The sequence below is a fragment of the Vigna unguiculata genome, chromosome 8, assembly GCF_004118075.2.
Source record: "Vigna unguiculata cultivar IT97K-499-35 chromosome 8, ASM411807v1, whole genome shotgun sequence".
Lineage (NCBI taxonomy): Eukaryota > Viridiplantae > Streptophyta > Magnoliopsida > Fabales > Fabaceae > Vigna > Vigna unguiculata.
In genome coordinates, this window is record NC_040286.1 from 10,265,832 (window position 1) to 10,337,920 (window position 72,089).

General features: G+C 33.8%; 2 protein-coding genes across 3 annotated transcripts; one reads left to right on the plus strand and one right to left on the minus strand.

Moving 5' to 3' along the window:
- Window positions 1-14,790: 14,790 nt before the first annotated feature.
- On the plus strand, window positions 14,791-19,634 carry LOC114193438 (protein BOBBER 1-like). Its single transcript, XM_028083241.1, has 6 exons — window positions 14,791-15,250; window positions 18,078-18,250; window positions 18,393-18,441; window positions 18,848-19,014; window positions 19,104-19,187; window positions 19,276-19,634. Exons 1-6 carry the CDS (start codon window positions 14,863-14,865, stop codon window positions 19,312-19,314), a joined length of 900 nt encoding a protein of 299 aa, XP_027939042.1. The 5' UTR covers window positions 14,791-14,862; the 3' UTR covers window positions 19,315-19,634.
- A 21,331-nt stretch (window positions 19,635-40,965) lies between these two features.
- Window positions 40,966-45,131, minus strand: LOC114194464 (GTPase-activating protein gyp7-like). Of its 2 annotated transcripts, none has more exons than XM_028084702.1 (5): window positions 44,767-45,131; window positions 43,387-43,522; window positions 43,250-43,299; window positions 42,944-42,997; window positions 40,966-42,777 (listed from the first exon to the last, which is right to left on the minus strand). In XM_028084702.1, exons 1-5 carry the CDS (start codon window positions 44,958-44,960, stop codon window positions 41,532-41,534), a joined length of 1,680 nt encoding a protein of 559 aa, XP_027940503.1. In that variant the 5' UTR covers window positions 44,961-45,131; the 3' UTR covers window positions 40,966-41,531. The 2 variants fall into 2 exon arrangements, with proteins under 2 accessions (XP_027940503.1, XP_027940505.1); XM_028084704.1 differs by lacking the exon at window positions 44,767-45,131 and adding an exon at window positions 44,405-44,731.
- Between the last annotated feature and the right edge of the window lie 26,958 nt (window positions 45,132-72,089).

Genomic DNA, 72,089 nt, shown 5'->3' on the forward strand with positions numbered 1-72,089 from the left:
AACATTCACACCCTCAACTTGTTTAAATATGTCTGACCTTGACAAAGAACTTGGTGCATCCCTTAATTCAGTACTTCCATTGAAAAGAGTTTGACTCAACCTAAATCTATGGTCTTTTGGTAAAAATCGACGGTGTCCCATAAAACTAAATTTGCCTCTGTACAACCAACATGAGTTTGTATCAAAGTTACAAGTAGGGCAAGCAAGACCAGTATGTGTTCCATCCAGATAAATTTCCTAGTCCAGGGAAGTCACTAATTGTCCACATCAAAGTCGTTCGTAGTGTAAACATTTCTTTTTTCGAATAGTCAAATGTTTGCACTCCATCATACCATAATTCCTTCAATTCTTTGATTAGTGGTTCTAAGTAGACATCAATGTCATTCCCTGCCATTTGTTTACTAGGAATTATTATAGAGAGGATAAAGGAGGTTTGCTTCATACACTCCCAAGGAGGGCGATTGTATGGTATGAGGACCACTGGCCATATACTATGACTTGTACTCATGTTCCCAAAAGGATTGAAACCATCAGTAGCTAATCCTAATCGTACATTCCGAGGATCATTTACAAATTCTGGATGCAATAGATCAAATGTTTTCCAAGCCTCAGAATCTCTAGGATGCCTCATTAATCCGTCTTGGTTATTTTTGGATGCATGCCATGTCATTGAATCAGTTGTCTTAGAACACATAAACAATCTTTGCAATCTCGACTTTAATGGAAAGTAACGCAAGATCTTTGCATATTGCTTCTTATTTTTATCTTTCCATTTAGATGTCTTGCACCTTTTACATTCTTCTAAGCCTTCATTCTCTTCACCCCAATATAGCATGCAATCTTTTGGGCAAGCTGGTATTTTAACATAATTAAGACCAAGTTTGGTAATAACATTCTTAGCCTCATACAAGGAGTTAGGAAACTTAGCATGTTCAAATGCATCCTTTAGCAAGTCTAGAATCATTGTCATTGCCTTGTCACTCATTTTACACATGCACTTAATATGATACAACTTTAGCATGAATGATAGTTTCGAATACTTTGTACAACTTTCATATAATGGTTGGTTATTGTCCTTCAAAAGAGCATCAAAGTTTGTATTTCCTTCATCACACACCATATTATTTTGCACATCATCATCTTCAATAGCCTCGTCAAAATCATTAACATCATGCCCCCACAAACCTAAAGGCATCATTCAACATATCTTCCATTGGATTTCGAGATTCTAAAATATCTTCAATCACATTTGCACTTGTAGCAGCCAAAGGTTCGCTTACACTTGATCCTTCACCATGAAAATACCATTTTTTGTAGTTTTCAGGAAAAGCTCTACATGTTAAGCGTTCTTGAACAACATCCCTAGTTCGCCATTTTTTAAAACCACACTTTGAACATGGACACTTGATGACAAGACCATTACCATGTTCAAAAGCAAAATCCAAAAAGACGTTCAATCCTTTTACATATTCAATGGTGTTTCGTGGTTTAGAAATCCACGATTTATCTATTGGCATGACTACACAAAAAAATACAAAAACAAAATTTAATTATATAACAAATATTGGTTGAAGGCCAATAATAGAGAGAGAGAGAGAGAGAAATTTTGAGTGTGCTGACTATCTAATTATATTACCAATTATTTTGAAAAAAATATTTTAATCCAAAACACGAAGAACATAAGAATATTTAACTAATAGAGTAAGATAGAGAGTGATAAATTACCTCGATAACTATCTTTGATCCAATAAATGGTTTAATGTTATGAGATTAAGCCTATAAAAGAGAAGTAAATTATACATATTAATAATAACTAAAAAATTATTGCAATAATAAAAAACAAAAGTTAAATGAAAAAATAAGGATGCATTAAGTTTTTTGGCAGTTAGATAAAATTATTAGATGAAATTAATTTGTAGTTAGCTTTAGGAAGAATTTGTGAAATAATCTTGTGCCTGTGTCAATTAGTATTAATCACTTTCGAAAGCAAAAAATAATGAGTCCCCTCCCCTTTGTCATTCCATGTCAAACAATTCATAAGAATTTAATCCAAACCATCTTTATCATATTGATGTAAACTACACACGTTATAAATTCACATTATAATAAAGAAATAGGCCCACTATTGAAAAATTTAATTCTACCCGGTTGTAAATGTTCCCAAGGTAATAAAAAAGAAAAACTAATTTATTTTCTTTACACCATTTTCTAACAGTAAAGAAAAACTAATTTATTTTCTTTACACCATTTTCTTTTTTTAGTCAATTATAACATTTGATTCTTAATTATTTAAGGTAAAAGAACTTATAATATTTAATGAGACTCCTCAACTTGCAATGAAATACTTTCTAGGTAATAAATGAAAAAAGTTATTATAAATATAACTAGCTGTTAAAAGTGAAGACAAACCTCTCCCTGACAGCAATTCCAGCAAAAACTCCTCCATATGCACGATTTATACTCCTACGGTTTCTAGGTAGCCTTGACCTCTTGTATTCCGCAAGCCTCAAATGTGGAATCTGCAATTATCAGGCAAAATTTAGAATTCAAAGCTAAAAGGTTAAATTTAATCAAAAACACAAGAAACATAACATTCTTCTATAATACAAAAAACACCTAATAATGCAATGCTTATAGATATACTTAAATATAATAATCATGATATTGTTTGTTTCAACTTTTTTTTTCATCGAAATCGTGATATTGTGTATGTGGTATCTGAGCCAATTATTTAGTATCTACTGGTCCCAAATCTGTGAGAGAAATAGATGCTATATACTATATACTAATATAACATATTTCTTTGCCATTTTCACTTTCGTAGAGTTCAAGTAACGGTTCCCTGAGGATTCAATAGCCACTATAAATACCATTTCACACTGGATCTCTCTCATGTTTTTGCTTTCCATGTTCTCTGATTCTTCCTAGTAATTAAATAGATTAATTCTATCAATTTCACGTAAACTACACTTTAATTTTAATTTGTAACTTGTCTTTGATTTTAATCCAAGGCCTAAATGATAGGCAGTCATGGACACACAAAGGGAGTTAATTAACATGGCCCTACCTCTCTCAAGATTTTTTTTTTCTTCTAAAAGTCATGTACATAATATTATTGTTATTATTAATATTAATTTTTATTATTTTAACTTGACTTTGAGCTCTTAGATCTATTATTTTGACCTCTATATGCACGTACTTACATTTTAATATATATGATATGTTTTTGTTTGTTTATTCTTGACTTTTCTTATTTATGGTACCGTCCTTGTAGATAAGGTATCTACTTTCATGTCATTGATCATACATTTCAAGTAAAATTTAAATGTTCAAATTATTTACACAATATTCTACTACCTTTGTCCCTTTACAAATGGTCCACCCATTATTGGTAAAATACCAAAACTTGTAAACTGCAAAAAATTTCTTAACATGTGATGTCATCAATTTAGTTAGTTTTACACTACATATAGCTACACCTGATACACTAAAAAATTTTACTTGTTTTCATGCTCTGACAGGAGGCTATTTAGTGAAGAGGCACCCAACTACTTCCACAGGAAACCCTTTCCAGTGGTAGGCCCTCATGTCAATTATACAATAAACACTAAAACAACAAACATTTTCCACCAAAAACATACAAATCAAAGGCAAAGATGAGGGAGAAAGACAAAGAAAAAGAACCCACACTTAACCATATCATATATAGACAAGGGAAAGCAAAGAAACATGCAATGTTGAGTACATCATATTTATGGATTAATTAATTAACAGAATTAAGCAATATTAGCTAGTTGAGTAATAGATTCATCATATAGTTAACTGCTTTTGCGTGGCTTGCTATGGAATTCCATATTACGTATTATGGTTTACATAAACATATATAGACTTGGATTTTGTTTAACTTATGCAGACTGATAAAGCTTCAATGTTGGATGAGGTGATAGAATATTTGAAGCAGTTGCAAGCACAGGTGCAGATGATGAACAAAATAAGCCAATAACAAAACACTGAAACTACACACCACAATGAAAAAGAAGGAATTGAAAAGGTAACAAAAAGCACACCCCCTGAATCCTCTTGCCAGTAACGGGGCACTTGAGTCTGCTAGCCCTCTTCTTGGTGCTCTGATAAACGAGCTTCCCACCTGCATTACATCAACAACACCAAACACAGATCCCCTTCGAATTGGATTGAAATTGGAAACAAAAAGGTTTGGATCAGAAGAGGTCTCTCTCGCACAAAAATACGCTTAAGAAATAAAACAATGGTTCTAATCCAGAACAATAATGAGATCAAAACTAACATCTAACCTGAAATCTCAATGAGCAAATTAACCCAACACTAGAACAATGAGAAATTGGTAAAGTGAACAACGAGAAATTCAAAACTCAGAACCTTAAATCACCATTTATTTTGCTAAACTTACCAAAACCTAAGACCAACAACTTCCCGCATAGAACAGTGTTAACGACGAGCTTCACAAACGAGCCGAACGAACGAACATCAGAAATTGAAGAATGAAAAAGGTTATGGCGTCGCGACCACGAACGAAAATGTGAGCTCCAAAAACGAACAATATTCTGCAAAATGAACCGAACAGTGAGCTCCAGAAATTGAAGAGCGAAAGGCGACGACAACCTTTCAGATCTGCGAGGGAAATGGTTTCGAAGGCTTCAAATCTATGTGCAGTGTGCTCGAAGGCTTCAATACAGTCAATGTGCAAACTGATTTGCTCGAAGGCTTCAATATAGTCAATATTCACTAATCTAATTAATTCGAACAGGAAAATGTTTATGATGGGATTTATTAAAATATGGCAGTTAAAATTGACATATTTTACATATAAAATATGACAGTTTTCCACTATTAATAAATGACAGATAAAACCGTCGTATATCATAGGTAAAATATGGTAGTTCGAAAAATGTCATATTATGTTGTAAAAAGTGGCTGTTTTAAATAACCGCCATATTTAAAATGCCATAATTTTCAAGATTTTTTGTAGTGCTAGTTTGGACAAGATGTCTACTCGTACATTCTCTCCTCTTAGGATGTGTTGGATGTGTACCCTATCAAAACCAGATTGCATGATGTTGTGGACTAGGTGATAGTATTGGAGGAGAGTTGCATCTTTAATTTGAAACTCATAATTAAGGTAGCCAACAGTGAGCTTGGAATCTGTTTTGCATATTGGCGAGCATACTCCAACTTCGTGCGCTAGTGATAGGCCAGCGAGGATGGCTTCGTACTCGGCCTGGTTGTTGAAGGTTTTGAAGGCGAAGTGTAGGGATTTTCGATGAGGATGTGATTGGGGCCTTCAAGGACGATGTTGGTATCGCGCAGCGAAATGTTTGAGTGTGCGGACAAAACCAAGAGGGGGTGAATTGGTTTTTAAGAAATAAAATTAATATTTTAAATTTTTCCAAAATTTATCAATTGGATCAATAAGTAATTTCTTTAAACACAATAATAGATGAAATAAAGAGATAGAGAAGAAGATTGAACACAAATATTTATACTGGTTCGGATCAAAAGACCTTACGTCTAGTTGTTAATCTCTCAAAAACGAGATTAACTAAATCACTAATAAGTAACAGATTTACAATCAGATATTAAGAGTGTAAGGAAAGAAAACACTTCTCTTAAATCACACTAGAGATGAACACCTTTCTCTGAATCACACAGAGAACCTTGACCTTAGCTTTCCTAGCAACAGCAGCAGCACTCAATCTCCTAGAACACCTCTCAGGAAAAGTTATCGCTCTACCCACACTAGGTTTTTCAAAGCTTTTATTGAGAACACTCAGAGAACTCTCTTGCAATCACAACACTAGCACTCTAGCTTCTCAAAAAGGTAAGTGAGAAGTAACTCTGAGGTTCCTTAAATAGAGGTTCCAGAAATTAGGTCAAAAAGCTGAACAGTCGCGCCCAACTGACCAGGATAATCGATTATCACTAGTGATAATCGATTATTCCAGTGTGGTTTATGAAAAACAAATTTTTGAGCAGATAATCGATTATTAGAGGTGATAATCGATTATTCCAGTGCTTTCTTGAAAAAATTGGTTCAGCTCAGGATAATCGATTATTCTAAGTGATAATCGATTATCACTTTGATTTTTCGAGAAATACCAGAATTTTCTTGTACAATACTGATTCTAACTAATCTAATTACATTTTACAAGATAGCTTTAAACATAACAACACATGGTCTTCATATTGACTTCCAGATGGCTTTCAGGCTTCTTTTATCATCATCAAAATCTTGCTTCAGCATTTAGACTTGTATTACTTGTATTGCTTTTGCCAACAGACTATACCAGCACATGCGCCTCTTGGATTGGAGGAACCATAAACGTATAGTGTCCATTGGTCCTCTTTGGGGATGTGTTGGAGGTCGTTAGCAAAGTCAAGCAAGGACTGGACTTTGATGGGACCGTGTGGTTCGTAAAGGATGTTGAATTCGGAAAATTCCACAACCCAAGATGACATTCGTCCAACAAGGTTGGGTTTTTGAAGGATTTTCTTAATGGGGTAGTCGGTTTTGACAATAATATGGTGGTTTTGGAAGTATGGGCATAGCCGTATTGCCGCATTTACCAAGGAAAGTGCTAGTTTTTCTACCATTTGATATTTGGTTTCAGGGTCTTGCAAGATTCGACTGACGAAGTACACTGGATGTTGTATTCCAGCAGATTCTTGGACTAGGGCAGCGTTGACCTTATAGTCTGTTGCAGTGATATATACCAGTAGTGGGAGGTGTACATCTGGTTTGCAGAGGATTGGAAGGGATGTAAGGGTAGTTTTGAGGTTTTTGAAAAAAATTTCACAATCGTCATTCCAAGAGAACTTCGCTGATTTTTTGAGAAGTTGGATAATGGGTCGGGTTTGTTCGACAAGTTTAGGAAGAAATCTGGATATGGCGGTGAGGCGGCCTATTAGGTGCTACACCTCTTTGACGTTGGTTGGGTTGCGCATCTCTATTATCGCTTTGCATTTTTCAGGGTTGGCCTCGATTACGCGTGGTGTTAGCATGAAGCCTAGGAATTTCCCGTTGTCGACACCGAAGACATACTTTTTGGGGTTGAGTCGGAGGTTATATTGTTGTAGAGCGAAAAATACTTCGGACAAGTCTTGTGCGTGTTGCAAGTGGCTAGGTGATTTGACAACCATGTCATCAACATAGACTTCGACACACTTGCCCATCAAGTGGTTGAACACTTTGTCCATTAACCTCTTATAGGTAGCGCCTGCGTTTTTGAGTCTGAAGGGCAAAGCCTTATAGAATTAGTTTGTGTCATTAGTAATGAATGCAATTTTGTTCATGTAGGTTGTGGCCATTGGTATCTGATTTACAAGAACGTAAATTGCAATAAAACTAAATTACCAAAGATAAAAGAGAAACTAATATAAGAAATCTATGAAAGCGGTGATCCAAATGGGTACATTTATCATTGGATTTGTCATTTCTCTTGTTCACGATGTTCATAAAACTTTCTAAATTGTAACAACAATTTATCACCTTTATTTTGCATTTGAATGACCTATTTATTTTTTCACCCTTTTTCCCGATAATTAAACAAATAAAATAAAATAAAAAATACATTAATTGTGATATTTGTCTTAAAATTGCTCACATTGCTTCACTTATACCTATTCTTCCCATGTTACTTTAGTCCAAGTTTAATCCCTTTCTTGATCACGCACTTCTCTTGATACTATTGTATCTTCCATGATGCAGTGATGAACAAGCTCTCTATAACTCTTCATTCGATCCTCTTCTCAATCTCTTTTGTCCCAATACATCCCTTTAATCTCCTTATCTAGATCCTCTCCTTCGATCTATTAACTCTCGATGTTCTAAACACAAATATATGATTATTTTGAAAATAAATACAAATTAAATTTAAAAAACAAAAATAAAACATAAAAGATATAAATTTTTTAAAATAATAATATTAATTCTTTTCAATAAATACATTAGAAAAAAAATAACATGCATTTATTTATTTTAACAATTAATTCAAAGCTAAAATTAATAAAATTAAATTTTTTATGTTAAAATTACATTTTTATGATACTAATATTAATATTTCGACTATTTATTTTTTCACCAAACCACGTTCCAAAATTTTTTTCCTTTCTTTTTCTCTTTCTTTATCTCTTTCTTCTTCTTTCATTGACTCCTTACCACTATATTTTTCTCATTTGTTATCAATCATCAATTTTTAAGGTGATTTTAATATTCGAAAATGATATTCTAACACCAAATTTTGACTCACTTTTGACACCAATAACAAGTCAATGGAGGTGGATTTATGAAAAGCAATATTCCATTTTCTTTTAATTACTGACGGGTGGCAGTTTTGTGCACGATGGAATTCGAAATTGGGAGGGTACATGATTGCATTTAGAGGAGGCGTAAGGGTTTCATCTACCATTGCTCTTGCTCTCTTTCTCTTATTCCTCACGACCTTCCTTTAGGTTTTCTTTCACCGTTATTGTGCTCTCGGCCATTCCAAATCATTTTTTTAACTGCTACCTGGTCCGTTTTTATCCACTATGGCACAACGAAAAATTGAAATGCTTGAATCTAGGGTATCTCTTCGTTAAAGTTTTTGAAGTGTTTATTTGCGTGGGTTTTAAATCGAAGGAGGAAAAACCTAGGTCATGATACTTCTCTTCCATCGTGAACCTCTACCAGTGAAGATACTTTGTCGATCACGATAACAGCGTGTTCGTTCGAATTGAAGGAAACAAAGGAAAAACCAAGGTGAGGGTCCACCATTTTAAGTTATCCTTATTTTGTGAATGAATCAAACCTTAGATTTGGCCTTTGGGGTATAAGAGTGATAAGTAAAGGTGGTGAAATTGGTGAATGTAGTCAAGAGAAGAAGTTACGTGTGTGAGTGTTCTCAAAATAAAAGGTCATAACGTATTTGCTACATAATTGGTGAAGATGTGTAAATAAGTGGGGAACATGGAATGTGTTTTTGTACAACTTTATGAAACCCTGTAACATGGAGCTTTTCTATATAAGTCCAATTACATGTACTTGTTATGGATCACCTGGGTCATTATAAATGGTTATGAACCTAAACAATTGAGTAGCGTGTGTCCTTGAACTAAAATGCCAGAACATATCTACTACATAAATGGTGAACATGTGTAAATAAATGGGGAGCAATAAATGAGTTTTTGTACAATTTAATCCAATAACATGGACTTTTTTGTATAGACCCAATTACATGTACTTATAGTAAGGAATGGGAGAAAGAGAATTAGAGCGAATAATAGAGGAAACCATAGTGCCTCCCTAAATGTAATCATACGCCTTTCCAATTCCGCATTCCATGTTCCACAAAACTATCACTGTCAGCAATTAAAAGAAAATTGAAAATTGATTTTCATAAATCCACCTCCGTTGACATGTTACTGATGTCAAAAGTGAGTCAAACGTTGGTGTTAAATATCACTTCCGTTTTATATTACCTTCTCTTTTACTCATTTTTTCAAAATTATATTTTTACATGATTTCTTGACTTAGTTTTGACACCACTTATATGTCATTTAAAAATTAATTTTTTCATTTATTTTTTACACTGTTGACTGGTTAATGTTTTTTCCACTATGGTAGAAAGAGATATTTGAGCTTTATGTTTATTTTCGTTTTAGAGGCATTGACTCCTTTGGTGAGTGTTGTATCTCATTCGTTCAGAAATTGGAAGGATCGCCAACTTGTTTGAGTGTGCATCATTTGCCTTTGATCAGGTTTTCCAAGTATGTATTTGGGTGGGTTTGAAAGTGAAGGGAAAAAAATCTAGGTCAAGATAGTGTTGTGCAACCATAATGCTCTACTGGTAATCATAGTCCATGGATAACGAGTTGTCGTTGATGATATGTTCGTATTGTCTGACGAAGCAAATTCTTTGACATTCCTTTTTTATCCGCTTATGGTGTTCGTAGATTGGAGTAAAAGAATGGTGAGTAAAGGTGATCAAATTTGTGAATGTAGTAGGGAGAAGAAAGTATGTGCATCTATACGTTTTCATTTTTGGTGATTATTTTAGGACCTAACTTTATATTTGTATTTACAGATTTGTTTTTTCCATTCGTGTAGAGCGAAGTATGTTGGTGTTGTCACACATATGTGGTAACCATGTGCAAAATAAGTAGGGCACTACAAATGACTTTTTGTAAAAGTCTTTGAAAACTTGAAAAATTATAATATTGTGTCCAAACCATCTTAAATGAACCTTTTATGGACCATAATAATTAGATTAAACTACTTATGAACCTAAAATAATGAAGTTGGTTGACTAGTCTCCAAAAAAAAATGCCACAACACATGTCACACATATGTGGTACTGTGTGCAAATAAGTGGGGCATTGCGAAAGACTTTTTGTATAAGTCTGCGAAAACTTGGAAAATTACAATATTGTGTCCACACCCATTTAAAAAGAACTTGTTATGGACCATAGTAATTAGATTAAACTACTTGTGAACCCTAAGGAATGAAATGCCTTAACTGGCCTAAAAAAATGTCATAACACCTGTCACACACGTATGTGATAACCATGTGCAAATAAGTGGAGTGTTGAGGATGACTTTTTGTACAAGTCTGCAAAAACTTGAAAAATTACATTTTTCTATCAACACCATCTTAAATGAACAAGTTATGAACCATATTAATTAGATTAAACTGGTTATGAAGCTAAAGTAATGAAGTGCCTTGACTAGTATAAAAAAATGACGTAACACCTATCAAACATATGTGGTAACTACGTGCAAATAAGTGGGGCATTAAGAAAGACTTTTTGTACAAGTATGTGAAAACTTGTAAAATTACACTTTTCTATGAACATCCTCTTAAATAAACTTGTTATTAGATTAAATTGCTTATCAACTCAAAGTAATGAAGTGCATTGACTGGCCTCTAAAAAAATGCCACAACATTTGTCGTACATATGTGGTAATTAATGGCGGATCTTTAGGGAATATTTTGGGAATACCAAAATTTTGATTGAATTACTTTTTTTGTCCATTTATTCGTACAAAAATATCATATTTGTCCTCTGTTTTTTAGTCTTAAATTGGTTCCGATTTTTTAAAAATTGATACAATTTGATCCTTCTCGTTAAATTTCTTGAAGCGAAGCAAGAATTTTTCATCAAAATTGACATTAGAATTATGTCAATTACATCAAGAAAGAAAACCATCATTATTCACAATTTCAATTTTTATGAAAAAACCTTGATCCAATTAAAGAAATTTAATAAAAAAAAAAGACCAAATTACATCATTTTTTTAAAAATCGAAATTAAATTGAAACTAAAAAAAATTAGAGGACCAACATGATATTTTTAAACTAAAATAAAAACCAAAAAAGTAATCTCAAATCTTTTATATAAACTAGTAAAAACATTGTATTTACTTTTATAATAATAAAAAATAATAAAATTATAATTATTGTTATTATTATTGTTATAATTATAAAATTAAATATAAATAATTTTTTTATAATTTTGCTATAATTAATTTTTATTTATAATAATCAAGTTTAAAAAAATAATTAAATAAAAAGATGGTTAAATTAAACAAATAATCATTTAAAAAATAATATTAAGAAAACAATTATTCTTATTTAAAAAATATTGAAAAGGACAAATTGAAAAATAAATATAGACAATACAAAGTTTTGTTTTATGTATTGATATTGATATATAATTTTTTTTAGAATATCAAATATATCAAATATATAAAATATATTAAAAATATTAAATTTTTAAATGTATATTTAAAATTATATAATTATAAAAAAATTTGGGGGGGCGTAGCCCTTCTCTATCATAACGTAAGTCCATCAATGGTGATAACTATGTGCAAATAAGTGGGGAGCTAAAAAAGACTACTTGTACAAGTTTGCAAAAACTTGAAAAGTTACACTTTTGTACAAATTTTTGGTTATTTCTTTCATTTAACTTTGTGTTTAAGGACATAGTTTCTATTAGTTGTTATCTACCTACTAAATCATTACAATTCCCTCGCCATGAACCGTAACTACTTCACAAACGTATTTCTGCCTAATATTTCGAAGGTGTTATTGCACAACGAAATTTTGTTCAGTCACAGCAGAACACAGTGGTGGTCACAATACAAAACCACAAAATAAAAAAAAAAATTGACAAAACATCAAAATATGTCACATTGTCTTATTTACATTGTGGCATTCAAGCATGTTATTCTTATCAAATGCACTTCATTACTTTTGATTTATAAGCATTTTAATCTAATTACTATGGTCCATTACAAGTTCATTTAAATTGGTGTGGACACAATATTATAATTTTCTAAGTTTTCGCAGACTTGTACAAAAGGTCTTTCGCAACATCTCATTTATTCGCACATGATTACCACATATGTGTGATAGGTGTTGTAACATGTTTTTAGACTAATCAATGCATTTCATTACTTTGGTTCATAAATAGTTTAATCTAATTACTATGGTCCTGGACAAGTTCATTTAAGATGGTGTGGACACAATATTGTAATTTTTCAAATTTTCGCAGACTTATACAAAAAGTCCTTCACAACTTCTCACTTATTTGCATATGCTTACCACATGTGTTACAACACCAACGTAATTAACTTTGCACGAATGATGAACACAAATATAGAATTAAATCCTAAAATAATCACAGAAAATGCAATATAGAATTAGGTCCTAAAACAATCACAGAAAATGCAGACATATACAAATGCACATGCCTTCTTTTTCTCACTACATTCACCAATTTGACCATCTATACTCACCATCCTTCTACTCTAATCTAGCAACAGAACAAACAGAAAAAACAAAAAACAAAAAAAAGGAAATATAGAAAAATGGAAGATTTGCTTCGTTTAAACAATTCGAATTATAAAAAAAGAGAAAAGAAAATATCTCCTTGATAAGAATTGTAATTAACCGAGACAAGCAAAGTAATAATGAAAAAAAAACTGAAACTCCACTTTCTTCAAGTTCCTTCTTTGTTATTGTCATGATAAGAGGGACAAACTCACCAAGCGACAATGGTGAGGTGCAAGAGCGACAGACGAACGTTTTTGGTTGAAAGATTTAGTAAATTTTCAAAAATGTTCTCAAATACCACGTTGGAACATTTTAAATTTTGTGTCTAAAACAACATATTTTAAATTGTTTCAGAAACATCCATTCAATATCACCACTTTTATACAGGGGTGGCAAAATGGGTTGGGCCCAACGAGCCAGCCCTTCAGCCCGTGTTAAAAGGGACGGGTTGGGTTGAAGATTTCAACTCGTCAGCCCCTTTTGGCCCGTTCCGTCTAGCCCGTCTTGGCCCGTTCTGTCCAGTTCGTCAACTTGACAGGCCAAAGTACGAACTAGCCCGTCCAAGCAATTGGCTCGTTTTAAAAAAATTAAATAAAATAAAAGTAATTAAAAGATTATTTTTTTTATATTATATTTTTTAAATGTGTAAATATATAATAGTATTGTAATTTATATCATTAACACCTACAAATTAAGTTTCAATTATTAGTTATAATTGAATAATTTAATATGTAATTTTAATAATTATTTTAATTTATCTAATTAAAAACATTAACTAATCAATTAAAAGTCTAAAACATATTTTATTTGATTAAATATGTCTTTAATAATAATTTATATGTATGTATAAACAAATTTTAAAAATAAAAAATTTGAAATATTTGAAAACTAATTAAAAAAGTTTTAAAAAAAAGAAAAAAAAAGTGGATGGACCAGCTTGACCTAGCTCGTTCAGCCATTCAATACGAGACGGTTTGTGATTATTAGCTTGTTTCTTTTTGACGGGCCAGCCCGGTCCTGCCCATTTCTAACGGGCCACAGATGGGTCGGGCCAAAATGAGTCAGGCTGGCACGTTTTGTCACCCCTATTTTGTAATGGTGAGTTTCGCTGTAAAAATAGCTAAATAATTAAATGTTAGTTATAAATTTATAATATATTTAATTATTCTAATTACAAAAAAAATATATTTATTAGGAGAATAATAATGCCTCTTTCATTTAACTACAATTTTATAATCTATTATTTTATTATAACATCATATTTATATTTATTATTATTATTTTAATATGGGTATTTATTATTAGTAGGTTTTAATACTAGAACTTACACACAATCCATGGACTTCACATTGATAAAAACACAAGTAAAGCACTTTAAACTAAATTGAAAAAGAAAAAAAAATTAAACACACTTAGGTGAATTAATTTTCACCAAAACTTTGTGAGACTTCACAACAAAACTATAAATCTAATAACAAAGGGAATTTATTTTGATTTGATTTACCTAAGCGAGACTTAAAATGAGATGTCGGTATCAACTAGTATTAAAACACTGGCGCGAAATTGTGTGTATATATTTTTTAAATATACGTGATATTATATTAGTAGATGATAATATTGTAATATTATTAAGTTGTTATATAAACTAAAATTATATTTATTAAAAATAAAGTAGAACAGATGAAAGAATAATCATTGATAAATAAATAAAAAGAGAAAAAACAGAAATGACCGAATTTATAAAAAATTATAAAAATAACGATTAATTTTTAAAATTTTAATAAATTATTATATTTAAAAAATAAAATTGATATCATATGAACGTAAAAAGAAAATCACTTTATATATCGTGTTATCAAGTAAGTGAGCGTAAAAATATTAATTTTCTATTTTAGAATATTTTTGTTTAAATTAAACTGTTTATTTGAACAAAGCCCTAATGTGTCTTTTTTTTCAGTCCCGCCACTTCGTAATTTTCTAGGACAATCTTCTCACGCTCTTTCCATTCATGGCGATAATCTCCGATTACCAAGAAGAGGAGCAGAGCAACGCAAGTTACTCTGAACCCTCTTCCTCGTCTAAATCGGAAACTCATTCGTTCAGCGCCGATTTTGACACCTCCAACCCTCGAGATTTTCTGCGCAAAGTATTCGATTTCGTTGCCCAAACAAGCGACTTCTTCCAAAAGGACACCGCCGTGGAAGAGGTTGTGTCTGTGGCGCGAGCCGTTAAAGTGAAGGCAGTAGCAGAAACGGCTGAGAAGAAAAAGAAGGAAGTGAAAACTGCAAAAGAGGCGGCGGCAGCGGCGGAGAAGAAAAAGAAGGAAGTAGAAGCCTCCAAAGAGGAGGAGGCGGCGGCAGCGGAGAAAAAGAAGAACCAAGAGACCGCTTCAATAGGTAAGATATTAACGCTGTCTATTTCAACTCTCTTGTTAGCTTAATACATTTGTCGAAGTTTGTATGTAATTTCCTTGAAAGCGTGAAAATAGTTAAAATCATATTTATAACGAAGAATAATACAGAAAAATATAAACTAAGCCTTGTAACTTATGATATTGTGTATATAAATTATAAGTATCTTGTAACAAATATAATACGTAGGTTCCGTTAAGACTTAATAAATATATGTTAATTGATCATTTGACTTAACTCAGGCTTGATATATTTAGATATAATCTATTCTCGAATGACAATCAACCTCAATTAAATGTGTTTCTTTAAATTGTAATTGTTTATGTTGCCATAACTTTATATTCTGTTTTTGTACTAGATCTTGTAACCTACAAATTTTTGGAATTGACACATAAGAAATAGATAAAAGGCATATATAGAAAGGTTGAGAATATACCTCTATGGAGGGCAACTAAAAGTTCAAACTCAGTTGTTAGAGTGAGAGGGAATGGGGTAGTTGACACTAGAAGTGAGTCATTCGAAGCCGTCGTTTCATCATTAGAAGCAAGATCTTTTCTTCTTGCATCCTTCTTGTTCAATCCTAAATTAGCCATCCCAAACACCACTCTTGCTGTAAATATTTCTTTTCTCCATGTGCTACTAAATAATTATAAAATTAATTAAGACATCACATTGTTAGCCTACTAGTCTATTGGGTGGTATAGGGTCAACAATTATCAAATCAATTTCATAAATTCAAATTCTTACACTCTCAAAAGCACTTTAATTAAGAATTGGACTTTAAACATCAATCCCACCAAATCGGCTTGTAAGGTAAGGTTTGCATCTACTTATATACTATGAAACTGTCTTATCTCTAGTCGATGTGAGACTTCCAACACCCTGTCATATATATCTCGTGCGTGGGACTAGACATTAATCAGTAATCTGATAGGAGCCCGATAGCGAGTGGAATTATATGCCCAACAAACACAAATCTTGTTAGGATATGCTTTAACCAATGACTCTAATATCATATTAAGAAGTGGACTTTAAACCTAATTCAACCCCACAAAATTGGCTTGTAAGGTGAGGTTTGCATTCACTTATATATTATGATATTGTCTTATCTCTAGTCGGTGTGGGACTTCCAACAAATTACACTCAACCGGATCAACTACAAGTCAAACACAATAGTTGAATAATAAACATTTTATATTTCTAGATGTTAATCACCATATGATTCCCACCATTAAGCTGCTGTTTTGCTTTTAAGTGCACGTTGAGATGTTATAACACCAAAAGATCTATATTTACTCTTGAAATCCTCAATCTGAGCATCAATCTTAGACATCTCATCAATTTTTTCCATCAATCTGTCTAAACAATCGTACATTTCTTGTCACACTTCATCATCGACTTGTATTATAGTGCAACATTGAATTAAGATAATAGCTTGCAACATGCAATGGTGTATGGAATTGGTTGTCACATGTTTGATCAATGATTTTCCAAAGGAGAGTGTAGCTAAGAAAGATAAAAATATATAAATTAATCTCCAAACAAAGTCTATAACTAAAAAATAAATTACAAAATCAAACTAGTGAAAGATAGGTAGTTATTATCATCTTTTACTAACTCCATTGAAGAGACTTTGTATCTTCTCTTTCGCTTTATCCATTTCTTCATAAATAAATCTCATGGCTAGCTCCTCAATTGTATCCACTAAGCACAACACCTTAATTAGGGGAAAAACACTCTTCATGCAATCCAAAATCCATCATCCAATATCAAATTTTCCACATGCACTCCATCTCTAGTATTTATAAATTGACTAAATTGGCACTCCTTGAATGCGAACAACCTAATAAGTAATCCCTTATTTTCATTCAAGCATCCCGAAGTCAAATAAGAAGTGGCAAAACAAGTATTGATTGGTCTTATCAAATTTGTTTTCATAGTAAATTTGTGCAGTTCGGAAATTAGAGTAGTTTTGGAATGGATGTAGGTTGTGATTTTTTTACCGCTTGATATTGGCTCTCTTTGAAGTGGTATTTTCTTCTCAAAATCTTCTAACATTAAACCAATGCAACATGATCGATCATGTTGAAAATTATATTAGCTGTTTTACATATGTTAGAAGCATCAATATATTACCGAAAAAGGTCCCCTTGGTGCTATTTACCAGAAAGTTACGAGTAGTCCTCCTCCTCTAATATGTCCAGCCGCAGTTCCTGTTGTGTATCCATCTTTCTTCCAAAAGTGTCTATGTTCTTCCAAACTCTCACTGGTCTTGTAGCATTATTTCACCCTAATTTAATGGTTTGATGGTGGCTTAAATCTGTTAACATGTTTAGCAACCTAGTAAAGCATCCACTTGAACTCTTCATTCCTTCCTACATTAAACGGTATAACATTGTTTTGAAAAAGAAATAAGGTAACATTGTTTTGAAAAGAAATAAGGTAACATTATTTTGAAAAAAAAAAAGGTAATTTCGCTAGTAAACTCACGATCCCGTAGCGATCTCAAACTTTTCTGACTCTCCTTCCACATTAGCTTGCATGGGTCTCTTCTACTTGCAAGATCATACATGTTTGCTAGTATACTCCAGATTTTTCCTAACGTTGGATGTGTAAAGGGAATGCTTCTAAATGCCATTCAGCATCCTTTCTTTATTTCTTTTATGGCATCTTGAACTAATATGAAAGGATGTGTGTTATGGTTAGTGGATTAAGTTATTTATTGTTGTAATGAGGAATCATTTGTTCAAGTGTTTTAGATTAGTGATTTTAGCACACCCATGACAACTAAAATTATTTTATATCTGAACAGTACCAAACAAAGGTAATGGTCTGGATCTAGAAAAGTACTCCTGGACTCAAACTCTGCAGGAGGTCAATGTGAGTGTTCCTGTGCCTAATGGAACGAAATCTAGGTTTGTCATATGCGATATAAAGAAGAATCATCTAAAAGTTGGACTCAAAGGCCAACCACCAATTATTGATGTAAGTTTATGTTAAACTTATTGTTAGAGGATACGTGCTACATTCATCAAGATTAGTTATTGTTTCAATCTAGCTATGTTATCTTTAGTTTGTGTGTAGTTTTTGTAACGTTTTTGTGGCTTATGTTTTTAAATATTCTCAGGGTGAACTATATGAATCCATAAAGCCAGATGACTGCTATTGGAGCATAGGTAAAGGATTACTAAATTGTCTCTCGGAAAAAATCCTTTTGAGTGATAATAATTATTAGCATCTTTCTGGAGTTTTATATTTTTAAGTTTAATGCATGAATTCACTTGACATAGTTACTGTAGTGTATGAACGTGCTAGTATTCCAGCTTAAGTAGTTGTGTTTGGTTGATATTTATTATTGGAGTGAGAACTAATAAACTCTTAGAGTGGTACTCATTATTTACGAACCAATTTGCAGGGATCAGATTTCAAATTTTTTTGTTAACTAGTTGAGTGAGAATGAATGAATGAGCTCTTGCTGTTTCACTCGTTGTCCACTAACCAATACTGCTGGAATCAGTATTTGTTTTTATTTATTAATGAGGACCTCTTCACGTGGAACTCATGTACAAACCTATTTTGCAGAGGATCAGAATACAATTTCTATTCTTTTAACCAAGCATAATCAAATGGAGTGGTGGAAATGTGTTGTAAAGGGTGATCCTGAAATTGATACCCAAAAAGTGGAGCCCGAAAACAGCAAACTTGGTGACCTAGATCCTGAAACTCGACAAACTGTAGAAAAAATGATGGTAACGGATTCATTACATATATTTTTAGTACATTGTTTTACATTTTAGAGCACATTTTTTAGTTAGCTTAGTTCTGTTTTATTATACAGTTTGATCAGAGACAGAAGTCTATGGGTCTTCCTACAAGTGATGAGCTCCAGAAGCAGGAAATCTTGAAGAAATTTATGAATGAGGTGAACTCCTGATTTTCTTATTTTTCTTCTCATCTCATATTCTTTATTGATATGAGAGATCTGACATTCAACTCTCATGTGTTGGCAGCATCCAGAGATGGACTTCTCAAGGGCAAAAATATCATAAAATGGTGCCATGATATCGTTGTGCTTCTATTTTTTTGGTATGATCTCGGATACAGGGTTGTACTTTTGTTGTTGTAATAGTGTTACCAGTGTTTGGCGATTTCTATGGTTCTGAAAATCATGAACTTTATGATAAAATGTTATCTTTTGTTTGGCCTTTTGAATTACTTTCAGAGTTCTAGACTTTGTTAAGATTAGGTTGGTAGGATGGAAAGAGAGGGAGACATAAAGATATTGAAAATGAATAGAAAGTGTGTTTTGGTAGGAAATTATAAATTAGGTAGGGTCCACAGTTTATAATGAAGGGCTTTTCTTCCTGTACCACCATTTTTTTTCTTCCCGCATCTCCCTAAAATCATATATTCCAATTTACCCTTATACTGGTTACGAATTACATAATCCACAAAAATAATTTCTACATCGTATATTGCAGAAAAACATGAGTTTGATGTAGAAAAAGAAAACATTTTAGTTAATTATGTTATGCTATAATTATAGAAATATGGAGTTATGATCATATATATTTTATTAGAGGATATCAAATATTTGATTATTATATTGATTTTGTGTTTTCAATATAAACAAAATCATCTTATCTCATAAACATAGCCGAACTTGATGTCTACTTTATATAATTTAATATTGCATCTAGAATATTTTAAAATCCATGTTGGCTAGGTGGATCTATTATATTTGATGTTTAGATATTTTCTTGTGGACATAATGAGTGTTGATTTTACTTGTGAAATATGTATACAAGATTATGTTTTCTTTTCTGTTTTAATTTTCTGTATTTACACTGTTTTTTGGATAACAATCTTGTATAATATTTTAATTCAAGTAAGGGATGAATGATTTAAATGTATATGGAAATCATTGAGATATTTATCTATTTTTAAAATTTTGTGAAGTTAGAAATACATATTTTATGGTGCCAAAATTTTGTGAATAAATTTTAGTTTGAAAAATTGTATGCAAACTTAATGTGGAAGGATGATTTTAATTTTTTTTACAAGGAATGAAATTAAGGATAAAAAAATAATGTTATTTTAAGGATTATATGAATAGTTACATAGTATAAGTGGGTATTGAGTCTAGAGAAAGATCAAGTAGACGCAGGGAAGTCTGGTCTGTTTTAGGCCCATTAGACGTGTCGAGTCAAGTTGGCCTGCTAAACAAAAATGGGTTGAATTGTACAATTTGGCCTATAAGCTATTATGTAAATGATGTGGTTGCACCATCAATTAGCATGAAGAAGGCCTAATAATCTACACTTGTGACTGTACCCAAACAATATGAAAGCAGAAAAGAAGTGCAGACCATGACCTTTCCACAAGCACCACAACATGATAAGTATAAAATGAACACCAAATATAAATACTATGACACCCAAACATCACTGTTTGGTACGCATATCAGATCATAAAATCAAACAACACTCCTCATGATTTTATTACCACATGCATACTCTCCATTTCTCATACATAAATCCCTGTGAGAAAACATAACATGTCCTGGTTTTAGAGTCCTCTTATAAACTTCAAATGATATCATAAACACCAAGATAATTCAAACTTGGAAATTTCAAAGCCAAATGTGCACAAGATACAAAGCCAGAAAACACAAAGTCCAGCAGGAATATTCAAAAATATAGAAAATGTGCAGCAGAATATTCAAATATTCCAAATGTGCAGCAAAATATGAAAATGATCAAAATATAGCAAAAGGAAAATTAGCATTTGAAATGATCAAAGTCCAAAACATAGTCCTTTAAATGGCCCAACTTGAAGCTCAAACAACATGTCAATCTATTGTGCAACTTGCTCCGGATAATATAATTCATTATAAATTTATAATCTATGGTTGTATGTAAAGAAAAACACAATGGTTACACAAAGCATGATTAAAATACCTTCAATCTTTATCAATTTCCTTTTTAGGGTTATTAGATGCACCTTAAGAAGAACTTTCCTCTACTCTTCCATCTTGATTAACACCATCATCTTAAAATAACATATGGAATGGAATTGAAAAAAACAAGTTAGAATATAAAAGATTGTTTATGAAAATATTATGTTAGAATTTAAATTAGAAAAGTTACCATATTCACGAAACCCATGCTTTCAACTACAAGTACAAATTATTGCTTCAACATGTTTTGATAATAGACGACTTATATACTTATTCAAAATTCTTGAACCGATGTTGAAAGTAGATTCATATGCAATTGTGGTAATTGAGATACTTAGCAAGTCTAGAGCCATGATTAACAAATCTGAGAAACGTTGACTATTACTCTTCCACCATTCAAGAGCATTCATACGTTCAATATATCAACATCCAATTCAGTATATCAACATCCAATGTTGGTTCATCCAAGTGTATATCAAGTTGGTGCTTTCCCATATTAACATAATCCTGAAGCTTGCGTGTTTTAATTCCTAACATAAAAACCAAAATCATAATTTAATTTATATGTATAATAATAGTAATTAAATTAGTAAAAATTGATATGATTATATGATTTACATAAAGAGCGTTTGACTTGATAGAATCAACCGAGGATGACGATGACAAATCAATATGCTTACACTTTAGGATAGGGGAAGTGTCATTCTTGGAACAATATTCAGAGAAAAGCTTGTACAATTTTTCTTTCATCCTCTCTAACTTTACTTCCCAAGTAAGAGGGTCTATCTTCATAGCAATATCCCAATATTTTCAACTTCATCCTTGGGTCTAAAATTGCCCCAAATGCAAGGATAGTGTTATATTCATCCCAGTATTTATCAAACTTTACCATCATCCTTTCAGCCATATCTCTCATAACTTGATCTTCATCTTTTAAACTTTCCATTAAAAAGGTTTGGATGTTCCATACTTGTAAAAAGTACAAGTTTGATGTAGGATAACTTAGGCAGAAATTAGATTTGTGATCTCATAAAAAGGTAACAGGATAACACAATTTTTTTAACCCTTCTCCATTTCTCCTTAGAAAAATAGTACTTATAATTCTTGCCAACTAAGTGCAAGCTTCCAAATACACGTTGATATTTTAGGGCACTTTCAAGCATAAAAAGAGTAGAGTTCCACCTTGTAGGAACATCTATACACAAAGTAGTCTTGACATCAATGTCCCCTATTTTTTCAATACATTGTTTAAACTTTATCATCCTACTTTCAAAACCCCTGAAATACTTTATGCTCTCCCTAATATGATCTAAAGAATCACCAAAGGCTTTCAATCTTTCTTGCACAATCAAGTTTAAAGTGTGTGTACACCAATGCACATGCAAAAATTCACCATCACAAACTCATTAGTAAAGTTTTTAAAGTTTTAATCAGAACATCATTAGTAGATGCATTATCCAAAGTCAAAGAAAATATTCTTTTCTCAATTCTCCAATCATGTAAGAATCCATTTATTTTCTTTGACAACTCAAATCCAGTGTGAGGTGGAGGGAAATGGCAAAAGTTCAAAATTTTCCTACACAATTTTCAATTTGTGTCAACATAATGTGCTGTCAAAGCAATATAACCCTCACCAGTTAAAGAAGTCCACAAGTTAGATGTCAAACAAATCCTATTTTTGATTTTCCTAAACTCTTCCTTTAACATGTTTTTTTCTTTCATATGTATTTTCAAAACATAATTCTTTATCGTATTTCTAGAAACCAAACATGCATCAGGATTCATAAAAGTTATCCAAGTTCTAAGCGTTTTATACTCAACAAAGTTGAATGGTAAACAGTGCTGAATAATTAAATTGGCACACAAAAAACGGGAAACCACTTAATCTATTTTTCTTGCTTTTAACTTTCCTTGTCCGTCCACTATCATTTGCCTCACATATTCACATTTAAGTTTACTACATTTCTCAATGTGACGCTTCAAATGAGAAGTGTCATACTTTTGTCCACCAATAATGTATTTTTTGTTGCCCTCTCTTTTCCATCATCACCAACTCCAATCCGAGTAAAGTATTTCGAAATTCAGAAGTTGTTGACTTTTCATTTTTCTTAGAAGAGGAATCTTTAAGTTTAACACTCTCATCCATATCCCCTTCAATCGCATCATTATTCTCAGTTTCATTAACAACATTTGGAGTACGATTATTATTTGACTCATCCATTATATCTTACTAACCACCCAGGTTCACTAAATCCTAACACAAAAAAACGTAATGACATAACTCAGTAAAATATACCACAAATAGAAACCCAAAAAGCACTCCAAAAACACCAACAAATAACTCAAGTCCAACAATTTACAGATGGCACAAACAACACGGCAAAAACAACAAAAAACATCATTTTAATTACAACAATTGACTCACTTACAGAAGGCACAAATGATAAGCAACAAATAATTACATGAATTGGATGATTGACTATATAAACACTTACAAACAGTCCAAAAATTATCTCGAAGGAAGCCAATTATGCACGCCAGCAACTATGAACAGTGTTACAACTAGAATTACAACAACCACAATTTGTCCAATTGGTGGAACTCGAAAATACAACAATGATTCACACACACAGTAACACCTTCAACTTCAATTGTTAAATCAAAATTAGGGTTAGTGATTTGGGAATGAAGGCTGTAAATCGAAAATTATGGCTCAAAATTTTGAATATGGAACGAACCTATGTTGTGGTGGTTAGCCTTCGTCGGAATTGTCGTTGTCCGCCATGGTCTGGTTCCCTTGTTGTTCTGTCATTTTTCTCTATCAAATCGCACTGCGGTGGCTGGGTTTCCTTTCGATGTCGTCCAGGTCAGGTAGTGGATGAAGGAGAAACACATAAGAGAAGTCAAATGGCGCTGCGGTGGCTGGGTCTACGATTGCGACAATGATACAGAGATTGAATGGTTGGTTTGCCTGGGTTTTTTTGTTTCTGCTATGCTGGACCAAAGAGCCTAACTTAAGTGAAACACTTGCTTTTTTTAAAACTTATGAGGCCTGGGGGTTGGCCCGTCGGGCTAGTAAGCAACACGGGTCGTGTTGATTTAACTGACGGGTTCTGTTTTCTAACCCGACCCATTTTGACAACCCTAAGTAGACGTGGAGGAATAAAAGGTGGTGATATGGTTATCTTGATTGATGTACATAGTTAATTAATTACATTGACTTCCGTAAACACTTTAAAATTTTAATAGAAGTTATTGTAAGTATTGAAATGGATAGTTTAGCGAAGGAGGTTGAATTGACTTTATAAAATTTCCTTTACTTTTTAAAAACTTAAAACCCCTTTTTGTTGAATCAAACTAACAACAAAATCAGAATGCGAGTATTGCATAACTGTACACTTTCCACCGATTAAAACCAAAAACAACATATTCATCTTTCATGCAATATAATTCAATAGATTAAAATATAATAACAATCCGCTGATATTCTAGGACATTATGCCAAAATACGAAATGCACGAAACTCACTCAAACAACATGCTTTATCAACCAAGATATGTTCCAATCAATATATCAAACTTAGTTATATTACCATATAACATAAAAACACATGCACACCTTACAAAGATTGAGGTAATTGATTTTCTTGAGATTTAGATGTGAACAAGATACAGGAGAGATGATCACACATTGATTTTTATATTGGTTCACTAAATCACAGAACTACATCCAGTTTATCAAGACAAGATGAGCCTGATCATTCACTACATCAAAAGTTTTACAAAATCACTCAAATTATACTTTTGAATAAAGCAAAACACCAAGATTCTTGAATCCCACAATAATCTTATCCCAAACACTGTAAGAATCCCACTTATAGACCTGGAATCACACTAGGAACAACACAGAAGCACAAGAACAACCAAACCCAATAGAGGCTCTCCCTAGCCAACCAAACACGTGTTCTTCTAGCTTCAACCAAGCAAAAATGCTTCGAAGATTAACCAAGATCTTCAATCAATAATTGCACACTATGTAATTTATAGAGAGAGTTTTCCAAATGTGTAGTTTTTCATGCTCGAAAATCTCAAGTTGTGTCCCATCTCTCTAAAAACCAGCTTATATATCTTGGTCATAAATGAATTCAACAGGTTGATTGAATAACAATTCAACTAATTGAATATATTCATACCGAAACTATATTCAACAATCCTTTTAACTTATTAAAAACCTTTTTAACAGATTAAAAAAGGCACACCCAAGACAAAACAACATCTAACCTATGTCATATGGTCTACGAATACAATACAAAATACAAGCTCCATGATCTTCAAGTCAATTCCAGATTTAACAGATCTCTAGCTTGATCATTAGGGCATCTTCACCACATCTTCCCCAAGGTCACTTGTGCTAATAGTTATTCATTCTATTTACAACCACTAAATCTACAATGATCCTTATTTTCTTGTTTGATTTACGATATGAATTTAAAGTGAAATTTTTACTAATTTTGGATTTCGTTGTAATTTCATTCAAAAATCCATCATTGATAAGATTTATAGATTTTTTTTCTAAAATTTTAGAAAAATGATCAATAAAACTTAGAAATAGATTTTAAACTTTATTAAAAATAATTTGAATTTTTTTAACTAAAATAGATGATTTTAATTTAATAAGGGATTAAAATAGCAAAATTGTGTATTACAAATCCATAAACTCAAATTCATTATTTGTTCCTAATTGAAAACAATAAAAACAATTCGATAAAGCCCATTTCTCTCACAAATTTTGTGTATCTATGAATAAAACAAAGTAAGAAGATTTTTTTACCCTAATGACATGACAAATTTAATGTAAAGGATAAACTTAAGTATAATTTTATTCTTCTCTTCCAATGACAATCTTCTAAATCTAATTACCAAGATTAAATACATTTCTTTTACAATAAAATCTCCCACATCTTTTTCATAATTTTCCATAACAACAGAATGAGAGGCCCTAAGGTAAAGTTTCTTCTTCTCTTCTCTTTTCTTCCTTATTTTTTCTTCTTTTCTTATTTATTTAATTTATTAGTCATCTAGTTTCATTCAATTAGAGCTAGACTTAGGATTCATATCTTCCTATTCTTCTTAATTTCTGCTTTATAAACTATGGTTTTATCTATTTTAAAGTTTCTTGTGAGACAATTTAAATAAGAGAATACATCACTTTGAGCCTTCCATTTCAATCTTAGATTTCCATTAACCCCATCAAGTTATGAGGCATCAATCCCTATCTCTAACTCTTTATTTTGGCACATTTTTTTTTTACATATACAATTTGCCCATTATTATTTTGTATTTGTACATACACAATTTACAAATTTTGAGTTCAAAAATATATTCATTAGGCATGAAAACCCAGGGCTAGGTTCAAAAAGAACCTTTTTTGAAGTTTTCCATAAAAAATTCTTAAGAAAAACACGTTTGTTGTTTTACTATGAACTATGTATGTGAGAATTATACTTTCTTTTCTAGTTGTTGTTTTGGTTTTTAATCTTTTGTATTTATACTATTTTCTGGACAACAACCTTGTATAATATTTTAATTCAACTAATGAACGAAGGATTTAAATGTATGTACAAAGCAATAAAATAGTATATATATATATATATATATATATATATATATATATATATATATATATATGAATTATATTAGTTCTCTTGTAACTTTTACTATTTTAAAATTTTTTGAAGGTAAGAAATGCAATGATAATACGCCCAAAAGTTTTTGAATAAATTTTAGTTTCAAGAGTTGTATGAAAAGTTCATGTGTAAGGATGATTTGAAAATATATTATTGTGAATGAAATTAAGGATGAGAAAGTAATGTTATTTCAAGGATTGTATGGAAAGTTAAAGAGATACATTGGTTACAAAGTTCAAAGAAATGCCAGGTTGACTCGAAGAAATAAAGGTAGTGATATGGTTACTTTAGATTGATGCACACAATTATTTGGCTATGTTTCGTTCAAATCATCCTTTGTATTTTTTTTAATTATTTTAAAACTATGAAATCAAGTTTAATAAGTAATTAAGATAAATTAGGATGGTAATAAAATAATGTGTATACGCAAGTTCACAACTTTCTCTAACGGAATAGATGCAAGGTCCTTTGCGTTTACATTGTCTGTTAAGCATGCATGATATTAGGTTTTTATAATGTTAATATACATATAGATTTATGTTAAAGAAGTTGTTTATACTTTTACAACAAAATAAAGACAAATTTTGATCTACAAGGTTAAGTATGTTTTTAGTTCCTGAACTTTGATGCGAAATTGGAATTCGTCTTTGTCAAAAACTTTGATACATTTTGGTCTTCAAACTTTAAAAATGAATGAATATAATCCTTTTAACCCATTTACATTATTTTTTTGTATGTTACTACAAAAAATTGAGTTAAATATGACGATTTTATTATGGCGGTTATGAAAAACCGTCATAATTTGCTTCATAATACGACAGTTTTATAACTGCCATATTTTGTATGTAAAATATGGCATTTACAAACGCTATTATACTCTTATTATAGATTTCTCTCGCGGCCACCGTTTCCCATGTGGCGCCATCTTTCCCTCTTATTTATTCACCTCTTTTTTTATTATAGATTTCTTTTATTCACCTCTTATTTATTTACTCTTTTTTATTCTATGTCTCTCAAATCTCTAAAGTGAAGACAAAACCCTACAAACTCTTGGACGTTTTCGTTCATGCCTACATTATTTTGTGTTTTGATCAGTTCTAGGATGAAATTTTAGATAGAGGGTTTTTGTATGATTTCCCAAAGTCTCAAACTTTATGGAATTCATCACTCTAAATCCACCTCACTTGCTTTCAGTTCAGTAACCCACAATCATTTGCCCAAGTGCTTTTTGTTACACTGACAAGTTGCAGGTGTTAGATCCAAAGCAAAAGAAAAGCAGAACCTTGGAGTTGTACATGCCTCTGAGGCTGCATCCTCAACAACAACACCAACAATAAATGCCAATAATGTAGAAAGATGGCTTCTTGAACCAGTTTGTCAGTTACATCTTCCTCCTCTATAAAACACTCTCTACAAATTAGAGCTTTAAAGTAATCCCTTAACAATTTTCTACTTTCTCTAAGTAAAAATCTTGCATACAATAGAATTATATTCTGCAATTCTGTTTTGACTCAGATTTTGTATTTGTTATACGGTTATAACCACTATGACAACCCAGCTCTAGAGAATATATTCCTTTCTGTTAGATGTTCCCTGTATATAAAGGCCAACATTCTGGTCTATGAATAACAAGAAGATCTTTCATAAATTCTCTGCTGGTTTTCTTTTCTTTGTTTTTCTTTCTATGTTACAGTAGATTTAATTGTAATATGGTATCCAGAGCGTGAAGCCTAATTTATGGGCACCGGTCCTAAGCTCACGACTCCTCTTTCTCCAATGGCATCTTCGTCGATGACTCCGATCATCTTCTCGTATGTCATATCTGAGAAGCTATCCGACACTAACTTTTTAGTTTGGAAACAACAAGTTGAGCCTGTGATTAAAGCCCATCCTCGCTTTCCCCATCCGCCCTCTACACGGGGAGGTTATTATCAGCGCGGTAGATCCAGTCGTGGTCGTCGGGGTGGGAGCTCTGGTCGTAGCAACGTTCAATGCCAAGTTTGCACCAAGTATGGCCACACCGCTTGAGTTTGTTATTTTCGCTTTGACCCCAACTATGTGGCTCCATCATATACTTTTGCTTCTGCACCGCCTCAACAACACTTTTATTCCTCCCATTCACCTCACTTTCAAGGCACTCAGTTTCCAGGAGCCTCTTTCTCGCCACGTTCTCATCCACCATAAGCGTCTTCTCTTCATCCTATGCCATCTGTTCCACCTCATGCATATGTTACTCATGCCCCACCTCCACCGCCTCCACCTGCTACATATGCCCCACCTGTCCCGGTTCCTGCCCAGTAGTCTCAGAACTAGTTCGTTGACTCTGGCGCGTCACATCATATAACCCTTGATGCCACAAATATTATTGACCCTATGACTTCTTCTCGGGATGATCATGTCTTCCTTGGTAACGGACAAGGTTTTCCCATTCATCTCTCAGGTTCTACAACATTTTCTTCTTCTCATGATCCCCACATCTCTTTGCAGCTTAAGCATTTGTTACATGTTCCTGCCCTTAATAAAAACCTTGTCAGTGTTAGTCGATTTGCCAAAGATAATAACGTGTATTTCGAATTTCATTCCTCTATTTGTTTTGTCAAGTCTCAGGTTGATCACTTCATCTTGCTTTGTGGGTATCTTGGTCGTGATGGTCTGTATCAGTTTCCTCTGCCTCCGTTGCGTTCTCATCGTCAGCCTTCTCTTCATGCTCCATCTGTTTCTGTTACACACAAATCACCCTCTATTTCCATTGTACCCACACACAAGTTCACTATGTTTTCCCTTTGGCATAATAGGCTAGGCCATCCATCTGTTACAGTTTTACAAAATGTTCTTAAATGTTGTAATCTCTCTCCATTAAATAAAATTCCTTCAAATTTCTGTGTAGCATGCTGTATAGGAAAGTCCCACCAACTTCCTTCTCACTCCTCTTTAAATTCTTATACTAAGCCGTTACAACTTGTTTTTTGTGATTTGTGGGGTCCCTCGCACATTAAATCTTCCATGGGGTATAACTATTATGTTTCATTTGTTGATGCATACAGCAGATACACTTGGATCTATTTTCTAAAGCACAAATCTGAAACCATCCATGTTTTTAAACAATTTAAAGTTTCTGCTGAACTTCAATTGAATCACAAAATTACAGAAATTCAAACAGATTGGGGTGGTGAATTTAGACCTTTCACTCATTATCTCACATCCCTTGGTATTCACCATCGTCTTATATGTCCTCATACTCACCACCAAAATGGTGTAGTCGAACGCAAACATCGTCACATTGTGGACATGGGTCTTACTCTTCTATCTCAAGCTTCTCTTCCTCTGTCTTTTTGGGACCATGCTTTCCACACTGCCGTTTATATCATCAATCGTCTTCCCTCATCCGCTGCTCCTTATCATGTCCCATATTTCACTCTTTTTCACAAAGAAATTGACTATCATTTCCTCAAAATCTTTGGTTGCGCTTGTTTTCCACACACACGTCCTTACCATAACAACAAATTACAGTTTAGGTCCACAACCTGTACCTTTTTAGGATATTCCCCTTGTCACAAAGGGTACAAATGTCTCGATACTAATGGCAAAATTTTTATATCTAAGGATGTTGGTTTTGATGAACATACTTTTCCCTTTGCCACTCAAGTCCAGCCTCCTTTGTTAGCCCCTTCATCCTCTCGGGTTCTTCCTCTTGGCATCATTCCTTCTGTGATTGTCACTCCCACTCAGCATGCTACTTTTGACACACCTCTTGTTTTGTCTCCTCCTGTGTCTTCCTCCTCCCAATCCCATTCATTAGACCCACCTGTTGTTCCTCCTTTTCCTGTGTCAACTTCTTCTCCTGAGTCTCACTCCTTGCCTCCTGTTTTGCCTTTACCATCTCAACCCACTCATCCTATGCAAACCCGTTCAAAATCTGGCATTGTTAAACCCCGTAGGTTTCCCACCTTACTTCTTACTGTTGCAGAACCTTCCACTGTTAAGCAAGCTTTGTCTTCTCCTCCTTGGCGTGAGGCTATGCAATGTGAATATGATGCATTAATGGCCAATCAGACCTGGTCCCTTACTGCTCTTCCTTCTGGCCGCACTGCTATTGGTTGCAAATGGGTGTTTCGCATCAAAGAAAACCCAGATGGTTCTATCCAAAAGTATAAAGCCCGTCTTGTTGCTAAAGGGTTTCATCAAAGGTTAAGTTGTGACTATTCTTAGACTTTCTCTCCAGTTGTTAAGTCGGTTACTGTTCGGTTGATTCTTACACTTGCTCTAACCAATCGCTGGTCTGTGCAACAAATTGATATCAATAATGCCTTCTTAAATGGCATTTTACAGGAAGATGTCTACATGACTCAACCTCCTGGTTTTGAGTCTCCTGATTCCTCTCTTGTTTGCAAACTTCATCGTTCCATCTATGGCTTAAAACAAGCCCCACGCGCTTGGTATGACAGACTTACCTCTCTACCTTGGTCAGTTTTGGATTTGTTCACAACAAGTGTGATCCCTCTCTGTTAGTTCTCACTACTGCTTCTGATTGTGTTTATGTGCTTATCTATGTTGACGACATAATTTTCATTGGGTCTTCTGCTGTGTTGCTGCAATCTATAATATCCAAACTGCATGTTGTTTTTGCTCTTAAACAACTTGGTGATCTTGAGTATTTTTTGGGTATTGAGGTAAAACATCTTCCTAATGGCTCTCTTTTTCTCTGTCAAACCAAATACATTCGTGATCTCCTTGTCAAAGCTGGCATGACAGAAGCTAAAGGCATTTCCACTCCTCTTCAAGGTGGCCTCAAACTTTCCAAGTATGGCTCTGACTACTTTGATGATCCTGCTCTCTACAGATCCATTGTGGGTGCTTTGCAATATATCACTATAACCAGACCTGAGATTGGCTTTAGTGTCAATAAAGTTTGCCAATTCATGTCTCAACCTTTATCTGATCACTGGAAAGCTGTCAAACGCATTCTGCGCTATTTAAAGGGTACTCTTTCTTATGGGTTACATCTTCAACCTGCTCCTAGTTCTACCCAGTATACTCTCACTGCTTTCTGTGACGCTGATTGGGCCTCAGATATTGATGACAGAAGGTCCACTTCAGGTGCTTGTATTTATTTTGGTAAAAATCTGGTTTCTTGGTGGTCTAAGAAACAAACTTTAGTTGCTCGGTCCAGTGCATAGGCCAAATATCGCAACCTTGCTATCACTGCTTCTGAGCTCTTATGGTTGCAATCTCTTCTTAAAGAGTTAAAAATTGTGTGTGCCACACCGGTCATCTATTGTGATAATCAAAGTACTGTCGCTTTGAGTCATAATCCAGTTCTACATTCTCGCACAAAGCACATGGAATTAGACATCTTCTTTGTTCGAGAAAAGGTTTTGGATCTCTCTTTAATTGTCTCCCACATCCCTGCTACTGATCAAGTTGCTGACATCCTCACCAAATCCCTCTCTCAAGCTCGGTTCTATATCTTACGTCACAAACTCAATGTTATTGATTCCTTTCAATAATCTTGTGTTTGAGGGGGAATGTTAGAGTATATAGAATTATATTATGCAATTCTGTTTTGACTTAGATTTTGTATTTGTTATACGGTTATAACCACTGTGACAGCTCAGCTCTAGAGAATATATTCCTTTCTGTTAGATGTTCCCTGTATATAAAAGCCAACATTCTGGTCTATGAATAACAAGAAGATCTTTCATAAATTCTCTGCTAGTTTTCTTTTCTCTGTTTTTCTTTCTATGTTACAGTAGATTTAATTGTAATAGACACTCTCTACAAACTAGAGCTTTAAAGTAATCCCTCTACAATTTTCTACTTTCTCTAAGTAAAAATCTTGCATACAATGTGCTTGGAATTATGCACATAGGATCATAGAAGAGTGAACTTGAATATGGAAATTGGTTTTTATTTTTATTGATATGAACCCTTTTTAGGTAGGGGTGGTGGGGAATTGTACTGATCTATTTTATGAGATGTTTTAGAAATATGTACCCATTCTAGGATGCAGCATGCACACCGTTGATGACTAATAGACACCTGTTACTAATTCCTAAAGCTTTCAACATGGAACAAAGAAATTCATGTTATAATTTCATCCTGGGATTCCTTTACGTTTCTTACAGGTTATTCAATATTAGAGGAGTTATAGAATTTGTAAAAAAAAGGTGGTGACACCCTTCAATAGATGATTGAGAATCCGAGTGGGAAAATTGGGAATTCCCTGCCAAAACAACTTTGAGATTTGCCTAGTAAATAGTTCTCATATTTGGTATAATGTTCACATTTTAAATTTTGAAGACAGATGATGTTATTTAAAGGACATTGGACCATAATTTTGTTTGTTTGGGAGGGTTTTCTATTTGTTTGTTTTGGTTTCTTTAACTAGGGAGAGAGTAACGTTGTCACCTGAGGTATGTTAAAATACAAATAAATGGTATATTGTAAGTTTTAAGTTACAACAACAACAACAAACATTTGCCACTAGGTGGAGTTGGCTAAATATTATGTTTTGTGCTAAACCAATTCTTCAAAGAATCCATTTTATCATAGAGCCTTTTCATCAGTTTTATTTTGAATCTCTTTGGTTTTAATCCACCTTTTTCTCTAACTATTGGGGTATCCTCTATTTAATCAATTCTTTCATGTGGTTTCTGTTTATATTTTTCTCTCATGCCCTAGCTATCTTAGGCTCAATTCCACTATATTCCCAAATGTTAGATACCAATAAACCTTTATCACTCATCAATGCACTTAGCAGCCTTTACCTCATGCTCTTGTGTTCTCCAATATTGAATACACTATAGCGTCATTATTCATATGGTTGTGCAGTGTCAAAGTTTCTATAGTTGTGATATTTTATGATTAAAAGATGAAAGATTTTTATGTACTTTTGGAATATTTTATAAGTAGAAATGAATTATCATTGAATATATTTTGAATGAAGAGAATGTACTTTAATTTATATTTTCTTTTATTGGCTCATTATTATTAATGTATTATTATAGTAACATTTGTTCTTTGCCAGTTGGTTGAACCTTTTATTCTGCTGGCCTATTTATATTGAACCTAGTTGGGTTTCATATGGTTTATATAATTAGGTGAGGCCAATTGTGATTTTATTTTTATTATATATATATATATATATATATATATCACTTATGTTTATTTAACAAATTACATAAGTTTATTATAATATACAAAATGAAATTTGAATAAGTTATAAGTTTTTTTTTATTCTAGGTACTCGATGTTGGAAGTGGTGCTCCATCACCTATTGGTATAAGAAGATCAAACGGGGTAGAAAAGACAAGTTAGAAACATAATTATAGAAATTTAGCAAAATGTATTATAATAATGTTTTAGATTTTTTTTTGGCTTTTGTTTTTAATGTGAAAACTTTTGGATGATCTTTCATAATATCAACTTTTTAAATATGAAATATGAATTATGAATGAAAGTATTAATGATCAAGATGTTGCCTATAATTTTTTAATTTTATGGAGAACAGGTTCAATAATAATCGAAAGTAGGTTACATAAAAATAATATAAAAAAAAATCACATTCAAATTATGGTAGTTGAAACGTTGTATAACGCATTCATACAGTGCAAATAATGGCATTTCTAGGTGTTGTATTGTACATGATAATTCTTTAAAATAAACAAATTAAGACGGTTTTAACTGTCATTATTTGTGCACAAAATGTGACGGTTTGAACTGCCATTATTTGCGCAATGCATTTAATAGCGGGTGTTGTGGCGTTTCGTCCAAGACCGCCATATTATTCATTGTGGTGGCAGGATATATGGCGGTACCCGTACCCGCCATACGCGCAAAATATGGCAGTCAAAACCGCCATTTTATACCCCAAATAACCGTCGTATTTAACAATTTTTTTTTTGTAGTGTGTCGAACGCGTTTCATGCTAGCATTTGAGTTATTTCAACCGTTTGACACATTCCCGCTTCAATATCTGTTGAGAAACTTGTTTGACACATCAAACAAATTTAACATAATTGGGTTAAAAGGACTAGATTCATTCACTTTTATAGTTTAAGGACCAAATTGTATCAAAGTTTCATATAGGGACGAATTACATTTTCGCAACAAAGTTCAGGAAATAAAACCATATTTAATCCTAATTTAAATTTAAAATACATCACAAAACAAGCTAAACAATATTAACCTAAAATTTAACAACGTTAAGGGTTACATGAAAAGTCAAGTAGATTATTCTCATCACTACAATTTAGGTCCTCAAGTTTTTCCTTTGAAAAACAAAGAAAGTAAACCTAAGTTTTTCCCTTACCTCTAAAGCTCTATAATAACATCTCCAAGTTGACAACAACATTACTCAAATGAATTTGCAATTGAATGAAATAAATTCTTAAAATTTTAGATTTTCATGAATCATAACTAATCATGCCAAAATAAATCAAGTTTGTTAAAAAAAAAATCATGTCCATATATTTTGAGTTCGAGATCTTACACAATTATCAATCATGTAATAATCATATTTATATATTTTGAGTTCAAACTTATCGCATAATAATTATTTAAGTACTCGAAGCACTTAAACCCTTCCATTATACCTTTTGGGTTGTAGTGGTCTTATGCCTATATGGATAGTACTAGTAGGTAGTACAATCCTACAGATACAATGTGTTTGCTACCCCACACCTTCTTGGTCTAAAAGTATAGTTAGGAGGATGGTCGACAATAGAGTATGAGGCTTGTGATTTATTTATACCTAACTAATTGTGTACATCAATATAGGATAAACATATTAGTACCTTCTTTTCCCATGTCTACGTGACCTTTCTTTGAACTCTATATTTAATGTATCTTTATAACTATACATAAAGTCCTTAAAATAACATTATTTTCGCATCCTTAATTTTCATCCACTCTAGCTTATTTTGCAATCATCTTTGCATTAACTTTGCATACAATTCTTCAAACTAAAATTAATTTTGTAATGTTCTAGATTTAATCTTCTGGGTATTCTCTTATATTCTTTAATCTGCAGAGTATTTTCCTTGGTTGTGATTGGTTGAAAATAATATGACAATATTCATAATCTTTAATTAGAGAGGTTTTCCTTTATATATTTATCTTCAATAAGATATTTAATCAATGTTGATATCATTTAAATATATCTTCACTTAAATCTTCAATCGGTGTTGATCTACTAATTCACGACTTGTAATATGATGATCTTGATGTTCTCTTTGTTGATTAAATCATCAATTTCAACGTCAGATTTCATTCATCATTTTAGACTTGGGTCTTGTATTACCTAGCGACTTGTTGACTTTTTAATGTAGTATGATCAACTCATCTTGATTCATCTAATCATTATAGTCGTCTAATATATGATTAACTTTTGGTCAATCTTTCATTAGAGTCGTCTAATGAAAATTCTCATCTAGTAGAGACATCTGACATTCAACTTCTGTTGTTGACTTGACTCGTCTAATGATCTTTACTCATTTAGTATATGTTGTTTCACTTTATTCGTCTAACGATCTTCCTTGTCTTGAATTATTCTTTCTTTCCTTCTTTGGATTTCTTCTTCGGTCTTCATGCTTTAATTCATATATTACCATTTAACATTAAGACCTTCGATTGATAGAATCTTCAAGATAGTATAATCTTCATATCTTCCTTTTTGTTAATAAATTTATCTTTTTTGAACAGGTTAAAAGGCTTGAGTATAGTTTTTGGTATGAAAAAATTCAGTTAGTTGAATTATTTTTCAATCGACTGATTTCACTTAAGTCAAGTGAAATCAGCTGATTGTATGGAAAATTCAATTAACTGATTTCACTTAAACCAAACTATATATGTTGTGTTTTCTAGAGCAAAAGTAAGTTTATGATTTTTTGAGCACGAAATCTTGTCATTCTTTTATGGAAAACTCTCTCTCTCTCTCTCTCTCTCTCTCTCTGTAATACACAGCTGCAACGTGAAGTTTGAAGATCGTGGTTGATCTTGGAGGCTTTTTGGATTATGAGTAGCTTGAAGAACACATGTATGGTTGGCTAGGGACAACCACCATCAGGTTTGGATGTTCTTGTGCCTCTGGTTGGTTGCCTGATGTGATTTCAGGCCTATAAGTATGAATCTTGCAGGGTAGTTGTCTAGATTTTTGTGTGAGTAAAAAATATTGTGTGGTTTTTTTGTTCAAAAGTCTAATCTTGGTGTTTGATTTGTAAAACTTTTGAATACAGTAGAAACCAGACTCAGGTTGTCCTGGAAAACTGGATGTAGCTCTGTGATTGAGTGAACCAGTATAAAAACAACTGTGCAATTCTCTTTATTTCTTCTCACTCACTTTGAATCACTTTAAAGTCTCAAGAAAATCAAGTAATCCACTCTTTGCTGTGTTTTAATGCGTTCTTATGTAATTTGAGGCGGTATAATAGTTAAAAACATTGATTGGAACAAGTCTTGTATGTAAAAGATTGTTGTTTGAGTTAAATCTGGGAATTCTGTATTCTACATAAATTCCTAGTATTTTAGCGGACAAATTTGTCTTTTTAATCGACTATTTCATATTTCAAGAACAAATTAGTCTACTGTTTTATTTTTTCACTAATTGAAAGTGTACTGGTCCGCTGCTTTTATACCCTCACTTTCCAGTCTATTTGATTCAATTGAAAAGAGTTTTAAGCTTTTGAAAAACTTTTAAATAGCCAATTCAACCCCCCTTCTTGTCTTAAATCACCATTTCAAAACTAACAAGGCCTTGAGCCAGCCCTGCCTATATCCAATCATCTATCCTACTAATATCTTCCCCCAAACTACAAAAACTTCACTCTTAGCATTTCAACCTCACCTAAGTTAACCATTTGAAAATAAGAAATCATATGTAGTATTGAAGAGAAGCCATTAAAATAGAATTACAAGTAAATAAAAGTTGGATTGCTACCATTTTACCCTCTAGAAAACAACCAATCAATTGTAAGTGGACTTTTAAAACCAAATTACATGCCAATGATACTGTAGAAAGGCATAAAGCCAAATTGGTGGATTCACTCAAGTACATGGATTTTATTATCTTGAAACTTTTAACCCTATAATTAAAATCATTATTATTAGTCTTCTCCTAGGACGCCTTAAACATTTAGATGTCAATATAACCATTTTACACAGAAACTTCGATGAGGAAGTTTGCATGTAACCTCCTCCAAAGGATTATTGTTCCTTCTCTCAATCATGTTTGCAAGTTACAAAATTTGTGCTAAGCAAATCAATAATACAAAGTTGTGTCAACTTTATATGCAAATCTTGTTTCACACAACCCAAGTGTGAGTGTTCTATTGCCACCAAATAAATGAGTCAAGGATTCACTTTCAATTCTCACCTATGTTATGTTGATGTTTTGCTTCTCATATGTTCAAACTTAGCATAAATAAATAAATAGTAAAAAAAAACGACAAAATTTGATATTAAGGATCTGTAAAACCCTAGAAAATGATATTCTAAGACTAGTAGTGGTTTAAAAATAGTGAGACTCGAATATTTTAATATTAAAAGGTTTTATTATAAATAGAATTGTTATAAAAGATTTTCATTATTTTAAAACTCACTCTCTCTAGAAACCACTTTTCTAAAGTTCTCTAACTTCTCTCTAGAAGTTATCCCCCTCTATTCGCCTGATTGAAGATCTGAAACCGTAGGAGTGATCCTCACGACGAGCTCTTCAAATTGGACCAATTAGTTTCTTCGTTCGCGTAAGTTGAGTTTCCGCCTTCTTTTTTGGTCGATTTCTGTTTTCTGTTGCATGTGAGCTCTCTTCCGCTTGCATGCATCGTTTTATTCATCAGTATGAGTCTCTGTTGACTAGTGATCATAACAATATGTCCTGATTGTTCTTGTGATGTTTCTATGTATAAATAGAACATCCTATGGAGTTAGAGGTGTTTGGCATTCGTAAAGTTGTTTAAGTAGGATAACAAGTAAGGGAAGCTAATAATTGATTAGCTGATGATTTTATTTGGTACAATTGTGGTATAATTTAGAATTGATAGCCTGACTATTGTGAATTGGTGAATTGATTGGTGTTTTGAATGAATTGAGATGTGAATGTATTGTTTGAATTTGGGGTAAATTGAGAAAGATGGATTCTTGAGTCATAACTCTAATTGGTATTACCTTCCTTGGGTTAGAACTATTTTTGGACCAAAATCTATAATGGAAGTACCATTTAGAGTCATGAAAACAAGTAGCAGATTTCTCAAGAAAAACCAAAACCTTTGGTGCTTTCTTTTTTTAGTGTGGCGCTAAGTGTCAGAATCTGACATTGAGCGCTGAAAAGTGCGAGAAGTTTGGCATTGAGCGCTAGCCGAGTGGTGCTTGAGCGCTGAGACCTTTGCAGGTCTGGAAGTGATTTTAGGTACGGGCGCTGAGTGGTGGAATTGGCGCTAAGCGCTGAAAAATGCAAGGCAAATGGCGCTGAGCGTTGGAACCTAGCGCTGAGCGCTGAATTCTCCTGTTTTACTATTTGCTATTTTTGATATGTATGAAGGTATCTAGTATGATTAATTTCTATAAGATAAATATATGAAATGTAATATGAGATTGCTTATGTGAAAATGAGTTGAGAATGGTTGATGTTGATCTAAGGAGGATTAGTACTTGATTTTGTTAGTGTATGCATTGACATAGGGTAGGCAGTAGGAGGTATCCTGATACTCTAATGAACATTCACACTCAAATATAGTAGAATGTGTTATATGGTGAGAGTGACAGAAGGTCCTATTGTTTATAAGATTGTATTAATATATACACATGATTATCTATTTTGAACATTAGGATAAAATATCCTATTTTATTAGTTGTTTTAGATTGCTAAAAAAATGGGATGTTATAGGATTTGGGTGATTTGAAATACTTCCTCCTTAGTCTAGAAGTTGTAATATGAAAAAAAAGAAAGAGTTCAAACGAAATATGCTCTTACCTTACTAGGATATAAAATTGGCTTTTAGTTGCCAAGTCTTCCAACATTTCCGTAGAGCATACTTTCAAACCTCACAAGAACTGAACTCCTCTTTTTGTTGCTACCATTTATAGAAGGCTTATTGATAAATTGATTTACCTCACATACTAGACCTAATTAATATCACATATGCTATTATTTTCTTAGTGAGTTTTTGAATGCTCCAACTACATAGCATCATCAAGCAACATTTCAAATTCTCAGATAGATAAAAAAAAAAAATCATTTGAATAGTGGTTATTATTTTGTCTCAAATGATCTGAACCTCTGAGGTTTCAATGATTCTGGCGATCACGCATTAACACTAGAAGGTTTCTTTCAAACCTTTCTTCTTGGAAAACTCTATTATCTTATGGAAATGCAAAAAATAGTGTATAATAGCTTCTCCAAATTCTCCATAGCACTAATCCTTCCGTTGCAATTCTTATAATTCTTTACTATGATAATAAGTTTGTGGTTCAAATTGTTTCTAATCTCATTTCTTAAAAGAACTAAGCACGTTGAAATAGATTACTACTCTCTACGCCAAATCTCCGGTTGTTGTTGAACCATTCTTTTTCTTCTATGCAAGCTTAGAATGTTTGTCATATGCCTTTCAATCCTTCCAACTTGAAAGAGGTGTTAGTCTTTTTCTTTTTTGATTTTGATTTCTTTGCATGAATAAATATCTGTATTCTTTTTCCTGCCTTAATTGGTGGCACTCTCTTATACAATAATGAAACATAACAGGTATACCAATAGTCTCTTCTTTTACCCCTTTTACATTTAACCTTTTTGTAAAATTTAATATAATAATAGATAATAACTACATTTAAAGATTAAACTAATAATAAAAAACTACAAAATATAAAGCAATTACTCTCGCAATTTTAAAATTAAATTTTTACGAGATTATACTAGTAATCCAGCCAAGAATTCCCAACATATAAAAAAACAGTTCTTAGTAGAGGGCAAATAAAAAATTGCAGCCATTTTCAAAATGAAAGGTAAATTTAAAAAAAAAAAAAAGAAAAAAAAAGAAAAAGGTAGCTAGGGTTCTTCAGAACTGATAAGAAATTATAAAAATGAACTTTTCCAACTGTTACAAAAATGTTTTAGAGAAGCGTGTCTTCCAACATTACACTTTTAACATGTTATTATCCTAAAAAAAAAATTAAGACCACAATTAATTGATTCCGAGGAAAACTCAAACTAATAGTTACTAATCCAATCAAACGCTAAATGATGTCGTTGAATCTAAAGACCAGTTAAGTCACTTAACCGTTTAAGAATTTGAACTAGTCACTTAACCTTCGAAAACCAACCATCGAGACGAAGGGGAAGAATGGTTCGAAGATATTCAGATGGCACGGATGTTGGCAGAGCCCAAGAAGGAAAGATCTCCGACTCCAATAAAAAAAAGACAACATTCCCATTTGAAGAAACCATCCACACATTAGCCACCGTTATCGACACAAAATGAAGCAAATAAGCAGTGACATGTTTAAGCAGCAGAACTCAGAGTAGTGCAAAAGCTCTTGCAGCTCCGGTGCTTATTTTAGATGAAGAGGAGAAATCCGGCATCCTAAGATAATTCTTTTACCATAACAATGAAAAGTAGAGTGTTTTATTGGAGTCATGAGAATGATGTCTCTACTTTGTCATGCAGGATGACCACCAAGTTATGTGCATCATCAAGCAGTTTCCAAACATCAAGATGACCAGACATACTATTGCATTCCTTAATGATCTCGTCCATGCTGCTGTACTTCTCAATGATCAATTTCCTTCTCTGCAACACCGAAGCTGCTATTGCATAAAGTAATAAATCTTCTGTTGGTGGAGCACGCTGCCTAATTCTGCTCCACGCAGATTTCCCAATACCTGCCCTTATTGCCGCTTGATCTGCCCACATCACTTCCCATAGGCACAGGGTCTGTTCAAATGTCAATTCCCTTCGAAACATTACCACCACCATTCTATAGACAAAAAAACAATCCTCAGCCTCAAGCTTTTCCAAATGCCTAAAAAGGTGGCCATCCTTAAACTTGATTATTTTTGCGACTAAATCCAGTTGCCTGCGAATACCCACTTCATCAAGCCTAAAATTTTGCCGTGCCTTCTTCATGAATCCAACAAAACACCAGAAAGCCTCATGATCCTCTGATATAACACTAACTATAGGAGATAGCAGGTCACTCATACCTTGACAGTAGCCAATGTCAGAGTCATATAGGGCATATGCTTCAAGAATAGCAACTAGTCGAGCAGCATGGAAGATTCTGCCAGGCTCTAGGTGACCATAGTCCTTCAAGCCAACAGCCTCAGCACTTCGACGGGCCCTACTGTCTGATACTGAGGCTTGAGATGGGTAACATGACATCCATTCAGCATTGGCACGTACTGCATCAAGTCGGATAATTCGTTGCCAGGTGGAAAAATCTTCATTGGATGGTGCCTTTGATGGGGTTTTTGCTTTTGTGGCAGAAGATACTTCTTGGGAAGCTTTGTCTGGATTGTCTTGTTCCTTAACATCATCAGAAGGAACTGCCTGAATTACTTCAGGACCTTCAGAGGAGTCCGAATCAGAGAAATCAGTATCCAATGTAGAGGCATCAGCGTTATTCACATTAGGAACATCTTCTCCTTCCAACAGGGCACTGGACAGATCGTCGGAATGCTCAACATCAGGGCTTCTATCCTCACTAGAAAGAGATTCCCTAGCACTGGCTGCATCATCAGAACTGGCAGAACTAGAATCTTGAGACAGACGTTTACCATCTCCCTCAAAGCTGATTTCACCAACTTCATTTAACTTATTTCTCTCATCACTTTGCTTGATGAGTTTCCGACATTGTCTGCGGAGTTTTTCATACTGCTTTCTGTGTATAAAGATATGGAATAAAATTAAAATGATGTTAACACTAACACCCCTCTCAGGAAGGTAAAAATCCAAAAAATATACATTTTAAGTCTAACAATACATGATGGATTGAGCACAAGCAATAAAAAGAATCAAACATTTGGAGATAGAACTTGCATTCCCACCTATTTTGAGTTTTTATAACATCTCTTTCGGCCTTGTTGCTGCCTAAGTCATACCTGCATGTTTAAAGTATAATCAGAAGTTGTACAAATTTTATATGAATAAATTTCAAATATATACATGATGAAAAAGAAAATGATCAAATTCCAGTATTCCGGAAGAAAGAAATAACAATGAATCATTCTCCTTCCAAATGCACACATGGGGAAGAAAACCAGGCAGAGCTATTATTTTAAAGATAATTACAATTCATCATGTAAGTAAATAAGTAGTAAAGATCTACTATCATCTAGAAATGAATAGCTTACACTCCAAGCAAGAATGGCCAAACCTCAGCCCTAATACTGGGATCAACACCCTGCATAAAAAATTAACAATGTAATTAATTCTAAAAATAAGTTCATAAAACATAATTCTGTGCAATAAAAAGAATAGGTAAACTCACTCCACTGCGCACTCTTTTCAGGAACTTATTTCCACCATCATAGAATTTACCATCTTCTGTAAACAAGGATTTCCATTGGTGAGATGACAGAGCGTGTTTTCTTCTCCTTTGTGACCATGGTGATTTAAGCCGGCCCCTAAAACATGGGGTAATTAATTACTACTTGCAGGTTAGAGAATAGAGGATAAGGAGCCAACTAATCATGAAAGTAACGAGAGTTGCAGAAAAATGCACATACAACTGTATCCCAAAAGATAAAATGCATAGAAAGACATTGTTCCACAAGTAAACAACAGTACACTAGCATGAAACGACAACTTCTACAAGTAGTTGTGGTTTTTTTTCCCCAGTGAAGAGGTTGAAAAAGCATGCCAAGTTTTAGCATGTCACAAACTACAATTCTACAAGGAAAACATTCGTGTTGAGTTTTGAGTAAGGAATGAGAACACATAAATGTATATAGTTGTAGATGAATCCAACTTGCACACTATTATTATTCCTCTTTCCACTTGCATAAGAAAAAAAAGAAACAAATCAGGTTTCGCATCAGTTATGTTCTTTCAACACTACTAAGTACAAACCTCGGCCTATAATTCACTAGCAACTCAATTTAGTGTTAACTCAGCCTTTTCTATTCTAAATTTTTTAGTTCATATTATTTAAGGGAGGAGCCTATGTTGATGTGAAGATATAGAAAAAGAAAAAATGAATGCATAAATTGTTGTAAAATGAAACTTATCACATGAATCCACGAATGCAATCATAGCTTGATCTGGTTGATTGATTTAAAATGGATCAGGATAAAGGAAAGGAGCTTCAATTTCGAATAACATGTTCTAGTGTATGAAAAGGTGAGGGGAAAAAATTAGGGAATGCGGAGAAACAGAGATCTGGCAGGAAATAACAAACACAGAGCAATTGAAGAATGTGAGTCGAAACACACCGTTCAGAGCTGTAAGAGAAAGAAATGAAATTGGAGAGAGAGAGAGAGAGAGAGGAAAGGGAGAGAGGAACTCACCGATGGAAGGGAGAACGAGAAGAAGAAGCCGGTGAGGAAGAGGAAACAACGAATAGAACCGAACGCAAAGGGGTCCAAGACGACGACGTTGAAGAAGAGGATGATGAAGAAGAAGAATTAGAATTAGGAGAAGGTGAAGGAGGAGGAGACGAATTCGAAGATGGATTGTGGCTTCGTCCACGAGGATTCATCTATAATCTATAATAATAATTACAATAATAACAATACTTGCTATCTTTTGAACAAATATAATTATATGTATATATACACATAGAAGCTTTTTTCCCTTCGGCTAAGTGGAACGAATCGGAGTTAGGGTTTTGGACGCTCTAATTTGATTTTCTAAAAATTTTCTGTTTTACCTACTGGCGCCGTAGAAAATCACGGCGACGATGGCGACGCCGGCGAGAGCGGTGAAAAGCACCGCCGGAGTAGAGGGCGAGGCCACGGCGGCCATTAACCAGAACTTGCACTTGCCACCGCCACCGACGGAGAGAAAGGTGGTGTCGCTGTTGCTGTTGATGGTGTTGGTGTTCAAGTGGTTGGATGGGAACATGGGGAAGAAAGAGAGAGGGTCGCTTGGGAAATTACGGCAATGCCCTTTCTACGAGACCCTTTCTCTCTTCCACTTCGCCAAAGCCAGGTTCTGTTTGCTTTTCTTTTGTTTTTGTTTTTCACTTTTTCTTCATCTGCCAGAAAAGGCATGGGCGAAGGTAAAACGAACTCGGATGGAAGACTATTGGAGAAAAAATATAATCCGAGAACAGTGCATGTATAATAAAAAATACGGATAGAAATGCTTTATGTGGCCAAAAATCCAAAAACGGTGCTATTCAGAGGACTAAAATGGTATTTTCACCGTAGGCCAAATCATTTGGTTTATAAAAACTTAATCATTGGATATCCTTAACGGATTATTTTATTATCATTTTTTATCAATTTCGATTAACTATGTGCATGTTTTAATAATAATAATAATAATAATAATAATAATAATAATATTAACAGTGAAGAATATTATGTTAATTCTTTTTTTAAATTAAATACTCTAAAACTACTTTTGTTATATTTTTGTTTTTCACAGTATGAAATTTTTATTTTTAAGTCAACTAATGTTTATTTTCATTCACTGCTCTCTTATTTATTTATGTTGGAACAGTAGGAATTTCATTTAGTTGATGTAAAAATAACATTAATAAAAATTATAATTCAAGTATTAAATTATGATATAATAGATCGGCATATAAGAGAATAATGTATTTTGGAGGCTGGCATTAGGATTTAACAACCAATATGTAGAATCCTAGTATCATGTGTGAATAGATGAGATCAATTTATTATGTATGATTTTATTTTATTCATTAAAAGATTATGGGACACTTTAACATGTAAGTTTGTTTACCTTATTGTTTTATTCCTTTAGAAAAATATTATAATTTATTTTGAGAGAGATTTTAAATTCAAGTATTAGGTAAAATTAGATAAGGCCCAACAACATTGTTGGACTTGATTTCTCCTAAGTATTTTATCCTGCACCTCCCTTTTTTCCTCTTGCATTTCCAAAAGAACTTAATATTAGAGATGGCAAATAAACCCGTCCTCGTGGGTATTGTCCGAACCCGTCCCCGTTTTGACGGGGAATCCCCGCATTGACTGGGTATGGGTATGGGTATGGGGAATCCCCGACTTTTTCAGTTGGGTATGGGGATGGGTATGGGGATGTACATATACCCGTCATAATACCCGTACCCGCCATATCTTCATTCTCGTTTAAATTATTAAAATATTCACAATTAATTAAGTAACTCCTATATATATATATATATATATATATATATATATATATATATATATATATATATATATATATATATATCTTAAATTGAGAGTATATATATTTTCTATTTTTTTTTCTTTTAATTATTTCATTTGTCATGAAACTCATTCTCATCTCCAATATATTTTTTATCTTATCATAACCTTTATGTAATTATGTTAAAATGATGTATGTTAATAAAAAAAAATATTATGCCTCACATTTGAATATTTATATTATTTTTTAATATTTTTATTTATTATAAATTTTCCTTTCACATGAGAATGTTTATACTCTCAATTTAAGATAATATAAAAAAAATTCTTTACTTATTATTATTATTATTATTATTAATTTTTGTTTAATTTGAAGAACTCTTTTGTTTCATTGAAATAATTTTCGTTATTTTTCAACCATTAAGTATATATGTTGATATTTGAAAAGTTTTCTTAGTTCTCTAAGATATTTTTCATCTTATCATACCTTAGTTATACATTTGATTTCCTTTGTGTGATTTTTTTCGATAGTCTCTCAAATTATTTCTAAAACACACATTTGTTAGTTTTTTAATATTTTTATTTATTGTTTTTATTTTTATCAATTAGAATAATATTTCGATATATTCTATCTAATTATTTTTTATTTTATAACTCATTGTTAATCATAATGTAATTTTTTCACTTTCAATTCTGTTTGAAGTGCTTAAAATTTTATATATATATATATATATATATATATATATATATATATAATGATATTTAGGAATAGTATATGATAATTCACTACACGAAAAACATGAAATGGTGACTGATTTAGTCAGTAACCCATATCAGTCACTATTTTTCGTCATTGGTGGTAGTAGTTGATTTATTGTCTGAATCAATGACTAAATTAGTGACTGATTCAATGATCGAATCGATACTTGATTTAGTGACCAATTTAATTACTAATTTATTTGTAATTTAATGACAAATTTTTTTGTTACTAATGATATTTCTATTTAATTTTAACCACTTCAAACGTAATTTAATAATTAGTTCTCTAATGTATTTTTCATTTTATCATACCTTAATTATACATTTGATTTCCTTTGTGCGATTTCTTTCGATAGTCTCTCAAATTATTTCTAAAACACACATTTGTTAGTTTTTTAATATTTTTATTTATTGTTTATTTTCATCATGTAGAATAATATTTCGATATATTCTATCTAATTATTTGTTATTTTATAACTCACTATTAATCATACTGTAATTTTTTTCACTTTAATTGTATAAATAACTTTTATTTACTACAATATAAAAATTTAATGTAATTGCTATGAATATTTTTTTGTCACTATCCAACATATATTGAAGTTCAAAAGATACAAAATCTATGTCAAAATTTTATTATTATGTTTATTATTTGTTCTTTGTGTCATTTTGATCAAGTGATGTATTATAACTTTTATTAGTGTATAAAAAAGAGATTTATTATAATTTAAAAAATTGAAGTAAACAAACATTTAAAATATATTTTAATTTGAATATTTTTTTTCCTTTTATTATTATGTTTATTATTTGTTCTTTGTGTCATTTTGATCAAGTGATATATTATAACTTTTATTAGTGTATAAAAAAGAGATTCATTAGAATTTAAAAAATTGAAGTAAACAAACATTTAAAATATATTTTAATTTGAATATTTGTTTTCCTTTTATATTTTTTTGAAATATTTTTTAATTTTATCAACTAAGTTCATCAATGTTGTAGTTTGCAAATTTAATAAATGTTTTGGTTCACATGAAATTTTATTTGGTATTCTAATATAAAATGTAAACAATTATAATTTATTTTAAGGTATTTGACATCGAAGAAAATCCTCCTAATATTGAATATTTCATAATATTATGTTTTCTTTACCGTAATTTTTTTTCTTTTATAAAAATTAATATTGAAGTAGTTAGAACACGGGTACGGGTATGGGTACGAGATTATACCCGTTACCCGGTGGGGATGGGGATGGGAAAAAAGTTTGATACCCGTTGGGTTTGGGTATGGGGATGGGGATGGAGATGAATTTTTTATGCGGGGATGGGTATGGGATAGCGAAACCCGTCCCCGTCCCGTCCCGTTGCCATCCCTACTTAATATACTTATTTTATTTTACAAAATTGGTATTTTTTACACCAATTTTTAACTCACTTTTGAAAATGAATTTTTCTTTATTATTTTTAAGTGTTGACTATGTGCATTGTTATTGGTGGCAGAACGAAAATGGGATATGTTTACTTGGGTAGGTTTCAAATCGAAGGAAGTAGAGGAAAAATCTAGGTATGATCCTTCTATGTGTTCATTCAGCCTTCACGATCCTCCGTTGTGTTCGTCTGTCCATTATGTGTGAAACAATCATACCTTTGTGTTCATTCGAATTGAAGGAAGCCCAAGAAAAACCTAGGTTAGCATTCGTTGTTTTCATTTTTCCTTGATATGTGAACGGAGCATACCTTCGACTCTATTATTCTCCCTTCTGTTGGTTGTTGTTGGCATTGCAATTCTATGATTCTCCTTTCTATTGTGTTGGTTGTCGTTGGCGTTTAAAGTATAAGAATAATGAGTAAAGGTGTTGACTTGTACTTGTTATCCACCACCAATGTCATTACAATCCATTATCTATGAACCATAACTGCTTCATTAGGATGAATATTTTCCAAAGAAAAAGCCAAAACATATCTGATAGATAAGTGTTGCACATGTGTAAATAAGTGTGGAACAAAGAAGGATTTTTTGTACAATAAATTGAAACGTTACATTAAAGTTTTCTTTAAAACAACAAATGACTTGTACTTGTTATCCACCACCAATTCCATTACAATTCTCTACCTATGAACCCTAACTGCTTCAATAGGCTGAGTGTTTTATAAAACAAAAGCCAGAACAAATATGATAGATAAGTGTTTCACATGTTTAAATAAGTGGGGAGATGGGAATGACTTTTTGTAACGTTGTTACATTAAAATTTTCTTTAAAGTATCAGTGACTTGTACTTGTAGTTCCTATCCACCACCAATTTCATTACAGTCGATAAATATGCCCACCAAAGTACTTGAATAGGCTTACTATTTTCGAAATAAAATTAGCGAACAAGATATGACACATATGTAGACCACATAGGTCAATAACCAGGGAAAGGTTTTTTTTACAGTTTTTGTAAACTTTGTTCCAATTAAAAAAATATAAAGTCAAACCAGATATTGAAACCTTTTTTTTATTATACATCAAATAGAATTCATTACAACATAACTTTAAATCTTGTTCATCCTACACATTGTCTACCTTCTACATTAGTACGGTCCAATAAATAACAATGTCAATTATTAACTTCTAACAAATAAATCTAAGTCTTGAAGCAGTCCTTCCCTGAGGAAATTGTCTTCATCTAGTATCCAATCAAACACATATTTTTTGCTTAACATGTTATAGTTCTTCCTGCACAAAGAAATATTGTTTGCGTCATATTAGGTCAGATTGGTGGTGACAACAAAAAACCATAGAATAAAAAATTTGAACCACTTAGGCAAATCTCCCGCTGCCTAAATACCAAATAGGCACGACTTAAGTTGTCCACCAAAAATTTGTGCAAAACATTGGCCAAATGTGTACACAGTGAAATGACAAAATCAATCCCAAACCAGCCCCAAAATATGAAACCACCAATGAAATAAATCTAACCATATTTAAGAAATGAAAAATATTTATCACAAACAAAATGTGGCTATATGTATTTTACTTGTAAATGCTGAAATGGACTTCAATCATGGAAGGAAGCGCCAACACTATGAAATGAACAAACAAACACACTCACAATCAACCAAGACAATGACGCCCACAATAACAAACGAAGCCAACAAACAAAGAACCAAACATTAGAGCGACACCACAAGAACCCAAATCCAACACAAATGGTAAAGAAGGAAAAGGAAACCACATTCAAACAAGGGAAACTATAAGCCACACTCAAAGAATATGCCAATGCTTTGAATTCCCAAAGGAAGACGGTACCCTAAAATGAAACATTTGAAATTTTCGTTCTGCCACCATGGATAACATCACTCAGTCAACACTTAAAAAAATAAAAAAAATGTTTTTTAAAATGCCACGGTGGTCTAAAAAGTGAGTAAAAAGTTGGTGTCGAAATACGATCTTTGTTTATTTTACCCCTCATTAACCTTTTATTAAAAAATTGTAAATCAAATTCATTCTCCCTTCGTTTCTTTCAAGCGCTGCACAAACCCTGTACCTCATATCCTCCTCAACATTATTTCTTTCTTCTAGTGTTTCCAAAACCTCCCTCCATCATCAACTTCACTTTTAATAGATGTACATTGATTCAAAGAGAAGTTATTCTAAAGAGCAGCTAGGTTTAATTCCTTAACCATATACTCATTACCCCTTTGTCTCTCAACCTCCTCACATTGGGTAGGAATAGCTCGGGCAACAAGTTCATGGAGTGTTGCAAATAGGAGTGAGGGAAGCATAGAGATCGCGTGAAGGGAGGTGGTATAAGTGTGGCTTTACGATGAGCAATTGTGTCGGCGTTGAGCCAACATATATTTATTCACTTTACCCATTTCTTTGATATTGTCTTCATGGGTTAATCTCTAATTGCACTAGCGTTCCCTAAGCTAAAAAGGTTAAATGAAAAAGAAGAAAATTGTAGAGAAAGGAGAGGATAGAGAAGAAGAAAATTTTGTGGACGTAGTAAGGGATTGAAGGGTGAAAACAACATTTTGGTTGCAAAAAATATTGATCAAAATTTAACAAGTTAACTAAGCTTAATGCAATATAACTAACTCATGTCGAATCTCACAAGACAAATTGTAGGAATGTACTCATTACTAAACATCATTATCTCTAAAAAATAGTAAAGAAAATGGGGTTTGTTTGACAATGAATTAGGGATTATACAACAAAATAGTGATAAAATAAATTAAAACAAAATAATGAAAATTTTAACAACTAGAACTTTTTTTAAATTTTTTATATAATTATAAAACAAAAGTGTAATAAATAAATTGAAACAAGATAAGGAATATTTAATAAACTAGAATTTAGTAAAATAAAGAAAACTCGAGTGCTTCAAACAATATAAAATGAAAAGGCATCAAAATAATGAAAATGATTACGAGAAATTGAAAGAAATCATAAAAGTTAATGAAAATACTAAATTCTAAAATTTTTAATTAAATTGGATCAACACTCAATTTCGTGCGGATAACAATGATAAAAATAATAATAGAAACAAGTTAATTAAAAGTTCAATTGAGAAAAATAAATAAATAATTAATAAAATAAAAAGGTAAAAAATATGTTTTGGTTTGAGAAAGAATAAATATTTATGTTTATTTTATTTATTTATTATTATTATTATTATCATTTTTTTTAATTTAATTTAATTTTGTTTTTTCATTTTATTTATTTATTTATGCTTTTTATTTATTTATTTATTTATTTTTGTTTTCTTTTTTTATTATAGTTCCATTTTGTTTTACGTCTCTCATTCTAGTTTAATAAAAAAAAGAAAAACAAAACAAAACAAAAGGAAAAAACAACAAAAAAAGAGAAGAAAAAGAAAAGAAGAAGTAGGAAAGCTAGAGGTTACGTAAGATCTTTGTTATCAGCAGACCTATGCCTCTTTAGAACAAACCTATGCCTTTTTAGAACAGACCTATCCCTTTTTAAATTGACCTATATCTTTTTAGACCACACCTATATCTTTTTACTATTGGCTAGTTGAAAGATGTTCAGAGGTGCATCAGTTATGCCGTCATTGTTTTTGTATTGAGAATTACGTGTGGTAGCTAGTTGGCCATGGTCATGATGGTTGAAGGAGCAAGAAGCAACATTTGCTCTCAGCCTTATCCCACATATCGAGATTGGAACGGGTAGAGAAAAAGTGAACAGAACAAAAAGAGACAATTACATAAGAAAAGGGGAAGATTGATGAAAAAAACGGGGGATTTTTTCATTACGGAGGAGAAGAGAAGGCACCAGAAATCAGATAGGGAGAATGAGTCAAAACTGAAAACGGAAGCAAAGTTGTTAATGCAATGAGTTTTATCTTCAAGGTAAGTGTTCTTAACTTCTTCTTAGCTTTTGTTACTATGACTTGATACTAATGTTTACGAATGTATGAATTCGAGATGATTTGAGTTGAGCATAGTTAAGTCTATTGTTTATTTTGTTTATTCTCGTCTGTGTACCTACGTAAAAACAAGAAAGAACAGAGCACAAGTTTTTTCTTATTTCTCCATTATCGAATAACAACTACCATACAACACCCGCATAAAAAAAATCATCCCATACCCTTTTACATTATCAATCCTTGTTTAGGAACCCATTACCAGCCACTACCAACATCAAACAACCCTCCATTCACGCTCTCTTCCACCATCAGTTCACTCCCTCTGAAATGACAATCCATTTTTTCTTTATCTCGCACCCTTATTTTAATTTTATGCTCCAAGCACCCCTTGATGTTTACTAAGCTCGCACCCCTGCCACACTTGTTGCATGTTTTACTTTGTGCACCCCTGTTTTAATTTTATGCTGTGAGTACCCTTGATTTTTACTAACCTCGCACCCCTACTACACTTGTTTCATGTTTTACTTTGCGAACCCCCTTTTTCTTTATCTCACACCTCTGTTTTAATTTTATGTTGCGAGTACCCCCTGATGTTTACTAACCTTGCACCCTTGCTACACTTGTTTCATGTTTTACTTCGTGCACCACCATAATTGTTAATCTCGCACTCCGTGTTTTTTGTTGGTCATGTTTTGGGTCTGACTATGTTTGCTGGCTGCACCTCAATTTTCATAGTTTACACCCTTCTTGTATGTTTACTTTATTTTCATATTTTTACTCATTGCACCCCATTGTGTTTTATGCCTACACCCTTTTTGCATTTTTTTTTATTTTTATTTTTATTTTTTTAACTTCATTTTATTTTTGTCCCATCTTTTGTACACATGTTTTTTTTAAAAAACTATATTTGAAAATTATAAAAATTATAAAAAATAGAAAAAAAAATCTAAAAGTAAAAAAATGTTCTCTTTCATTTTATTGTGTTTGTCCGGTCGCCCCACCGTATGACACTCATTTTCAAAAATACCAAAAATAATCTCTCTTTTTTTTTTCTTTTAGTGTTTGTCCGACCGCTCGCGTCATGTGACATGTAACGTCCCATTTAATTATTACGTGAAATTAAAGGAAGCATCACACAAAATAGTACTATAGTGTAGTCCTGGGGTCCTTAACACAACCCCTACAACCTGGGCACCCCACGATGCCAACGGGAAACCAGATACAAGTCTAACAAAAGAGAATAGAGTAGGAAGGCGTAAGACAATACATGGGCCATAGCCCTAACGAAAACCATGAAGAAAATAAAAATCCAGCCCCGATGGCTAAGCAGCGGAATCGCCATTTCCTTGCTGACCATGAGAACCTCGCCCATCTACTCTCATCAATCAAATTGATGATCATCGCAAGAAAGAAGAACCACATACAAGACAACCACACAACAACAGGGTAAGCTAGAGCCAACAACATTTTTATCATACAGTCAAATATATATTTTCACCATTCAATATCCATACAACACCCAAGCATGTTATGACTTTCCAATCAATACACTATGACTCGACTCGACTCATCCGGATACGTATAACTTGGTCGGATTCAGCGGATGCTTGCACTTGTGGTGGATACCTCTGCTCACCCCCGAGCTGCTCACCCCCAAGCTATGTGTTACAAGTGTTATAATGAATCAATTTTCCCTCACCACAAGGTTAGACCTTAATGAATTTCAAGCCTCCTGCTACTCTCACCACAGGAGTCAGTCCGCTCTAGGTGAGACTAATTGACCCCTTAGAGCGTCAGGATGCAACCTTACCTTGAATCCTTACCTAGTTATACAGATGGGACACCACCATGGACACCCATTAACAGGGGCCATGGAATTACGTCCCGACCACTGAAGCGCGACCCTGAAAGTCTCACCTAGAGACTCCAAGGAATTAAGCACTGACACAGACCAAACATAATCACGCGACCAAATAATGTTTACCATGCATGCATACGTTAATCGTACCAACCTTTAAAGCCAACGCCTTTCATGTTCCAGGCCCAACTCATTTCAACTCATCATAAACCATCCATGCACCAAGGATTTCCAAATCATCTCGTTATCATGCCTCTTTAATACCAACCATTTCATTACAATCTCATGTTAAACTCATATCAACCCATTATTCACAATTCATGACTTGCATCACTCAATCATACTCATTCATCTCAAACTTTTAACACAGTACTTAAAACCAAGCAAGCATTATCCATACAAAGCTAAGAAAAACAATCACGCATTGCACTGCCTCGCCCACCACCTCGCTCAGGTTGGAGGGTCTCGCTCAGGCGAGACGTTCTCGCCCAGGCGAGCCCCCCCTTCGCCTAGGCGAGGGCTCAAAAAAGGGAGCAGAAGCACACGCAGGATCTCGCTTAGGCGAGACCCCTCTCACCTGGGCGAGATGCTCGCTCGCTCAAAATCACAGTGGGTCGCCTGGGCGAGCCCCTGTTAACCTAGGCAAGCCCCTGTTAACCTCGCCTAGGCGAGACATGCCCGCTTAGGCGAGTTTAACAATCCTCGCCACTGTTTTCTCCTGCAGCGGACAACATAGCATACCAAACAATGACCCAATCATTTTATACATCCATAACAGTGCTCAAAATGCAATCAAGCGCAAGACCAACACCAACAACCACAAACATCTCATACAATTTGGAGGGTTTTAGCTTCCCTTACCTGGAAAGGGAATAAGAGGACTTTGGCAGGCAAGCGTGAGAACCCAACAGCTCAAGGAACGAACGGAGGAGCTGAAAGGATAGAGAAACAGAAGCACAAGATGGGTTACTTGGAAACCCTAACTAGAAAAATGGAAAGGAACAATGGAGACGAGTGTGGGCTAGCAACAGTACTTACATGGAGTAAGAAACAGCTTCGAGCTAGCTTGAAGATGGCCGGAACCTAACCCTAGCAGACCTTTCTGTGAAAGGGGAAAGAGATGACGGCTGAATCTGTGAGAATGAGAGAGTGGGAGCGTTAGGGCAACTACGGATCAGCTTTATCCTTTGGGCCAGCTCTTTGGCCCATCAGATTTTGGGCAGCCCTTTTTTATTAAAGGTTATACAAGAATAGGGCCTTACATGACACCCTTATTTTCAAATAGTTCAAAAACGCAAAGAAAAACATAAATTTTTTCAAAATACAAAAACATCAACATTTTCAAGCAAAAATTCTTTTTAGGAACTATGTGATCCTTGATTCTCCCCTGTGAGATACGTAGGATCAAGGTCAGTCCTTGTCAGGTTCACCTCCAAAAAATTAAATCATCTCCGCTAGGCCCTTCATACAAAAACCCAAAAAACTGGGTTGTACAGGACTCCTCGCCTGGCGGCCAGGGACATGCCACCAGGCGGTTCCTCTTTAGGAACCCAAAAATCACACAATACAGATGAGTCGCTTGGCGACAGTTCTTTACCCGCTAGGCGGTTTCTAGAAAATTTCCAGAAACGTGAATTTTCATACAGTTTGGATAGATTATTAACACCCAATCATTATATATTTAATGCAATCCAACAATACAAAATTAAAGGTACGGTTCTAGCTCCCCTAACCTGGATTCCTTGCTCCAAAAGTGTGCAAAGTTTTGAGTCCTTGATCCTAATAGGCCTTAGATCTTGATTCCTCCTTCAAGACACCTTCTCACTTTCACTTTTCTCTCCTTGCACGCACTCAAACACCCTTTCTACAACACTCACGTTTTGGTAGCTTCCGGAACCCTTTCTCCCCTCTCACAATGCCCTTAATTGGTTAATTACCAAGCCTTAATGGTGGTTTAATGACCCGAAACGAAAATTATCATTACATTGGGTTTAATTGTCATTCAATGGCACTTCTATGATGGTTTTTCAGCGCCCTTAGCTACTAGGGCTTCCTTGCCCTTTCACCTTCATGCCAAAGGAAATTTTGGCAAAAAGAAAGTTTAATTTGGTTCCACCAAGGTTCGAACCCATAACCATTCCAATGTTCAATTCAATGAGCCACCATTCAACCAATTCATGTTTCGTGATAATTCTTACAGTTCTATAATTATATTACCACTCAACATGATCAAGCATAATTATTAAAAATAATTATAAATTAAATAGCACATAAATGGCATACATAGGACTCAAACCTAAATCCTATCACACAATTAAGTACTCTCAACCACTTGAGCTAATACTTTTCCACATTATACATGTTAGAATTAAATGCCATAAAGGCTCCCACTAACCACATTTATTAATTAATTATTTAATTAATTAATTAAATTTCACGGGTCTTACATCTTTCAAATAACTTTCCAAGTGATGGACATCCTTCCAGCATACAGCTACTTGTTGGGTCGTCCTTGGATTCACTCAGCGGGCGTGGTACCTTCAAACTTGCACCAAAAGTTAAAATATGACGTAGGTGATAAATTAGTGATTGTTTCGGGGGAGGAAGATATTTTGGTGAGTGGGCCTTCATCTTCTCGCTATATTGAAGCAGTAGAGGAAGCCTTCGAGACAACCTTCCAATATTTGGAAATTGTGGGTAATGCCTATGTTGAGCCCTTTCCAATGAACCCACACTTGTTGCGTACTTCCCTTATGACGGCCAAGGTCATGTTGAAAGAGGGATATAAGTACGGAAAAGGGCTAGGCAAGTACGAGCAATGATTGACATATCCTTTAGAGGTCACCGAGAAAAAGAATAAATACGACCTTGGATACAAGCCTACTAGAGATGATAAGAGAAGGTTGGTGGAAGAAAGGAGAGAGCACAATGTGGCTCGAATCCAAAGAAAAGAACTGGAGTTAGGAAAGATTCGTGTTTGCGACATCAAAGATAGCTTCCGCTGCGCCGGATGGATCAACACTAGCTAAATAGCAGTTGTCAAAGATGAAAATGAACCTGATAGCTTGGGTTTTATGCAGCCTTGCACTCCAAATGCACTACTCAATAATTGGGAGACTTTGGATCTACTTGTGATGTTTAATTTGGTTAAAGTGTATTATTTTTAATTAATCCTACTGCTTTACCCAGAGATTTAGGATTCATGACTTAACGGGCTGACACCCTTTCCTTTATGCTCAACGTGATAATCAATTTGTATTTGCTACCTTCATTATCTTTATTTGTATTTTTCACTGTGTTTTGTTTATTTATCCTTTTTATAAATTCAAATAATGTAGATATGACAATGAATATTTTGAAAATAATAATGTCGATATCCCTAATTTTGAGCACCTTGTCGATAATATGGAAGATGATTATGAAGGTGATTCAGAACCCTCCCTTGAACTAGTGAGATTAGTGGAACAAGAATATAAGGAAATAAAACCCCATCAAGAAGATGTCGAAACAATTAACCTAGGCGAGGGGGATGAGAAGAAAGAAGTGAAAATTGGCACTAGTATGAAGAAAGAAATGAAAGAATAATTGTGTGTGTTGCTAAAGGAGTTTAAGGATATGTTTGCTTGGTCGCACAATGACATGCCTGGTTTAGATACTGATATAGTGCAACATAAGCTTCTACTCAAGCCGGAATGTCCTCCAATCAGATAAAAGCTAAGAAGAATGAAACCAGAAATGTCATTAAAAATTAAAGAAGAAGTGCAAAAACAATTTGACATTGGATTTTTAGCTGTGGCAAAATACCCTCAATGGGTGGCAAATATTGTACCAGTGCCTAAGAAGGATGGTAAAGTTCAAATGTGCGTTGACTATTGAGATTTGAACTGGGCGAGTCCAAAAGACAACTTCCCGTTACCGCACATCGACACATTAGTGGATAATACAACTAGGTTCTCACTATTTCATTTATAGATGGTTTCTCGGGATATAATCAGATCAAGATGGCACATGAATATATGGAAAAGACCACATTTATCACATTATGGGGAACATTTTGCTATAAGGTGATGTCATTCAGAATTAAAAATGCTGGAGCAACCTATTAAAGGGCCATGGTGACGCTTTTTCATGATATGATGCACAAAGAAATTGAGGTTTATTTAGATGACATGATCATCAAGTCTGAGTCAGAAGTAGAACACATCCTCAACTTGAGGAAATTGTTTGAGAGATTGAGGAAGTTTAAACTTAAACTAAACCCGGCTAAATGCACATTCGGTGTGAAATCTGTAAAGTTGTTGGGTTTTGTTGTCAGTCAAAAGGGGATAAAAGTCGATCCCGACAAGATGCGTGCGATAATCGAAATGCTTGTTCCCAGTACGGAAAAGGAGGTGTGGGGTTTCTTGGGCAGACTGAACTGCATTACTAGGTTTATCTCCTAGTTAACTGCCACCTATGAACCAATATTCAGGCTATTGCGCGTAAAAATCAGGTTGTTGAGTGGAATGAAGATTGTCAAGCTGCTTTTGACAAAATTAAATAATATCTACAAGATCCTCCAATGTTACACCCACTTAAAACGGGGAAGCCACTCATTCTATATGTGACTGTACTTGATGAGTCAATGGGTTGTGTGTTGGGTCAACATGACGAAACTGGAAAAAGAGAGCTTGCCATATACTACCTGAGCAAGAAGTTCACAGAATTTGAACAACGATATTCGTTTTTAGAGCGAACTTGTTACGCATTGGCATGGGCTGCCCATCGTCTAAGACAACACATGCTGAGTCATTCTACCTAGTTGATATCCAAGACTGACCATATAAAGTATATTTTTGAAAAACCTTCTCTCACTGTAAGGATAGCCCGATGGCAGATGCCATTGTCAGAATACAACATTGTGTATGTCACTCAGAAATTCATCAAGGGTAGTGCTTTAGCTGAATATCTGGCCTAACAAGCTGTTAACGATTACCAGTCGATGTAACCCGAATTTCCCAATGAGGACATCATGGCCTTGTTTGAAGGTGATTAAGAAGATCAGAACAGAAATACATGGATATTATTATTCGACAAAGCTTCTAACGTCATGGGACATGGTATAGGGGCAATACTAATATCTCCAAAAAACCAATACATTCCGATGACAACAAGGTTGTGTTTTAATTGCACGAACAAGATCGTTGAATATGAAGCATGCGTTATGGGCATCCAAGTCGCAATTGAATCAAAGGAAAAAATTTTGAATATGTATGGAGATTCAATGTTGGTTATCCATCAACTAAGGGGAGAATGGGAGACCATGGATCAGAAGTTGATTCCCTATAGAGCTTATATCATGGAATTGGTGGAGTATTTTGATTTCATTGAATTCCATCACATTCCTCGAGAGGATAATCAATTAGAAGATGCCTTAGCTACCTTATCATCGATGTTCGAGATTAATATGGATGGGGTATTGCCGATGATGCAAATGAAGAGCCAACATATTTTCATTTCATCGAAGAAGAGTTAGATGGTAAGCCATGGTATTTTGATATTAAACATTATCTAAAAACCAGAGAATACCCTGAAGAAGCATCTGAGAATGATAAAAGGACACTAAGAAGGTTGGTTGCAAATTTTATCATAAGCGGGGATGTGTTGTACAAGAGAAATCATCATATGGTTCTCCTTCAATGCGTGGATGCGAAAGAGACCGAGTCAATCTTGAAGGAAGTTCATGGAGGTACTTTCGACACACACATGAATGGACACTCGATGGCTAGAAAGATCTTGAGAGCTAGTTACTTTTGGTTGACTATGGAGAATGCTTGTTGCACACACGTGAGAAAGTGCGAGAAATGTTAGAAGTATGTAGATAATATCAATATAGCGCCCACTACTTTAAACGTAATGTCTGCCCCTTGGCCATTTTCAATGTGGGGGATGGATGTCATCGGAGCTATAGAGCCAAAAGCCTCAAACGGACATCGCTTCATACTAGTTGCAATTGATTATTTCACTAAATGGGTGGAAGTTGCTTCCTACGCCAATGTGACTAGGAAAGTTGTGACTAAATTCATAAAAAGAGAGTTGATTTGTAGGTACGAATTGCCTAGCAAGATAATCACTGATAATGCCACCAATCTGAACAATCAAATGATGGCTGAATTGTGTGAAGGATTTAAAATTCAACATCATAATTCTTCTATTTATCGACCAAAGATGAATGGGGCAGTTAAGGTTGTTAATAAGAATATCAAGAAAATTGTACAGAAAATGGTGGTCACGTATAAAGACTGGCACGAGATGCTTCCCTTCGCTTTGCATGGGTATCGCACCTCGGTACATACATCGACCGGGGCAACACCTTTTTCTCTGGTGTATGGAATGGAGGCAACACTACCTTTTGAAGAAGAAATCCCATCCCTACGAGTGTTAATGGAGACCTAATTGGAAGAGGCAAAATGGGTTCAGGCCCAGTTTGACCAGCTTAATCTCATTGAGGAAAAAAATGCTAGCAGCGGTGTGTCATGGACAATTATACCAAAGAAGGATGAAAAAAGTGTTCGACAAAAGGGTGCTCCTTAGAGAGTTCCATGAAGGCAAGCTAGTCTTGAAAAAGATCTTACCTATACAAAAGGATCATAGGGGCAAGTGGACTCCAAATTATGAAGGCTCGTATGTGGTGAAGAAAACATTTTCTGGTGGGGCGCGAATTCTCACAAGGATGGATGGAGAGGAGTTACCGTTACCAGTCAATTCTGATGTGGTCAAAAAATTTTATGCATGATGATTCCTTGTAGGAGGTGCTACTAGGAGATATTGACATTGTCTCCAAATTTTGTTGTATTCCACTTTGTTTTCATTGAATAAACACCATTTGGTTTTCTCCATAAATTTGAAACAGTGGATGTCACACTGAGATCGTAAAGAGAATAATAAAGAGATAGAAAAAGGAGTAAAAGCATATGCATACCAACGAGGCATCATGGGTGCATTCACTAAGAGCAGACTCGCTTTTGGAGGGTGTCGTGGAAGTAAAAATTAATAAATAATAAGGAAAAAAAACAAAAGCTTCATATGAATTTTATCCATGCGTCCATGCATTCATGCATCCTCACCACATTACATCATTTGTCTATAAATTGAATCTCACCAATGCTAAGCATTCAAGCAGTGTTTACTAACACATCAAAATCGAACTTCGGGTTCTCCTTTCGAACAACGACCCTCTCCTTGGGAATTGTCAAATCTAGTTTGTTGCATCGAGATCCTCTCCATAGGAATGGTTATCGATTCCTAGACCCTCTCCTTAGGATTGGTCGAATCATTTGTCAAATTGAAACTTTCTCCTCATGAATGGTCAAATCCATTATTTCAAAGAGAAGAAGTTTGTAGTATCGAGACCTTCTACTTAGTAATGGTCACTGAATCCTTTCAGATATAGACCATCTCCAATGGAATGGTCATTGATATCCTTATTTTTACATCAAGGCCCTCTACAAGGCAATGGTCATTGGTTTCTTTGTCACATCAAGACCCTCTCCAATGGAATGGTCATTGATTTCTTTCTTTACATCAAGGCCCTCTACAAGGCAATGATCATTGATTTCTTTGTCACATCAAGACCCTCTCCAATGGAACGGTCATTGATTTCTTTCTTTACATCAATGCCTTCTGCAAGACAATGATCATTGATTTTTGTGTCACATGAAGACCTTCTCCTTTAGAATGGCCATTGATTTCCTTATGCAAATTCACCTTGTTACGTATAAGCCCTTTCCGTGAGATTGGCCAAATCTTTTTTTTCTTTGAACTGGGACCCTCTCCTTAGGAATGGTCGAGTCTATTTTCTTCTTTGGATCACGACCCTCTTCTTTGAATTGGTCACTGTATATGCTTGATTTGTTTTTTTTTCTCTTTTTCTTTGAATCCCAAACTAAATTAGTGTTTTTATCTTTACTCATCTTTTACTTTGATAACCTATGAAAGTTAAAATTTCATACTATCAAGTAAAATCTAAGTAAAGAGAGACAATTGTCAACACTCAATTTCGTCCGGGTAATAATGATAAAAATAATAACAGAAACAAGTTAATTAAAAGTTGAATTGAGAAAAATAAATAAATAATTAATAAAATAAAAAGGTAAAAAATATGTTTTAGTTTGAGAAAGAATAAATATCTATGATTATTTTATTTTATTTATTATTATTATTATTATCATTTTTTTATTTTTTTTAATTTAATTTATTTTTTTTGTTTTATTTTATTTATTTATGCTTTTATTTATTTTATTTTATTTTTGTTATTATATTATGCCTTTTTAGAACAGATTTATGCCTTTTGAGAGCAGACCTATATCTTTTTAGAGCAAACATATATCTTTTTAGCATTGGCTAGTTGAAAAATGTTCAGAGGTGCATAAGCTATGCCGTCATTGTTTTTGTATTGGGAATTTCGTGTAGTAGCTAGCTGGCCTTGGTCATGATGGTTGAAGGAGCAAAAAGCAACATTTGCTCTCAACCTTATCTCACATCTCAAGATTGGAAGGGGCAGAGAAAAAGTGAACAAAAAAAATGAGAGAATTACATAATAAAAAGGGGAAGATTCATGAAAAAAGGGGATGTTTTCATTACGACGGAGAAGAGAAGGCACCAGAGTCAAAACTGAAAACGAAAGCAAAGTTGTTAATGCATTGAGTTTTATCTTCAAGGTAAGTGTTCTTAACTTCTTCTTAGCTTATGTTACTATGACTTGATACTGATGTTTATGAATGTATGAATTGGAGATGAATTGAGTTGAGCATAGTTAAGTCTGTTGTTTATTCCCGTCCACGCACCTGCGTAAAAATGAGAAAGAACAAAACACGAGTTTTTTCTTATTTCTCCATTATCGAATAACATCTACCATACAACACCCGCATAAAAAAAATCATCCCATCCCTTTTTCCATTATCAATCTTTGTATAGGCACCCATTACCAGCCACTACCAACATCAAACAACCCTCCATTCACGCTCTCTTCCACCATCATTTCACTGTCTCTGAAATGACAATCCCATTATATCATCTCCATTAGCACCATGGCCATTTCCATTCCTTCCATTCCTCCAATCACTTACCTTTTCTTGCGCCGATAGAGGCCACCACCTTCACACACTGAGAAACTCATTCCAACAAAATTCGAGAGAAGAATGGCAAAAATAATTGCCACTGCGATGCCGCCGGCAAGTCGAAGCTTTGAACGGTGAAGTGTGGTCGCATGACAGTTGCGGACCCAGTCGCAGTGGCTGGCACAATAGGGGCGAGTCGCAAGGTCTATGGTGCCTTTCTCTCTAGCGGAAGTAGAGAGTCAGAGATCGGAAATGAATGGATGAGCAGTGTGGCCCGGCGACGGTGGCTCTGGCCGAGAGGAGGTGTATGACGGCTAGAATTGACGCTTGAGTGGGTGCCGTCATGGGAGTCGTGGTTATGGCACGGTCTCGAAATCCCTAGAGAAACGAAGGAGGAGACACTGTCAACGCTGGTGTAGGAGCGATTCCCGCGGAGTGGAGCGAAGGGCGATGGCGTTGCCAGTGAGGCCTCCAACAGTGGCCAATGTCGTTGGTGGTGGCTCTGATTGGTGCGTGGTCGGGACTGGAGCTGTGTTCGTTGATCAGAAAGATAGGTGAAAGGGAGAAGATGAATGGAGAGCTCTTAGGGTTTTGGTCTTCAAAAAATAAGGAGTTTGGTCTGGGACAGGTCTTTACTTCGCGCACCCCCTTTTTTCTTTACCTCGCACCCTTATTTTAATTTTATGCTGCAAGCACCCCTTGATGTTTACTAACCTCGCACTCCTGCCACACTTGTTTCATGTTTTACTTCGCACACCCCTTTTTCTTTATCTCGCACCCCTGTTTTAATTTTATGTTACAAGCACCCCCTGATGTTTACTAACCTCGCACCCCTGCCACACTTGTTTCATGTTTTACTTTGCGCACCCCTTTTTCTTTATCTCGCACTCCTGTTTTAATTTTATGTTGCGAGTACCCCCTTATGTTTACTAACCTCGCACCTCTGCCACACTTGTTTCATGTTTTACTTCGTGTACCATCATAATTATTAATCTCGCACCCCGTGTTTTTTGTTGGTCTTATTTTGGGTCTGATTGTGTTTGCTGCCTGCACCCCATTTTTCACAATTTACACCCTTCTTGTATTTTTACTCTATTTTCTTATTTTTACTCATTAAAACCCACTGTGTTTTATGCCTACACCCTTCATGCATTTTTTTTATTTTTTTTACGTTCATTTTATCTTTGTCCCATCTTTTGTACACATGTTTCTTTTTTAAAAAAACTATATTTGGAAATTATAAAAAATTACAAAAAATAGAAAAAAAATCTAAAAATAAAAAATGTTCTCTTTCACTTTATTGTGTTTGTCTGGTCGCCCTCACCGTGTCACACTTATTTTCAAAAATACCAAAAATAATTTTTTTTCTTTTTTTCTCTTTTAGTATTTGTCCGATCGCTCGCGTTGTGTGACACCCTTATTTTCAAATAGTTCAAAAACACAAAGAAAAACATAAAATTTTCAAAATACAAAAACATCAACATTTTGAAGTAAAAAGTCTTTTTAAGAACTACGTGATTCTTGATTCTCCCCTGTGAGATACGTAGGATCAAGGCCAGTCCTTGTCAGGTTCACCTCCAAAAAATTAAATCATTTACCAAATAGTTTTTTTTAAATATCTTTTAAAGAACTATGTAACCTTAATTTATCATTTTAGATGAGAATACATAGTACCAAGGTCAATCCTTGTCGGGCCCAAAAATAAAAAAAAAATATATTTGTTTCTTTTTAGAATTATTTGGCTCATTATTTTTGGGGAAAATTAATGTTTTGAAAACCACATCGACTTTGCATATTTAATTAAGTATACTACCCTTAGGCGGGCGCTATAGGGTGCTAACACCTCCTCTACGTGTAACTGATTCTCAGACCCAAAAATTTGATTTTCCGCAGACTTGCTTTACTTTTATGGTTTTCCATTGTTTTCCAGAAATAACTATGGTGACGACTCCAAATATCTTTTCAAACACGTTTTCTTTTTGGTTCATCGTCCTGTCGCGATTTCGATTGCGACAAATTGAAATCAAGAACAATAAATAGATGAAGATGCCTAAAAGTATTTGAAGGAATGCATAAAAAATGACGAAATAAGTACAAACTTAAATTAAGTTAAAAATTTATTAAAACCCAATGATGAGAAAAAATGAATGCGTGAAACTAAAGTTGAAAATGTTAACAAAAAAGTGAGTGTAATATTAAATAAAATAAAAAGAAAACAAATAAATTAGATGGTAATTCTAGAACAATTGCAATGTATTAAAGATGATGGTGAATGACGTGAGTATAAAAGTGATGTATGCTTAAATATGTAAAATAAAATTATGGATGCAATTGTGAAAAATAAAATAAAATGAAGTACTAAGTTTAAATAAAATGGCTAAATAGGTAGCTAAAAGAAATTAGACTCATGGATGAGTAAAGCAACTTGGATAATATAAAACTAGAAGATTAAATAGAAAATAAAAATACATTAACAAGAAAACTATCTGAGAAGTTGTAGAGTCTTCTTCCTATTTGACTCAAACTAACAATACAATTCAAAATTATAAGAAAATAATGGAGAAAGAAGGGAGACTTTTTGTCCTAATTCGGTGTACTATGCTTTGTTCCCAAATCTCCAAGATTAACCAAGATCATTGTTACAAAAACAAATCTTGGAATTAATTACAATGAAATAAAACTAATTGGACCAATTAAGCTTTTTGCTAATTTGAATGATCCACAAAATATATTGCATTTAATTCTTGAAATCAAAACTTGGAATTAATGAAATAAAATTGAATGGAGCAATTCAAACTTTTCCAAATTTGAATGGTCCACAGAATATATTGCATTTAATTCTTGAAATTTTGATGGCCTTTAATTTAGCAAAATTGACTTCTAGGAATTAATTTGATTGATTCACAATCTTCATAAGTTGTGTCCTTGAGTTGCTAGCCCTCCTCATCTCTAATGGACTGCACAAGATTGGACCTTGATTTCCATCAATTTGGCCCACGTTAAATAATCTTGGATTACCATTCTCCTAAAAATATATGCAATGTGGATGGATGCAAGTATAGAAAGGATTTAAAGAATAATTCTAATGTATTATTTCAAAGAATAGGGTACCATATATATATATATATATATATATATATATATATATATATATACACACACACACACAAGAGTGCTATAATTCCTCATCTATTAAAAGGAATGAGTGCACATATTTGCTCACAGAGATAATAATGCCTAAAATTATAGCTAATACAATATTTGATTACATAATATTTGCTAATAGAATATTTGACATATCTTAACACCCCTACTCAAGTTGGTGCATGGATATCACACATTCCCAACTTGAATAGAGACTCATTAAACACTCTGCTTGACACTCCTTTAGTGAGAACATCAACCAACTACAATTCTGATCTTACAAAAGGAAGGGAAATTATTCCAGCTTCAAGTTTCTCTTTGATGAAATGTCTATCAATCTCCACATGCTTTGTTCTATCATGTTGCACCAGATTGTGAGCAATTGCTATAGTCGACGTATTATCACAATACAAACTCATAGTTTCATTTTGTTTAAAGCCCAAATCTGATAGCACATTTTTAATTCACAAAAGTTCACATACACCTAGTGCCATGCCTCTGAATTTTGCTTCAGCACTAGATCTGCTACTACAAGTTGTTTTTTACTCTTCCAAGTTACAAGATTCCCTCCTACAAAAGTAAAGTATCCAGAGGTAGATCTTCTATCATCTTTTGAACCTGCCCAATCTGCATCAGTGTACCCTTCTACTTTTAAGTTTCCATGATTTGAGAATAAAATCCCTTTTCCAGGAGTGGACTTTAAATATCTCAAAATCCTCTCAACAACATCCATATGAAGCTTTCATGGGTCATGCATAAATTGACTAACAACATTCACTACATAGGTAATATCTAGATATGTATGAGACAAAAAAATTAATTTTCCTACCAGCCTTTGGTATCTCTCTTTGTCTATGTTTGCTGAATTTGAGCATTGAAAGAGTTTATGATTTTGTTCAATTGGTGTATCAACTGGTTTACTCCCAAGCAATCCAGTTTCTGATAGTAAATCAATATTATATTTTCTTTGGCAAAGAAAAATACCATGTCTTTAGCTAGCTACTTCAATACCCAAAAAATATTTGAGGTTTCCAAGTTGTTTCATCTCAAATTGAGATGCAAGGTATTGTTGTAAACTGGAAATCTCATCATGGTCATTTCCTGTAACAATCATGTCATCTACATATATAATCAAAGTTGTAATTCTTCATTTTCCTCTCTTCAAAAATAAGGTGTGATCATTCCAAACCATGCTCTTGGGGACTGTTTTAATCCATATAGAGCTTTCTTTAATTTGCAAACCTTCATTCCAATTGAATCTGTCATGCTTGGTGGAGAATCCATATAAATTTCTTCTGAAATTTCTCCATGTAGGAAAGTATTTTTCACATCAAATTGTAGAAGAGGCCAATCTTCGTTTGCTGCTAAAGACATATGTATTGTCACAATATTGAGCTTGGCTACCAGTGTGAACGTTTCTTGGTAATCTACACCATAAGATTGAGTGTAACCTTTAGCCACAAGTTGTGTTTTATACCTCTCAATAGTTCCATCAGCTCTATGCTTAATTGTAAATACCCATTTGCAACCCACATTTTTCTTCTTTCTTGGTAAAGACACAAGATCCCAAGTGTTACTTTTTTTCTAAAGTTGTCATCTCATCAACCATTGCTTTGGTCCATCTAGGATCTGCCAAAGCTTCATGTATATTACTAGGAATAGAAATTAAAGATAATTAAGATACAAATGATGCATATGACTAGGATAACCTGTGAGATGACATGTAACATCCCTAAGGAATATTACCTATTAAAATAATTAAATAAGAAAAAGAAACTAAAACGTCGTAATTTTGATTATCCCAAACGCGGGAAAATTTTAAAATTATTATCCAAGGCTCCAATATTCAACTGAAATTAAAAATATAAAGTCATTGCAAATTTCCAAATTTCAAAATCATAATGAAAACATATGAAAGCATAGTAAAATTCCTAGCTCTATTCCCAGCTAGCCCTCACTCCGTCGCTTGAGCATCCTCAGCATCACCTGTATCATCATCTGCTCCTGTGTAACGAATCACACGATCATCGCCAAAACCAAACAGAAAGGGTGAGCTGATAAAAATAAAAGTAACATATATAATCACATATTATAAATAAGACACCCATCTTAATTAACCTAATTAGTTCTTGGCCAAGACCTTAAACCCTAAGGCTTTTCAACCTTCAAATCACACAAATGGTTAGCCTTGGACTCAGGAATATGATGCTCACACGAACCTGCCCGCTTATGGTCCTGCCTCTAAGAACCTCCCCGCTCGTAGTCCTGCTCTACGGACCTGCCCACCCGTAGTCCAACACATGTGATCCACCAGCTACGTACCTCCCCGCATGCAGCATCTCTCAAGTGTGAGCACAGAACATACCCTGCCGCTAGGCACCACGTAGTGCAGGGACCTTTCCTGCTGTCCTATCACCTGGCGGTTATTAGCAGGCCGGCAGGCGCTATACTAGAGGCATACTGTTGCTGGTTTTGGCACTTAAATTGGTTGGTTCTACAATCCAGATTGCTTTAAGGTATATTGTGCATTTACTTTTCAGGATCTGATTATGATTTCTCACCAATCCCGACCTGATTTGATTTCTCTATAACCCATCTTTATCATTCGAACATTTCAAATTAGGGGTTTACCTACCCCTAGGTAGTTACCGCATGCCTCAGTTCACCGATAGCAAAACCCAATCTCACTCATTTATTGTACCTAATTAAGCTCATCAGTAACAATCCTCCACTTAATCAATGGTTCATGTATCACTGCTCTTTCCAATTCCACTTGCTCAACGCATTAGAATTCGTATTTCCAACTTATCTACCATTTCTTTCCAACTTAATTAATCTCTACTGTCATTGTTCCCTAATATCAGATTATTAGTTTACCATAATGTTCATTACCTATTAGACATCAATGCATTCCAATTGCACTCTCCAATTCAATACCCTACATATAAGCATAACCACTTCTTATTCCTCTATATTTCCTCCATTCAAGCTAACTTTTCTCCCAAACCAACTTGCCCAAAATCTCTCTCGCTTCCACTGCACCAGACTTCTCCATACAGAGCTGTCCAGCTGCCATCGCCAGGCGGCCAATAAGATTGCCACCAGGCGGCACGTTAGTACTTGGGTAAAATCCTAGGTTTCTTGCACCTGCGAACCCAATCCTTCTCTTCTACTTTTCCATCAACCACCACACATTAATCTTGCAGAAACACTATAATTTTATGCTACTAATCCACTCCATAACCTCATACCAATTTAATTAATACCTCATTGACGTCAAACTTTTGAGAATTCAGAATCCTCCATGCCCTTAATTGAACCTTTAAGTTTCATAATCACAACCCAAATTTTAACCACTCGAAAAGGCAACATACCAATATAATAAAACATCCAATTAAGCAAAGATATCCCAATGGAACCTTAATACATGATGAAATTCACGAAATCAAAGCAAAACAACAGCAAACACAGCGCATCGTCGGGCAGAATACAACCCACCGCCAAGCAACTCGAGGCAGAACCCAGAAACTGGGTTAAAACTGATGTGCTGCCTGGTGGCACCCTCATGCCCGCCAGGTGGTTTCTGGGCGGAAACTCGGAATTTTGCGAAAAATAGCATAATTCATCAAGGAGTTTCGGGCATTTCGATTCATACAATCAAGGTACATTAAGCACGAGTCAAAACGATACCAAACAATTAAAAACAACTCCCCTTACCTGGATTCCTTGCTAAAACACGAATTTAATGTGCCTCTAACCCCAACAACACTCGTGTTCTTTGCTTGCACCCCCAAAACTAGTTCCCACTCCAATTCTTCTTTACAGTTCGCGCCAATTCACTGGAATTCTTCTGCCCAAGGTTTCACACGCAGTTCCAGACCTTTCTCTGTCTAATCTCTCTCTCTCTCTCTCAATCTTAATGCTCTCTTAATTACTCTTTTACTCCACAAAAACGAAAAATAAAATAAAAATGGTTTAATGGTTATTCAACACTCATAAATGGAATGTTTTCAACCCTCTAAGCTACCTCTCTTGGCTGCTAGGATTCCTAAACCCTTCCATAATCATACCAAACAAAAATTTGGAAAAAAGAGAGTAATTTTATTCTTAGCAAGGTTTGAACCCACAACCCATCAATTACCAAGTCAAGTGCATAACCAATTCAACCAATTCATATTTGTGATAATTCCTAAAATTCTAGGATTACATTATCACGTCTCATATTCAAATATATCAACAACAACAAAAAATGCACAAATCAAAATAACACACAATTGACATACATAAGACTCGAACCCAAGTCCTCTCACACAATTAAGTACTCTAAACCATTTGAGCTAATACTTTTCCACATCATAGCACTCTAAATTAAATGCCTTAAAGGCTTCTATTACCGACATTTATTAAATAATTATTTAATTAACTATTTAATTCTTCTCGGGTCTTACATGACACATATTTAATAATGGGATATTTAACTTTGGCTTGGAGGTCTTGTTCATATTTAGCTAGAGGTTGACCACGGTTAGAACAGGGTGGAAGATTATACTGGACAGTAATAGACTCAATGTTTCGTGTGTTGGTGGTCTCATGCAGACAAGGATCAATTTCATGATCGGATTCATCTAAATTAGTATTATCAAGGGTAGAATCAAGAGAAACAATTTCATGATTAGTTTCAACTACATTAGTATTATCAGAGATAGGATTAGAAGGTACCTCTGAAGAGTCAAGCCAAACTTGTGGAGAAGATTGAGCCAATTGGTTAGGATCAAAAGACACTCTATTATCCAAAGGAGAAGTTTCCATATTTAGGATTGGCTCACTTCCTGCAGAATGATCCTCACACGATAATTTATCTTTACAATATAATTTTATATCTGGGATATCAAACATACTAACATCATGATTATGCACTTCACTTTCATTGCCGCCCTGAAGTGTAGAATCAAGATAAAAAAAACTATGCTCATTAAATGTCACATCCATAGAGATATAAAATTTCTTTGATGGTGGATGGTAAGCACAATAGCCTTTTTGAGTTGATCCATACCCAACAAAAACACATTTTAAAACTCGCTCTTCAAGTTTTGTATGTTGATGTGGATGTAAGTGAACATATATAACACATCCAAAAATATGAGACAGTAAAGAGACCATGGAAGGAAGGATACAATGATCAGACAACATATCTAAAGGCCTTCGAAAGTTAAGCACACTAGAAGGTGTTCGATTAATCAAATAAATTGCAGATCTCACAACCTCACCTCATAAATGAGATGGGACATTACCATCTATCAAAAGTGATTTTGTCACCTCTAATATATGTCTATTTTTTCCCTCAGCCACCCCATTTTGTTGTGGTGAATAAGGACATGTAATTTGATGTAAGATGCCTTTGGAGTTCATGAACTCGATTAACTCAGTCTTAAAATATTCCCCTTCATTGTCTGATCAAATGACCTTAATATAGGTGTTAAATTGAGTAACTATCATATGATGAAAGGAATGAAACACATTATGTAACATCCCAACCAGATATTATGGGTTTAATAAAATAAAATGAAAATAATATCAATACCTCATTTAATATAACTGTAATTTCCAAAAACGCGGGAGTTTTAAATTCTTTATTTCATAATA

What these genes read in the sequence shown, in the direction of transcription:
- LOC114193438 (XM_028083241.1), top strand. Translation starts at nt 14,863, where the DNA reads ATGGCGATAATCTCCGATTACCAAGAAGAGGAGCAGAGCAACGCAAGT. An exon ending in GCCAACCACCAATTATTGAT is followed by an intron (nt 18,251 to 18,392) that starts GTAAGTTTATGT and finishes AAATATTCTCAG; the next exon opens with GGTGAACTATATGAATCCAT. An exon ending in AAACTGTAGAAAAAATGATG is followed by an intron (nt 19,015 to 19,103) that starts GTAACGGATTCA and finishes TTTATTATACAG; the next exon opens with TTTGATCAGAGACAGAAGTC.
- LOC114194464 (XM_028084702.1), bottom strand. Translation starts at nt 44,960, where the DNA reads ATGTTCCCATCCAACCACTTGAACACCAACACCATCAACAGCAACAGC. An exon ending in TGAAAAGAGTGCGCAGTGGA is followed by an intron (nt 43,300 to 43,386) that starts GTGAGTTTACCT and finishes TTTTTTATGCAG; the next exon opens with GGTGTTGATCCCAGTATTAG. An exon ending in TGGCCATTCTTGCTTGGAGT is followed by an intron (nt 42,998 to 43,249) that starts GTAAGCTATTCA and finishes TTAAACATGCAG; the next exon opens with GTATGACTTAGGCAGCAACA.